The sequence below is a fragment of the Ascaphus truei genome, chromosome 2 (assembly GCF_040206685.1).
Source record: "Ascaphus truei isolate aAscTru1 chromosome 2, aAscTru1.hap1, whole genome shotgun sequence".
Classification (NCBI taxonomy): Eukaryota; Metazoa; Chordata; class Amphibia; order Anura; family Ascaphidae; genus Ascaphus; species Ascaphus truei.
Window position 1 is genome coordinate 100,974,400 of NC_134484.1, and position 60,948 is coordinate 101,035,347.

Here is a 60,948-nt window from a genome sequence, read left to right on the forward strand (position 1 = left end):
TTCAGGCGAGAATATGAACTTACATAATAATAATAATAATAATAATAATAATAATAACATCCCTGTTTTGTGAAATAAATAAATGTGTTTTGTTTTATCACCATAGTACATCAGGCTTTATATTCACATACAATGGTCAAATTAGTAATACTAATAGCAGCAAGAGTGCATCAATAATATTAAGAATAATACACTGATTACTGATATCAATAATATTAAGAATAATAAACAGATTGTTCTTATAAACTACATTATTATGTTTACTGCTAAAGATAATAACAACAACAACAGAATACCCTATTTCACAGCATTATTTTGTATTAATATTATCATAATCGTCATGAATGCTATTACTAATTATAGGTTTATTATTAACAAATGAATGAAACATACAAGCACTGGCAAGCAATCCCCCTGTTAAGAAGCTGCTTCTCTGTGTCCCGTCCTGGTCCCATTCCTTTCCTGCATTGTGATTGCAGTACATGTAAGACAATAGGATTACCTCTAAAGAGGCATCACTTACTGCTGCACCCCCATTACAAGAACTGCTTGGGTAATTCGGTGTTTAAATGCTGCATTGACATGCGATGTAAAGAAGCTGGCAATGTTTCATATAGAATGTATTATTTTTCCATAAAAAATATCTTCTCTTCATTTACATTTGGCAGCAGGTCCTGAAACAGTCTAACATTGAAAGAATAATAATAATAACAAATGGGGGGGGGGGGGGTGAAATAAACATGAAAAGTACATCATTTGTGTCATTCAGAACCATAATGTATACGGTGTGTGTTTTAATTTATTTTTTTTAAATAATAATGCCACCCTAGGGGATTTTAACCTCTCCACTAAGAGATCATTTATTTCTTTATTTATAAAATATGTTACCAGTAAAAACACATTGAAAGTTGCTTTCCCTTTCCAAATATGTCCGGGGGCTGATATGGTATCAGATTGTGAATAAACAGACGAATAATATATTTATATTTAATGACACATTTTCGAAATTAGTTGTTATAAAATGTGCATTTCCATGATTGTAGACACATCATTAGAATGCCTAATTTGCTAACACATTATAAGAATTATGGGGCGAGTGCAGAGAACATGACATGAAAATAATAGGAGAAAGTGAAAAATAACATGGATATTGAAAGTTGGGATGAGAATTATATTCGTTTTGACTTTTTATTTTATTGCATGTAAAATAGGTCTGATATTTTCTGTGTTTAATTCTAAATAAAGAGGCAACTTTTATTAAACTGAAAGCAAAAATACGTTTAGGGGTATTTTTTATTTTATTTTTGCTACAAAAGGAAATCTGGCAAAATCACTTGCTCAGAAAATAGTTTAACCTGTGAGCCCATGGTTTAAATTACTAGCCTGCAGCTGTACACTGTTACCCAACCCCAATAAAAACAATATTTAAAAAGCGTAATAGAATCTATTACTGCAGCAGTATAATAATTCCTTTCATTTGTTTTTTGTTTTTTTATTTGAAAACTAAAAAAAAAAGAAACATTAACCAATTCGTTGCCAAAGGAGCCAGCAACTCACCTGTGAGTTAAGGGGTTAACTGTTCTCTGGCCGAGAATGCAATGTAGCAGGGAAGAGGTTAACATGACTCCTTTGCGGTTCTCTGAGTTATTTCCTGACATTGGGTTGGGGATTTGAGACATTCACTGAATGCTTAGGACAGCAGTTAATACCATTATGCACAGCAGTTTTACTACCGATTCACACAATACCTTTACTCGTGATATTAAGGGATTAGTCTCCGAGCAGCAAAACGGGGGAAAGTCAGAGCAAAAAGAGCCACACGAAATCTCATCACTTTCAATGGGATTCCTTTTAGTTCTAGATTGTAAGCTCCTTGGGGCAGGGACCTCTTTCCCATTGTCTGTTTGTCTTAACATATACTGTATGTACTCTTTTATCACACAGTACAATGCTATTGTCCTCCCTCTCACATTGTACTGTGCTGTGGAATATGTTGGCACCATACAAATAAAAGATAATACAGACAGTCCTCGGTTGAATCCGTTCTGGAAGCAGCGTTGGATAGTGACACCGTTGTAAAGTGAGTCCCATGTTAATCAGTGGCGGTGAGCGTTGGATAACGCATTCAGGTGTCAAAAAACGGCCCTTAGGGTTGCATTGTAAAACGTTGGATATGCCATTCGTTGTAAACGTTGGATAGCGAGGACTTCCTGTACAAATAATTTGATAGAACAACTCTATCATATACAGTAGATAGATGATTTTATATATATATATATATATATATATATATATATATATATATATATATAAAAAAAAATGTGGCGCCAAAAAGAATACTCTATTGCTATGTATATTAATAAACTGTAGTGCTAATATCTTATATACGAAAAGTGTGTAAGATTCCTAAATGTGTTAAAAATCAAGATGAACATATGTGATAAAACTATTATATACTAAGCATAATAAACAAATATACTTAAAACAACACCATGGAATATTACATTAATGTGGGTAGAAAATAAAAATAAAAAGTGTGGAAAAAGTGCTAAAAAAAGTTGAAAAATGAAAAAATGAAAATTAAGTGTAAAGTTATAATATAAAATCCAACCAGTCCTTTAATAATCAGTCCATAATAGGAGGTATAGGATGTGTGCAAAGGGATCTTCTGCTGCTCTCACATGGGATAAACCACCTCCACGGATATCTACAAACAGAAAAAGAGAGAGAGCGCACGCCCCATAGCATAACACTGTGTGGTTTATTATAAAATTAGGGAAGGGATGGAGGGGGGGGGCGGGGGGGGGAATCGCACTCACAAGATAAAAAGTTTTAAAATGCAGTTTGTGAATTATATCACCACCATCCGGTACTGCTGGGCGAAATCACTTCCCGATAGCTGGTCCAGATCACCGCCAACTGGATAGCGAGGACTTCCTGTACAAATAATTTGATAGAACAACTCTATCATATACAGTAGATAGATGATTTTATATATATATATATATATATATATGTATATATATATATATATATATATATAAAAAATATATATATATATATATATAATCATCATCTACAGCCCTTTTTGACCCGCAAGCCTCTCTCCGCATTGCTCCAACACATTTCCTAATTGTATTCTTACTTTTGGTCATCTTGGGCTCTATACAGTATGTAACCCTTTGGAATCCAGTTGAGTACCATCCCTGTGCAATAATGTTTATTTCTTCTTGCAATAAATATATGCATAGGTAATAGGAGCAGGGATACATTTTGTAAGGTAAAGCCATTTATCTGAGCTGATCTATGGGGAACCCCCAGATCCCATTCTCTAAAATAAATGGGGGGGGGGGGGGGAAGATGGCGGGGGGTGGGGGGGGAGATAAACAGCAGTGGATTGCTGCTACAATGAATACTGTGGCTTTGTTCCTGAACGAGGGTTATGCAGCAAAATCTCATATTTTACTTGGACAGAAACATAAGATCAGTATATTAGACCAAACATTAATTTTGCTTTAAAGTAGAACATTTTCTGGGTTTTTTCCCAGCGCTAGATAAAATTCAGCACCTTTCAAATGAATGGGACTAAAATCTTCTCCAGTGTGATGAAGATTGCTTCCCAACATATTAAAGCAGCTGTGCAAGCTGCCATTTTTTTCCAATTTTATTTTTCCCCTTTAATATGTGCATCAATACAATCCACACAATAAGTAATTAGCTAAGTTGCCGATCGATCCGATCTCCTGTGATCGATCGGCAAAGATGGCTGTCACTGCAGCAGACGAAGACCAAAGATGCAAAGTTCTGTGGGGAAGATCATGTGACCAGGCAGTCACTAGATACAATTGCTGCACCGCTAGAGAGAGGGCAGGGCTCAAAAAGGCCTGTGTCAGAGCCTGTTTCAGAAGAGGAAGGGGGTGTGACTTTGTAAATGGTTGCTAAAAAAACAAAAAATGCTTGTTATATTATAATAATACATTAAAATGTCATTCAGAGTTGTTGTTTTTTTAATGCTACAGTTATTTTCTCATCTGATTTATTTTAAAAAAAATCATGTAGGATATTGCTTGGTCTTCAGCTTTAAATAGGGGACATTATGTAAATTATTTATTAATGTGGCCTTATTGTAAAAAACAGCATGCGATTTATCAATGAATAATCCCTCTGCTATCTTTTATTTACTTGCACCAATTTATCCTATGTCCTGTTACATGCAAAGATTACAGCTACCTCTTGCCCAGTATGGGACGTGTTGATTATACTATTGGACGGAGATGGAAGGAGCACTTACGCAGTGTGATATTCTGCCACTGGTACTGACTGGGGCACGGAAAGGTCCGAGGTTAAGGACCGAAACTTCGACCACTTTTCTTATAACACCTGTCTCACAAGAACATGAGAGTGCTTTCCCCCTTCATTCTAGATCAGTGTTTTTAAACCAGGGTTCCTGAGACCCCTTGGGTTCCCCCAGCATCCCTAAAGTGTTTTGACAAAGTGCCCGTCGGCACGAAACGCGTCAGAGCGTCCTCCTCGAGGTACTTGCGGCGGCGTTCTATGGATTGCAGATTCCAATAAACATGATTTTAAGTGACCCAGTGGCATTAGTCTCTCCTTGGCACTTCAGTGTATGCAGTGCACGGCCATCTCCTCCCTGGCGGAAGAAACTCTACTTTTCCCTAAAGGGTTCCCTGCAATTTGCAGGTAATTTGAATATGGTACCAAATACAGAAGAATTTACAATGCATTTGATCTCAGATGCGCTATTAGAGAGGATTCGAGTTTGCTTTCAATGCATCTGATCTCAGACGCGCCATTAGAGGGGGTTGGGTTTCCTTACAATGCATCTGATCTCAGACGCGCCATTAGAAGGGGTTGCGGTTCCTTACAATGCATCTGATCTCAGACACGCCATTAGAGGGGATTGGGGTTCCTTACAATGCATCTGATCTCAGACGCGCTATTAGAGAGGGTTGGGGTTCCTTACAATGCATCTGATCTCAGACACGCCATTAGAAGGGGTTGCGGTTCCTTACAATGCATCTGATCTCAGACGCACTATTAGAGAGGGTTGGAGTTCCTCACAATGCATCTGATCTCAGACGCGCTATTAGAGAGGGTTGGGGTTCTGCAGAATTTAACAATATAATTATAGTGTTCCTTAACCAAAAAAAGATTGAAAACCACTCATAGATTATATACCACTGGTACATTGTGCTTTACAAACAATTAGCCCCATTTCAAACTATTAATACAGTATGACTTCAGCTTCTTGTCCCGTTTGTGTCAGAAAATAAATAGACCTAGTGTGTCAGTCCCACGTGAGTAAATGTTATACAAGCAGTTTGCATATTGAGACAGAAGGGGCTGTCAGCAGCAGAGAGAGGGAGTGGGAGAGAGTGACAGGTTATACGAGGCCAGGATAATCTGAACAAAGGCACTGCCCTCATTTCCCCTCCCATAGGGAGCTCTGTATTATCCTATGTAAGGGGCCAACGAATGAATCTGAATCTAACAGGACATACTGTATGGAGATACGCCAGCTGAACGTCCCGTCTCTGCCGCTGCCCCTCTTCAGTTCTTAAAATAGTTGATGCAATCTAATACTGCACTAGTTAAAAAGGACGCCGTATTTTGCTCTTTCATCAACGTCTGGATACCGTGTTAGGAATGAAAGCAGCAGTGTGCGCTGATCACCACATTTGCTGTCAGATGTGTCTTTTTGCCCTTTCGAACACTGTTTTTATTAATCAAATCTGACGCTTCGTTCAGGAGATATAGGCATTTGAAATATGAAGTGTCCGGGAGGTTGAAATGAAGCCTGTGGCAGTGTAAATCGCACAAGTCAGCCATGGAGAAAATCAGATTTTTTTCCACACTAAAAAAAACTTTTCTTTTTTCTTTTAAAGAGCAGGACATGCTCAGGGGACACGATACTAACATTGTATGAATTAAACACATATAGGTTTCTGGGGAGGCGGGTTGCTGAGACGTTCACCTTGCTTTTGCTACCTGCTTCTGCCTTAGGCCTGGGTCCCGCTGCATCCGGCGGCGTGCGCGTCACTCACCAGACTGGAGTTCCTCCCGAGCTAGCCCCAGTCCCTCCATGCTGCAAGGCTCGCTGTGCACTGTGACGCGGCAGCCGGCAGGGGATACACGAGGATCGTGATCCCAAGCGGCGACGCGTCACGTGGTCTCGCAGTGAGCCAATGAGGAGGGGAGCTGTCTGGAGCTGGAGGGAAGTCTGTGCGTCTCTGCAGCTGTGAAGCCGTGAAGCGCCCCCCTCCTCTCTTGTGCCCGTTTCGCAGGCTGACCCTGCTCAGGGAGGGCGGCGGGTTACATTGGAAATTCTTTTCATAGAAACATAGAATTTGGCGGCAGATCAGAACCATTTGGCCCACCTAGTATACCCACTTTCTTATGTTGGATAGCCTTAGGCTGCGTCCATGGTCAGCGCTTAGGCGCTGACCAATGCTGAGGCGCACTGACGCTTCTCAGTGAGCCCCTGCAGCCGCAATGAGAGCGGCTTTAGCAGGGGCTCGCGCACGCTTCCGCTAGCGTGCGGAAGCGTGTGTCTTATTAAATTTTTAGATTTGGCGCTCACGGGAGCGCAGGGCCGGTCACGTGAGCGGTTCGCCCAATGAGGGCGAACCAGCTCCGTGACGTCCCAGGCCCCCTCCCCCCGACATGCCCCCGGACGGCGCACGGACCAAGGCCAGGGAAAGCACCCGCTTTCCCTCAGCCTCCGCGCGCCTCCGCACGGCTGAAGTCCTATGGACGCAGCCTTATGCATATCTCCAGCATGTTTACATCCCCTTACTGCATTAGCCCCTACTACCTCTGCTGGGAGGCGGTTCCATGAATCCACCACCCTTTCTGTGAAGAAGTACTTCCTCACATTTCCCCTTTGCCTGCCACCCTCCAATCTCAGCTGAAGATAACGAAGATCCAACGCAAAACAGATTTGCTAAACAGAAAATGTATTGTGCCACACAACGTTTCGACCGGTAGGTCTTTCTCCAGTGACAGGCATGAGAAAGACCTAACGGTCGAAACGTTGTGTGGCACGATACATTTTCTGTTTAGCAAATCCATTCTGCGTTGGATCTTCGTTATCTTCAGGTCAGATCAGGATCACCAGGACAGGAACCCCTTGAACCAGCAGCACCGGTAATATTGAATGCATTGTTTTGTTTGTGGTGTGCAGTATACAAATTCCTTTAGGGCTGGACCCCGCTGGCTATGGCAGCGCCCGCTGTGGCGGACGCTGCAGGGACGAGAGCCCTCCCCTCAATGGCGCCGGGCCCGCTGCGAGGGGGGGCTGCAGCGCTGTGGCGCGAGTTGCTCCTGCTCTCAATAGAATTGAGAGCAGGACTCGCTACGGAGCGCCAAGCCACACCCCCCGGCGGTTCAACCAATGAGGGCGAACCTGCTGGGTGATGTCATGGCCGCGCCCCCGTCACTCCCTCGCCACGCCCCCCTCCCCCGTTCTTTTGGTCTGCAGCTCCCTGCAGACCGGGGAATCGGCTGCACGCATCACCACTCTAATTCCAGCACTTCTCTTTCCCTGAAACATGCCCCCCCTGGGGCTTGCTGAAACCTTTTATATATTTAAAAGTTGATATCACACGTTTGCAATGATACATCTGGTGCATAGTTTTGCAGCGAGGAGACTGATAAATAGACTTAGATTGTAAACTCTTTCGGGCAGTGTCTGCCTTTGCACTTATCCCCATTGTCTGTCATTTACTGACCTTGTATGGCAATTTTGGAAGGCGCTGCGTACACTGTTGGCGCTGTATAAATAAAATGATACTTGCATATTGGACCCCTGCAGCTCTTGGTATTAACAGACTTGAAGGGTCATTTATACAAATAAAAAAACGCAGCAAATTTAAGAAGCGCTAAAAAATTCCCAAGAAAACCAATGGAATTTTTTTTTTTTTTTTTTTTTTTAAATATGAGGCATTATTTTGTCATATAATTTGGTAGCCGGGAGACTTGGCGGCCTTCCTGTGCTGAGACTTGGACAGACAACGGGAGGAATAGAGGACTTATGGTCACCATTATTATAATGGAATGTATCACATGCTGTGTAGTTGTCACGTCCTGCCTTTTCTGGGCCAGATCGTAGTTACTGTGAACACCCCCTCAGCTAAAGGATCTGCACTATAATTCGGATTAACACGACGTCTGCCGCTGGTGCAAATAAACCACTTGTAAAGGAAATGTGCCAACGGACACTTCTCTTTGCCTTAATGTATAGAACCCCAGGTATAGTGTGTCAGGTGTGCCCGAAATAACTCCCAAATGTGGATCTCCTCCGTCGAGAGCTAACGCCACTTCTCCTGGGTGCTTTGCAAGAGATGGAAAGACAGCCTAGCAGCAAGACGTTAACCCTTCTACTTCCAGGCCGGAGTGCAAAGTTCAGACACAACTTTGGTCAGGGAGAGAGCGGATGCTGATGTGAACCTCTTCACTGCGAGAGGCCCCACCGCTGCACAGTGTGTTGCGTCTGGGGCAGAAAGTTAGAAGCTACGATGGCTTCCGTCACCTTGGAGGATATTTTTTGTTGAGGAATAAACAAGACAAATGGACGCCTACAGAATATGATAATCTGATTATAACGTGTGAACCATTTTAAAACAACCCTGAATGACATGTAATGTATTATAATATAACAAGCATTTTTTGTTTCTATAGCAACCATTTACAAAGTCACATCCCCTTCCTCTTCTGGCACACCCCTTTTTGAGCCCTGCCCTCTCTCTAGCAGTGCAGCAATTGTATCTAGTGACTGCCTGGTACATGATCTTTCCCACATAACTTTGCATCTTTGGTCCTCTTCTGCTGCACTGACAGCTATTTAGTGAACCCCTGAGCCAAATCTTCGCCAATCGATCACAGGAGGACGGATCAATCAGCAACTTAGTTAATTACTTATCATTGTGTGGATTGTATTGATGCACATATTAAAGGGGGGGGGGGAACAACAAAAAAACGGCAGCTTGGACTGGTGCTTTAACGTTGCACTGACAGTGTACACAGCGCTGTACATAGAACTTTTCAGGCACACAGAGTCCCTGCCCTGCAGAGCGTACAATCTAATGTTGTTGCCTGAGGCACTTCGAGATAAAGTGATTTGCACAAGGAGCTGACACTGGGCTCACCCACTTCAAAGGCTGAGCTAATCCTTAAGTCCTATAGACCGGTTTAATGTGAAATGATTTTACAATGAACCTTTTACTTGAATAAAAATGCCGTTTGCTTTACTGGTAATAATGAGCTTTGTTTGATCATCACTGGGTAGTACAGTAATATTTGCAAATGTTTGTGCTTCTGTAACATGCCTTATAAATTGATGCTTTCATTGTCCAAACCCCTGTTATATGGCAGCAATTAATTGGCTCCAGCTTCTTGTTCATGAAGAGTGCACACTATCGTTAAGTATAATTCATGTATCATATTAAAGAGCCAATTGCCACTGATTTATAATAATCACTGTTTATTTGGCTATATATTTGGGGAAACTTGTCAAATTCTCCCATAAAACACCAATATATATATATATATAGTGATGGAATATACAATGATCTTGCTTTCAATAGGAGTTTTTTGTTGTTTAGGCTGCGCTTATAGTGCCGGCGACGCGACGGTCAGGCTGCGCTTATAGTGCCGGCGACGGTCAGGCTGCGCTTATAGTGCCGGCGACACGACGGGACGGTCAGGCTGCGCTTATAGTGCCGGCGACGCGACGGTCAGGCTGCGCTTATAGTGCCGGCGACGCGACGGTCAGGCTGCGCTTATAGTGCCGGCGACGCGACGGTCAGGCTGCGCTTATAGTGCCGGCGACGCGACGGTCAGGCTGCGCTTATAGTGCCGGCGACGCGACGGTCAGGCTGCGCTTATAGTGCCGGCGACGCGACGGTCAGGCTGCGCTTATAGTGCCGGCGACGCGACGGTCAGGCTGCGCTTATAGTGCCGGCGACGCGACGGTCAGGCTGCGGTTGCTGGAAAAATCAAATTGAGATGACTTCCAGCGATCGCGACCAAGCCGTTGTGCTGTCGCATTGCGCTTACTATAAGCGCACGCGACGGCGGCAATGCATTTGTTTTGCCGTGACGTTGCGTCGCTGTTGCCATCGCCGGCACTATAAGCGCAGCCTTAGCTTCCTGCGGGGCAACAGAAATATAATATGAGTATCTCACATCGTTTTAGACATATGTCTTTTTTTTCAACCTCATCTGTTGTCTGACCATATGATGTTGTTTCTTGGATTAAGCTGCTGCCGTTTTACCCCCACTAATATTGAGAGATTTGCAGATGACAGCCTTTGAGAAATGACAGCCTTTATGTTTGTAATTAAACCATGAGACATAAAGAATTGGAAGTAAAAATGGTTTTGTATGAGTTGGAATACTTTGGACAAGCGATCATTATTCAGTGCAGTAAAAGCTGCAATACTACAGTTCCCCTTCCTTTTTAAATATATAAAGCATGTGACAATTTATCATCCTACATTCTTACCTAAACTTGCAATTGTTTAGGGCTCCTTTTATGAATCTCTAAAAACCCTGATTGTGTGCCTAACCTAATGGCTGCCTTTCTGTTTCAAGCGATCCTTCAGTCAGTGTAATTCAGCAGCTATAATGTATCCTGATATTTCTAAGAAAACATTATCTATTGTTACAGTTTGCAGCTCAAACTGCTGGGAAAATTTGCAACAAATTATCCCAAACAGGAAAGTGTTACAAAGATTTGCACTGCTTGTAAAGTGGGCTACAACCTGCTATAAAAAGTCAAGGATGATTTAAAACTCATTAAAAAATAGCATTAAGAGTGGGAATTAAAAAACAGTCTATTATCTAATACTACAGAACTGATTTATTAAAAAATAAAAAATAAATAAGATTTCACACGATTTGCTTCTATAAAATGTTTCAGTGCTGGAAGGCCTTGAAATGTTAAGCTGATGGGAGTGAGGATGTTATTTTGGTTTTAGATCTAAAGTCACCTGTACAATTATTAGGGACCATTTTACACATGAAACCCTAACAATCCCCATTCACACAACTACCAGAACCAGAACCTTCATGCTGGGCTGCTACATAATTTGGGTAAATATTCCAAAGTGCCCTAATAATAACAATAATAATAATAATTAAAAAAACGTTTTATTGAAGTCCATTGGGATCCCTATCCTGATATTCAATCAAGGTCACTGTCTTTAGACAACAACTCTCTCCACTTAGTGACACTAACAATTGACAGGTCCTCGCTGGGCCAGCACCTCCTGTTTTTTTGAAGAGCCAAAGGTGACTTATAATGATCACACATGCGCACCAAGTACTTCAGGTCAATTACTCCCATTTGGTCTCTGGATGGGGCGGGGAGAGAGGACGGAGCAGCAGTAAGTTTCAGATCTGTCCCAAAAACGACCACCTCCCCTTTCTCATGGGCTCTTGGTGTAGATGAGAGTTGAGCTGGCAGACTCGCCGATCAATACTCTTCTGCGCCCACCTCCTGCATCTACTGATAAGAAGACACCTTACGGATAACCAGATACTGCTTCATGATTAAATCAAAGCCACAAAGAAAGCAGAGGGATTCTGCCGGATCAGAAACCTGACATCTGCTTGGATCAGGATCATTTTTCAGTCTGGAGAAAAGATTCACCCTTCCCAAGCCAAACCCCTGCACCTAATCCCTACCTGTCTGGTGTCAGCTCTCCTGGGTTCATCTTGATTCAGGTATCAAATCACTTCTCATATCTAATAGTTATACAATACATATCAAATATAGTAACACCTGTATTTTCCATTTTGTTTGATCGCCCATCTCATTGTATATTGACATACACTTTCCATCGCTCGGGTATTACTTGACACCTTTTTTTATGTGGATTATAATAAGGTGTCATTTTCCTATAACATATGCCATTTATAATCAGTACAGGTATAAAGGATATTTGCACATCAGACTGACAGGGTTTGACACCCTGCGTTTACCCACAGTTTGATTATTTGTGTTTCTTTCCAGCTTTTGATGCAGAAGATTTTAGGATAAACAATACAAATGAATCAGGGGCAGGGGAAACACAAATGAGAAAAGGGAAAGGGTATTTTTTTTCGGGGGGAAACAGTAGATATATTTCCTTAATTTATTAAATACTTTTTAATTCGCTTCCACATCACCACAAACATCTTGTTTAGCTGTCCAGGGAAATGTAATTATTACTGCATGACATCTGATGAAATTCGTTCATTTTTTTTTATAATTTTGTGTTTGGAAATGGAAATCCGATGAGAAAAAAAAACTCCAATTTACAAAAATACGGTCAACCTGCAAATGCAGAAGTCATTGCAAATAAACTCTCATGTGAACTCCTGAAGTTTACACGCGGAGTGGAGACACAATTACAATCAAGTCGGATAAGAGAAAATACGAAACCTAGTTGTAGATCTCCAGATACAAACTTTATATCATTGGACTATTTTTATTTTCTTATTTTGTAATATCTCATCGTTTTCAGAAAACGATCAACCGAAATTGCATTAGTACATAATATTTTAAAACGGTATTTTATTATTAAAAAAATAATAATACTTTTCTTCCCTCTGCTTTTCGATATGTATACTTGTTAATTATCATGTATGTTTTAGTATTATTTATATCTATGCAGTTGTTGGTTATGCTGCTGCCTTATACAAAGTTGTATATAGTATTCTCCAAAATCTTTAGTAACAATTTGAACCAGAAAAATAAGGTAATGCTTTAGTTCAGCACAGTTTAAATGTCAAATATTGCATTGTCTGAAATGTTTTGTAATATTACTGAGATATTGTGAAATATAAATACACATCACAGTATTTATGAATATGAGGTCAATAGAAACGAATTAGAAAAAATATATCTCTGGTTCAAATAAGTTAAAGATTTAATCACTGCAAATGCTAATTATATAAACACTAAACTTTTGTGAAATAATTCAAATAAATCAAACATATGCATGATATGCCCATATAATTTAAAATGATATACCATATAATAAATAACACTACTAACACTGATCTATGTGCAAAAGTTTATACAGATGTGTAGAATAAGGATTATGTATATTTGGGAGTATTGTGTGCCATCCTTAAAGTGTATTTTTGACATTTATAGGAGAAACATGGTTTACAGTTTTGTTTTAGGAGGAAAACAAGGTGATCAACATTAATCTTTTTTGAGATTTCTGATTTCTAAAAAATGTAAATAACCACCTATTTAATGTAAACGTGTTAGGAAACATTAGCATGAAAGGCACATGTTCATAACTCTATGAAAAGATCATCTAAGAAATTAATGAAACAAAAAGATCTGTTTTTGTTGTTGTTGTGAGAGCAGCATTTCATTTAAATAAAAGTAAATATAATTTGCTTTAGAATCTGACCTCATAGTGAATGTTCCACACGGACATGATGTAACTGTATTTGTAACCATGTATTATTTGTCTTAACTCTGTGCTCAGGACATACTTGAAAACGAGAGGGTAACTCTCAATGTATTACTTCCTGGTAAAATATTTTATAAATAAATAAATAAATAATTGTAATTAGAAATATGAATTGTATATTCTGTAGCTGTATTGTTGCTTAACAATACACCAAGTGCATGTCCTCCCAAGATATTAAGTAACTGCACAAAAGTTGCATTTTGTAATTGTAATTATAATACTACCAATGTTAACAATGATTACAATAATAATAAGATAAACCGGAAGTCTACTAATCCTTAATGCAGCGGTTTTCAAACTTTTTTTGGTTAAGGACCACTATAATTATATTGTGAAATTCTGCAGATCCCCAACACTCTCTAATAGTGCGTCTGCGATCAGATGCATTGTAAGGAACCCCAACCCTCTCTAATAGTGCGTCTGCGATCAGATTCATTGTAAGGAACCCCAACCATCTCTAATGGCGCGTCTGAGACAAATGTTTTGTAAATTCTTCTGTATTTGGTACCATTGTCAAATGACCTGAAAATTCCAGTGAATCTAGAGGAATGCCCGCGGAACACAGGGATCCTTGTAACACCAGTTGAAATACACTACTTTAATGAACCAATGTAAATACCCCAGTATGGTATTATTGTACACATATGGAATAAATGTAGTAAGGTGCACCAGTATACAGAAGGTGTTTTGGTTTTTGGTTTAATTTTGGTTCTAAAGACATTGGTGTTTTGGTTTTGGGTTTGTTATGAAATCTGGAAAAAATTAAAATAAACAAGAATTTCGAAATGTAGTGAACAGTTTTCTACAAACTTGATCACAAGTTTTTCATTTGCAAACCCAAATGTTTACCCAATTTAGAAAGGAAAAAAAAAATAATTTGAAGACGAGACTCTTGTGTTTTCGCCCTTATTTCTCTCGGATTTAAAAGTTTGTTTTGAATTTCATCTCAAACCTCAGAATTCACTTCAAATCCATGTTTGGCTTTTGAGCCTGCGAATGCGCCCATCCTTACCCTGTAACTGCGTTATACAAGTGCAATACTGGGCAGCAATAATCACGCAGTGTTAATGCAATAGTCTGTAGCAGCGCTGTCAGATACGTTCACCACTTGCCACATGTGGCGAAAGGCGGTACTGGCAGTGCAACTGTCCGGCGGCTGTGGGGCGCTCGGCTGGTCGGCGGCTGCGGGGCGCTCGGCTGGTCGGCGGCTGCGGGGCGCTCGGCTGGTCGGCGGCTGCGGGGCGCTCGGCTGGTCGGCGGCTGCGGGGCGCTCGGCTGGTCGGCGGCTGCGGGGCGCTGGGCTGGTCGGCGGCTGCGGGGCGCTCGGCTGGTTGGCGGCTGCGGGGCGCTCGGCTGGTCGGCGGCTGCGGGGCGCTGGGCTGGTCGGCGGCTGCGGGGCGCTGGGCTGGTCGGCGGCTGCGGGGCGCCGGGCTGGTCGGCGGCTGCGGGGCGCCGGGCTGGTCGGCGGCTGCGGGGCGCTCGGCTGGTCGGCGGCTGCGGGGCGCTGGGCTGCTCGGCGGCTGCGGGGCGCTCGGCTGGTCGGCGGCTGCGGGGCGCTCGGCTGGTCGGCGGCTGCGGGGCGCCCGGCTGGTCGGCGGCTGCGGGGCGCCTGGCTGGTCGGCGGCTGTGGGGCGCTTGGCTGGTCGGCGGCTGCGGGGCGCCTGGCTGGCTGGCGGCTGCGGGGCGCTCGGCTGGTCGGCGGCTGCGGGGCGCTCGGCTGGTCGGCGGCTGCGGGGCGCTCGGCTGGTCGGCGGCTGCGGGGCGCCTGGCTGGCTGGCGGCTGCGGGGCGCTGGGCTGGTCGGCGGCTGCGGGGCGCTCGGCTGGTCGGCGGCTGCGGGGCGCTCGGCTGGTCGGCGGCTGCGGGGCGCTCGGCTGGTCGGCGGCTGCGGGGCGCTGGGCTGGTCGGCGGCTGCGGGGCGCTGGGCTGGTCGGCGGCTGCGGGGCGCTCGGCTGGTCGGCGGCTGCGGGGCGCTCGGCTGGTCGGCGGCTGCGGGGCGCTCGGCTGGTCGGCGGCTGCGGGGCGCTCGGCTGGTCGGCGGCTGCGGGGCGCTCGGCTGGTCGGCGGCTGCGGGGCGCTCGGCTGGTCGGCGGCTGCGGGGCGCCCGGCTGGTCGGCGGCTGCGGGGCGCTCGGCTGGTCGGCGGCTGCGGGGCGCTCGGCTGGTCGGCGGCTGCGGGGCGCCTGGCTGGTCGGCGGCTGTGGGGCGCTTGGCTGGTCGGCGGCTGCGGGGCGCCTGGCTGGCTGGCGGCTGCGGGGCGCTCGGCTGGTCGGCGGCTGCGGGGCGCTCGGCTGGTCGGCGGCTGCGGGGCGCTCGGCTGGTCGGCGGCTGCGGGGCGCTCGGCTGGTCGGCAGCTGCGGGGCGCTGGGCTGGTCGGCGGCTGCGGGGCGCTGGGCTGGTCGGCGGCTGCGGGGCGCTCGGCTGGTCGGCGGCTGCGGGGCGCTCGGCTGGTCGGCGGCTGCGGGGCGCTCGGCTGGTCGGCGGCTGCGGGGCGCTCGGCTGGTCGGCGGCTGCGGGGCGCCTGGCTGGCTGGCGGCTGCGGGGCGCTCGGCTGGTCGGCGGCTGCGGGGCGCTCGGCTGGTCGGCGGCTGCGGGGCGCTCGGCTGGTCGGCGGCTGCGGGGCGCTCGGCTGGTGCCTTCATTTACAGCAACACCCCTGCGCGTCAGAAGTTGGTCTCGCTTCTGTGATCGCCATGTGGCACCGGAGTCTTCCCCCCAGGTAAAGTGTAGGGGGTTATTATGTGTACGTTATTATGTTTTTTGGGTTGTGGGGGATTTATTTGTATTTGAGGTGTGGGGGGTATGTTTTTTGGGTTGTGGGGGGTATGCGTTTTTGGGGTGTGGGGTGGTTTATTTGTATTTGAGGTATGGGGGTATGTGTTTTTTTCTTTTCTTAATGTGTATTTGGCGTGTGGGGGGTTATTATGTGTATTTGGCGTGTGTGGGGTTATTATGTGTATTTGGCGTGTGGGGGTTTATTATGTGTATTGGGGATGAGGGTTATGTGTATTGGGGTTGGGGAGCTCAGTGTGTGTATTGGGGGAAGAGGAGAGAGGAGGAGGGAGAGGGGGTGAGTGAGAGAGGGGGGGTGGTCTCGCAAGGCAAACAGGGGGAGGGGGCGAGTGGAAACTGTAGTTCTGGGCCTTGGGAAAGCCTGGCCCTGGCACAGGTGCAACGTGGCGGGCGTCACAACTCATGAGCACGACGCTATTGTGACTGATACAAATATGTGGCGAATATAGAAAGACGACAACCACAAGTGTGGCGAGCTTTGAATTCCTCTTGGACACCGCTGGTGTATCGAGTATGACATGATAGGAAATCCAGCTTCTGGTGTGTCCAAAGAAGATTTACATTTAAATATACATCATAATATTTTGAGTACATTTATAAGTATTTATTGTGACGGTATGTTTTTTCTACCCTTCTATTGTCTGACATTCATGCCAAGTACCAAACTAATACATTAGCCGTTCCACTAGTGGCTGCAGGGAGATTGGCACATTATGGGGGCTATGTACTAAGGCAATTTTGAAGCAGACAACGGTGTGTTTCGATGCATTGCACCAGTTTGAGTAGCCGTGTTCAATGTAAGAAACAGTTTCTTGCACATGGTGCAGACTGTTAGAAAGTTAATGCCACACTTGGGGGTAGATAATTTTTTAAGGTTACGCTATCTCATTTTAACGTATTCCGTCACGCATATCCCCAAAGCTGCTTCGCTGTTTAGCCATTTTCCTTAAAAAATATACATTTTAATGAACTAAACGACGTAGCAGCTTCGGGGATAATGCAAGATACTTAGCACCTGCTGAAAGCTGCCCTTACCCCCTAAAGCAGGGAGCATTGTGTTATTTCTTGGAATAGCCTAAAAGCAATGTAATAATAAATAGCGTTATTTCAGTATAGTGCAGTACATAGGAATTACAGACACAGTTTCTGCCCAGATGGTCTTACAATCCACGATTTTGGTGCCTGAGGCACAGGGAGATAGAGAGAAAGTGACTTTTCCAAAGTTACAGGGAGCTGACACAGGGAATTGATTCAAATTGAGAGTAATCGTTTAGTCAGTGTCCTTACTCATTGAGCCACCCCTTCTCTCTGTGTTAAGTGTAAAACTTAACTCAACATCATAAACTATATTATGTTTTTTAGTTATTAAAGTGCTATGCTTGTGTGAATTAGTATGGCATATGCTGTAATAATTACTGTATAAAGTATAGGGGTACCATTATCTGTATACATACCTGAACAATATAAATTAATATTTAATTTTTCTTAATGTACAATTATAATTGAAGTAGGTCCTTTCTTTTTTTTTTTTTTAATTGTACATTAATAGAAACGAAATATTAATTTATCTTGTTGAGGTATGTATGGATATACATTATTTTTACCCCCATGTTTATTCAGTCAAGTGAAAATTTTAATGTGTAAAAATGATAAATGTCTCAATATTATTAGAAGATTCGCATTATTAACTTTTGGTAACATGAAAATATCTGTTAGTAGCACTGCCTTAATAATGTACCTTTTAATAACGCACCTTAAAGTTTGCCGAATGCGCATGTGCAGTGTAGTGGAAAACGCAGGTCCCTGTTCATTTATGTAACTGTACTTGTAAAAATGTATTATTTGTTTTACTCTGTGCCCAGGACATATTTGAAAACGAGAGGTAACTCTCAATGTATTACTTCCTGGTAAAATATTTTATACATAAATAAATAAACGTAACAATGCTGATTTTGCTAACGGACTTTATTTATGCATATGATTAGCATTGAGGATGCTCGTTAAATGGAGGAAAAATAATGTCCGTTACCTAATTAGGTAAGGTAACGTTATTTTCGCACTTTTGAGGATCTGCCCCTTAGATTGTAAACTCTTCGGGGGAGGGATTCCTGTTCTAATGTTACTGTTATGTCTGAAGCGCTTACTCCCATTATGTTATAATATTATGCCCCGTGTATTACTGCTGTGAAGTGCTATGTGCATGGATGGCGCTAAATAATAACGATATAGATACATACATGGGAGATGTTTTGACAGTCACAGACAGAAGGAAGACAACGTTGGTCACAGAGGTGCAGAACTTCCCACATCTCATTAGAAGCTTTGCGTCACATAACTCATCCTTTGCGTAGTCCCAAATCACAAGCTGAGAAGCTGTGTTACCATTAGCTGCTAGAGAGCACAATTGCTAATATCACAAGTGCCTGATTTGTACCCTGGCAACCTTTTGGGGTAATTCTGGGACAGTTGTCTAAACATTTTTTTTTGAAGTGAAACTTCTTTGCTCGCACCTACCTAAATTCTCATAGGACTAAAACTCCTTCATGGAGACGAAAATGCGCCACAATCGGGCTGGGGCACACTCGCTCGCACGCCCCCCCCCCCTTTGCTGGCTCAAAATTCACACAGCACTCAAAGTCGTTCATGCAAATGAAAATGCGGTCAGGCAAGCAAACAGTATTTTTATAAGCAAACATGCCACAGTACCAGTACTTTTATAAGCAAACCTGCCACAGTACCAGTACTTTTATAAGCAAACCAGCCACAGTACCAGTATTTTTATAAGCAAACCTGCCACAGTGCCAGTATTTTTATAAGCAAACCTGCCACAGTGCCAGTACTTTTATAAGCAAACCTGCCACAGTACCAGTACTTTTATAAGCAAACCTGCCACAGTACCAGTACTTTTATAAGCAAACCTGCCACAGTGCCAGTATTTTTATAAGCAAACCTGCCACAGTAAATTATACTCTCAAAAGTCTTTCAATCAATCAAAAACATCAAAATACAATTTCAGTGACAAAACACAAAGAAGTTTCGCTTAGAACACACGTGCTCGGCTCACAACCAGGCTTTTTCAATTAATTAAAATGGGCACATCTAACCTTTTTGCACTGAAAATTACATAGACAGCAAATGGGATACCTTTTTTATTTATAATTACAATTGATATTTTACATATATTTTAATGTAATGTCATTTTAAAATATATTTTGTGGCAGATGAAGTGACCAAAATAATGTTTTCTTTTCGATTTATTTTGTGATGGAGAGAGGTATGTGTGAGCTAAGCAGAGAGTATTGAAAGCCTTATTTAATAAAACAATAAATATATATATATATATTTTTATTGGAGATTATACAATCTTATACATAAAATACATTTCCTTCATGCATAATACAGCAGGTTTCTTAGTAAGGTATTTCCTTTTGTTCCATGCAATGTACATTTTCCGAATTTCCCTTTTATTTTTTATATAATAACACTTTAACTTTTAATTCAACTTATAAACACTTTAACTGTATCATGTCAACCAATTATCTCACTTTAACTTCTTCCCTCCTGATAATACACCCTGGTCTGTACTTCATCTGTTTTGGACTTCTGCCGGTCTAACTCAAATATACTGTAGCGCTGTTTCGCCCACCCTATGGGAGATGTGGTGGCTACTGAGTGTGCAAGTGGTGCTTTTCCCTGCGGCTTACAGGAGGCCTGAACCTCCGCTGCTGGGAGCCGGGCATGTACCTGATCCGTCCGGTGACAGCGCCTCCACCTGTGAGGGATCCTGACAGCGCCGGATAACCCCTTCACAGGACCCAACACAATAAGTACACACAGCGTGTATAATAACAAGTTTACTGACATGCAATTGGTAACACTATAATACATATAACTCAGGCCTCGCACGGCCTTACGCACACACTGTATCCCACTGTCCAACCAGCTAGTCTGCACGCCGGTGGAGTGTCCCCCAACATACTGAGGTGCCCTGGGCACCTAACCAACCTGGTGTCCACAGTAGCCAACCCACCCTGAAGTGTGTGATAGTGCTGCCCACAGTGTGTACAGTATAGTTGGTGCACTTGCTGGACTACCTGCCCAGGTGGTCCAGCACCCAGGTACTGCTGAACGGTAACAGGGATCCGCTGATCCAGCTACGGTGTCCGCCTCTACGTTGGATGGACTCCCGCTGAAGTGTCCCACCATGAAGAGAGTCTCTATACTTGTTGGTGGTCTGGTCCCAGACCACAGGCCGCAGATACTGCATGGTGTCCTGTTGCTGTGCCCTGACACTGCATACACTACAGGGCAATGTCTCTATCCAGAGGGTCTGTCCCTGTAGCAACCACAATCTAAGTGGGAGTCGGGGCCTAGCTGGGGCCTGTATGGGGTCTCTGGCCTTGTGCAGGGACCACTGACACCCTGCACACACATACACTCTCACCTCTCTGTGTCCCAGCTCCAACTGACGCACAAAGCTGAGCGCGCCAAATGTATCTATCATGTTGCAGGGAATCCTCGCAGCCCTTAAATGGAGGAAAAATAATGTCCGTTACCTAATTAGGTAAGGTAACGTTATTTTCGCACTTTTGAGGATCTGCCCCTTAGATTGTAAGCTCTTCGGGGGAGGGATTCCTGTTCTAATGTTACTGTTATGGCTGTTGCGTGCCATGTGGTTACTGGCTGTTGCGTGCCATGTGGTATTGCAGCCCCACTGGCTACTGGGGGTTGTAGTTCCCCTGCAGGAAATGTATCTAATGGCCGCCGCTACTACCGGCACCTCTTTTCGCATGCGCAGATCTCTATCGCGCATGCGCGCGCATACCCAAAATGGGGGACAGCTGTTAGTCTCTGAGGTGCAGGGAGGATGTGCTGGGTGACCGGGTCGCCGGGAGGTTTGCAGCGCACCCGATCGCAGGGGGCCACCGTGTTGATGTGGTCGCGCATGTGCAGAAGAACTCGCGCATGCGCATAGTGTATTCCGAGTTGCGGCGACCATCTTGCCCCACATCGCGCATGCGCAGGAGGCATACAAGTGGCGGCCATTACACCCAAGGTCTGCAGGGGGAACTACAAGACCCAGAAGTCTCAGGAGTGGCCAACCACATGCACAGCTAGTGCCAATAGGGCAGCCGGATTCCCCTGCTCAGACAGAGATACATTTGGCACGCTGAGGAGACCACGCCAGTTGGAAGAGGGACCTCAGAGGAGCAGGTAGTGTCCAGGGCGCAGTGCCTCCCTGGACTAGGCCAGATCTTCCCCCTTAGGCCCCGACTCAATGTAGCTTGTGGTTGCTGCAGGGAAGTCCACCATTAGATAGGGACGCCTCCCCATTTATTGTATAGTGTCAGGGACACAGTAAAGACGCCACGTGGTGATCACGGCCTGTGGTTTGAGACCAGACCATCTCTGTGGTAACAGACACTTTAGGGTGAATTCCGGTGTGGATATCACCAAACGCCAAGGCGGATGCCATCGCGGACTACGTCGCTGGATCAGCAGATCCCTGTTGTCAAGTTGGCCGCACCGAGTACTGGAATACTCTGCAGGTATCCAACTAAATAATAAAAAATGCACAAATGCGCACCAGGGATTAGTGGAAGGTAATTTATTAAAAATACACACAAACTCTGAGGGGATCCAACCCCACCTCAGAACAGCTGTGCAGCTGGACGGCTAAGTACTACCCAGGAGAACACCTGATGGTGACTAAACCCTAAGCTGCACAGTATACAAATACAGTAAAATTTATATAAAAACACATGAAAGAAAAAAACAAACATGAAAACAACCTATCAACAGATTTGTATAGAAACCGCCATAAGGTTGGGCACTGGCAAGGGGAAACGGACACTCACACTGAGACAGTCAGCAGACTCGCGGTGGCTGCACAGGATCCGGATCTCGTACGAAACGCGTAGAGGTCACGACAGGTCATCCTGCGCGTGTATGCTGGTAAGCTGAGACGGAGCCTGCAGGAGACAGCAGCGGTTTTTTCCATCTCCGCGGTGCTGAGATCCGGATCCTGTGCAGCCACCGCGAGTCTGCTGACTGTCTCAGTGTGAGTGTCCGTTTCCCCTTGCCAGTGCCCAACCCTATGGCAGTTTCTATACAAATCTGTTGATAGGTTGTTTTCATGTTTGTTTTTCTCTTTCATGTTTTTTATATAAATTTTACTGTATTTGTATACTGTGCAGCTTAGGGTTTAGTCACCATCAGGTGTTCTCCTGGGTAGTACTTAGCCGTCCAGCTGCACAGCTGTTCTGAGGTGGGGTTGGATCCCCTCAGAGTTTGTGTGTATTTTTAATAAATTACCTTCCACTAATCCCTGGTGCGCATTTGTGCATTTTTTATTATCTTGTATTTCAGGGTGCCCTCCCCCCTTTTTAAGGGGGGTTCACCTAGATTTGAGAGTTTCTGGGGAGACGCTTTATGTACATGCTGCAAAGGGATCATCCACACCATCATACAGCACGAGCGCTGAATATCCTGTTTTTTCTACCTTCAAGGTATCCAACTAAATTCACCAACACCTCACGGGTTAGCGCTAACTACTACACTTCTGGGTGGGCCCTGATATTGGGGGAAATAGACATCAGGGTATTGGTGCCAAGCACCCTCTGTACTTTGGGGACACTCATTGGTGGTACTGGGTTGGGCCTATCATACTGTGTGGTACAGGGTACCTCTATACTGTGTTCAGTAAAGGTTGTTGTTATATACCTGCCTGTGTGTATTCTTGTTATTGTTCCTGTAAGGGGCATATCCCAACACGTTGAGATCCTTTGCAGGTGGAGGCGCTGCACCGAGACAAACCCGATATCACACCAGGCTCCCAGTATTAGAGGCTCAGGCCTCCTGGTTGCCATACAGGTAATAGCAGTACTGGTAGTTCCGTCCCAGGTACGGGGGAACAGGGGCTACATAAAGGTGGGACAAAATAACCCTACATTACTTTCCTTAATCCACAGTTTGGGGGAGGTGTTTAGTGGGAGGTATAAAAAGCTACTTCAAGTGTTACCAGTAAGGTCCTGCGTCCTGTGTGCAGACATAGCTGTGGGACTCGGCTCAGCTGATTATACCAAACTGCCTGTCATTGCAGATTTATTTATTTCTGTACATTTTGTTTTTGGAGAAGAAAATAAATCTTCTTTATTGCTCTCGCACAATTCTTAGGCCAAATATAAAAGGTACCACCTAATACTGAAGTTTTTTTGGGGGGTGGGCAGGTTGCCCTTATCCAACTGGAGTAACACTGTGTGATGGTGAGAGGGTAACTAGGCTCACTAATAAAGGTTAAGCCCACTTGGTTGCCCCTGAGCTGTGTTTGGGGGTCCTAGAGTGTCAGCTCTTGGACCTGCCTGTTGTACATGTACTGCTATGCAATGTATGTAAAATGTACAAGGATAAGGGGGCAGAGGGCAAGGTATCCCCAGAACAGTACAGGGGTCCCTAGTCTCAGGGGGATACCCAGTTCATGACCAGATAACCCTGGCCCTGGTGTAGGGGGTTCAGGGGGGTACTCCAGTCAGGTATAAGACTGTGAAGCTTATATTAAAAATAAAAAGTCTACGTTTGCAGAGAGTAAGGGATATGGTTAGTGGGGATAAAACAGGCCAGGTTTTCACTCTATCCCTCACACCAATAGACTTAGGACATTTTAATAAGAAAATGTATAGATATTATTAAACTGATAGGTTTAAAATGTAGTAGGCTTGTACATTGTAACAACCTTAACTGGGTCCTTTTACTACCAGGGGGTGGTGCCACTAAGTCTGCCCCTAGGTCCGTAGATCAAAGTAACACGTGTGGCCAGGAGTGTGAGCAGCCATCTGTGCAGGATGGCTGAGTTAAGTGCCAAGTCCTGGGATGATTACAGGCCATCCTGGCAAGTGGTCACCTCCCTAGACTGAGAGGCACCTGACCTCTCATGACAAGTAGGCAAGATGGTGATTTTCGAGCATGCTCCTTTGCCATACTGAAGCTCAGGTGCCAGGTGTCGCATGACTAGCAAACATGTGAATGGCTAGCAGTAAAGTTCCCACGCTTGTGGGTTGGCAGTAATGCTGTGGGACTGACTTTGCAAATGTTGTAAAAAAAAGTTGGTAGCCAGCCCAGGAAAGAGATCCCAAGATAGATCCAAGTTGGGACTCCAAACCCAAAGGAGCCTTGCGGAGCTAGCAAGGAAACGGCTGCAGAGCCGAATATTTTCTAAGTCCTACTTTCAGCACCATTTCCAATGGACTTGTTAAAGACTTTATTTCGGTCAAGGAAGTTTAGTTTTTGAGCCCAAAACCCCAGTAGGTGTGTTTTCTCCTGTATTATTGTTATTCACTGTGTATGTCTGTTTCCAAGAAATAAATTCAATTTATTTTATATTTTGATTTTGCGCAATGATATGATCCCAGGATAAAGGTGTAAGTAACTGGTCTCCCGTGACACACTGCTACCTCAATAAAAATGTTTTAGTGTTATTGACACTGATTTTAATTTCCTATAGACATTTCCCTCTATTTGACGCCCTTCTAATCCTGATCACATGCCTTGGTAGATCATCTAACTGTTCTCAATTTTATAAAACATTGTAAACCCCCTTTGGGATTACCATGGGTTTGAGGGGTTAACTGTGTTGGTCCACACAGAGTAACACCCTTTTTCCATTACATGGTGCTGGGGTGACTCAGCCTAAAATTGTTTTATTGCAGGGGACAGTGCCCTGGTTAGGTAGCATCCTACAGAGATGCCTCCTTTCACCATTGGGGGTTCATGGAGAAGCAGACTATGCCCAGATGGGACTCAACAGGCCATAGTCCCGATGCATAGAGGGTCCATAGTTGGCTTCACTCCAAGCTTCCACAGTGCCCAGGGGAATCACCCTTATCCCCGGCAGAGGGGGATTAGCACCAGGCCCATTTGGAATTGAGTTCTACTGGACACCCCGAAGTGAATCAAGAGTCAGTACCTTTCTAGCGGGCTGAGATAGGGGCAGCTAGGGAAGTAGGGTCAGACAGCACCAGGAAGAATACAGTCGTGTATATGCATATCAAATAAAGCTGTTGTTGAATGAATAAAATTCTTGGCGACCATCATTGCTGTATCATCACCAAGCTGTACGAATCCAGCACCCTGATAAAGTAACCAAATTGGAGATAGCCAGATTACAACAGTCATGTAAAAATAAACTGTAGACCTCATCTCTCCGTAATGTCGTCTTGACATTTATTAATTGAGTTAATTTCAGAAAGTCTTCTAGCTGTAAAACTGGAACAAAACCAGTGCGACAAAGTGCACCAGATTTATTAAAGGAAAAGGCCCATAGATAGAGACCCTGCCCTGTAGAACCAGAGCAATAGGGACACAGCCAGGACGCGGCTGCATCCTGGATCAGGGTGATCTGGGACCAGATGAACCATCTGTGCTACATAAGAAACAAGGATTGGGATGATCGATATCAGCGCTGCTCCGGTAGATGACAGACTCACCAGGTAAGGTAAAAACAATTTATTAAAACTACATAAAACGGATACTAAAGAACATAACAAAAAGGCCTCCTCCCACGCATTTCGGGCGAGTTCGCCCTTTCTCAAGGAGAAACGCGTGGGAGGAGGCCTTTTTGTTATGTTCTTTAGTATCCGTTTTATGTAGTTTTAATAAATTGTTTTTACCTTACCTGGTGAGTCTGTCATCTACCGGAGCAGCGCTGATATCTATCATCCCAATCCTTGTTTGCATTCTGATCGCGGTCGCGCAGGAAGCGTGTCATTCACCTCTTCAAGGGAACACATGGCCGGGAGAAGCAGAGGGGACGGACCATTGTGAGCTGCGTGAGCTTTATCCATGGGCTGCTGCATCTGCGTCCGCTGGCCCCACATGGGAAGCGGGTCTGCAAGCGGCTCTTACCCCGCATCTCCAGAAGGCTACTTTCCTGCTCCACACATCTCCTTATTCAAGCTGAACAGCCGTGGGGGATATCCTAGAGTGGAGAGACGGTCTCCTTGGACATATTCATCTGTGCTACATAGACTATTTATTAAAGGTGGTACCATCAACGAGGGACCCACCCACTGTAGAGGCGGAGGCGTCGTGGTTCATCAATGGATCCGTGGATACCATCTGCATCATCTGCACGCCTGGGTGTGGACACACCCGGCAGGTACCTCATCTCACCAAGTGCACCAACCATACTAGTGGGGCATCGCTGTCACACACACATGGGATGGTGAGTGACTCTGTAGACACCAGGGTGTTGTGTGCTCAGAGGTACCCTAGTACTTGGGAAAGTACACCCAGTGAGGGTGAGGACACAGTGCAGGGGAGCACGGTGAAGGGGTACGGCCCTGCAAGGCTTGTATGTTTTGGAGTGTTAGTATTATTAGTCTGTGCAGTAAAACTGTTATACCTATACAAGTGTTTTTTTATTGCATGGGGTTCCTGTAACGGGGTAATTCAACACAATAGAATCCTGTACAGGTGGAGACGCTACCGATCACCAACTCAGGTACACCCCAGGTTCCCAGCAGTGAAGGCACAGGTTTCCTGTGAGCCACAGGTATCGCACCACACACACCGTAGCCCCATATCTCTCAGGGGGTGGGGGAAAGTGCGCTACACACATACATACATACATACATACATACATACATACTAAGAGAAGATTCAGAAGAGATTGATAGACACGTGGAGATGCAGATTTTGGTAAATCTCATTGTGTTATGAGCTGTACTTTACTCCTTCTAAACTCATCCTCTGTGGTCTCCCACTTGTCACCACGTGACTCACTGTTGCAAAATATATTAAAAAGTACAGTACCTTGATATTTCAGTGCTAAGAAACACTGAGAGAAAATGTAATTCTTTAATATAGGCCAACGTGGCCACGCTTCATCAGTGTAACGCTCGTGCTGCCCACAAACCAGACAAGACCCCAGTACTGAGGTAGGAAGGGAGTACACCCCACACCCACAGCAGCGGAGGCGTGCCTTAAGGGTGGTTTGTAACGTTGCCGGGTCTGGGCTGGAGATAGAGGGTTAGTCGGTATACTTGCCGGGTCCTGGATTGGAGAATGTAGAATTGTGGAAGTCCGTAAGCCGAGGTCCGGGATTAGAGAGAGCTGCGTAGTCGGTTTCCGTGGAGCCAAGTTCAGGGGTTAGAGAGGTACACGTAGTCGAGGGTATGCCGAGGTCGAGATCCAGAGAGGGTTCACAAACAGGCCGGGTCGGTAACCAAGTGATAACTGCAAGACAAACGAGAGAGCAAAGCACTAGGCTACGAGAGGTTATGCTGAGCACTGACTGAGTGCAGGAACAGGATATATAAAGGAACAGGAAACCAATAGCAGTGGGGGCGGAGTGGAGGCTCGTCCCCAGCGGAGACTGGGATAGGTTCACATGAGACAAGGGGCAATTAATGCTTGACACGCAGCTGGGGATCGTTGTGCAACGTCCCGCGTGAGCGCCGCGTGCTAGGGAGGCACGACGCGTCAGAGGAGGCAGAGTCAAGCTCGGTGGCAGCAGCAGAAGAGGAGCGGGTACACGCGCGCTCTGTAACTGGAGCGGGGTGCGCGCACGGGCAGAGAGGAGAGAGGAGGCAGCGGCAGCTGCGGTACTTTCGGGAGGTAAGGAGGGAACACGCCGCAAGGGACGTGTTCCCCGATTCCTTACAATCAGGGACTTTACAGTATTGTTTTAAAACTCGACAGCAAAAGTGGTGGAAACAAAGATTTGCTTTCAGTGTAAATGGGTTGTGATCCCATTTAATGGACTAATATGTTGTATTCATATAGGAGAGACCAGGAGAGACCAGTGAGGTTCACAAATCCCTGTACATTTTCATTTATGAAAAACTTGAGTATATATAAATGTATGATCTATTAAAAGGTATCACAAGTTGCAACTAATCCACACTTTTCCAAGACAAATATGACTAATCACAATGTTTTCCACAGGAAATATTTGCTTGGATAAGTCTTTTGCTGTTTTTGGATAAGTCTTTTGCTGTTTTCTACAGCAGTGGAATTTAAGGTGCATAAGCATCATAAACTCCATTATTCCTTATATCAGTTGATTCAGTATTTAAATGTGGACTTATTATTTCACATTTTTGTTGACCTGATATTTCTTTCATGTAGATCCTTGAACCCTTTACCTGAACCATGTTGTGACAGCAGCTTCTGATTGGCCTTTGTGTGTCTGTATCTTGCAGTGACTGGTGTGGATATGGTGGAGAAGGTACAGCGTCCACTGGGGTCCAGTCTGGTGCATGGCAGGGAGGAGGCTCCTGGTGGATCTGAGCGGGACTCACATCTCACCCTAGGACAAGGGAAGGATGAGGGTGGAATAGCCGATGGAAGTCTTGGGAGCAACATGGGAGGTCGCCCAGCTGCTGCAAACGCTGCCCGGGAGAGGAACAGAGTGCAGACCTTGCGCCATGCGTTCCTGGAGCTGCAGAGGACCCTGCCTTCTGTGCCCCCAGACACCAAACTCTCCAAGCTGGATGTGCTTATCTTGGCCACAACCTACATTGCCCACCTTACCCGAAGCCTGCAGGAGGAAGATGAGGGCAGCTCCAGCCACCATCCCACCTCACGTAGCAACACCAGCAACCATAGCCCAGAACTACTGGGGACCCTGCACAATGGTGATGGATACCTGCACCCTGTTAAGGTATGGAAATCGTCTACTAGATTGGCCAAGGGAGGTCATGTAAAAAAATCCTCCTGCTTAGGGTACAAACGGTACAAGGTTTGAAGGTCATGTGAAAATCATTGCACTGTCACATGGCTAAATGTGAGGAAGTACTTGTATTCATGGACAAGCCGTCTAACAGAGGTAGTGGGGGCTAATACAGTAAGATTCAAACATGCTTGGGATGGATATAAAAGAATATCATAAATACAAAAGATAGCCAAGGATTAAATCGGGTCAGTTTTAGAGTACATAGGAAAAAGGGAGGCTAGATGGGTCAAGAAGTTCCTATCTACCATCCAATTCTATGTTTCTATACCAAATAAAAATATAACCTGTCAGCATGTTCCCATGTCTCAGACAGGTCTGCAACCAGGGGCGTAGCTGTAGCCCGGGCAAAGCCAGAGGGACCACACTTTAGGGGGACCCACTCTCCCCCCCCTTCTGTAGAAACAGGCAGGGGGAGATGGCATGCGGCGGTGGGCCCCCGGCGTTACAGAGGCAGAGCAGGACAGCAGGGGAGGAGCGTGACCCAGCAGTCTGACCCGAAGGTCTTTCTTACTTCCGTTGTCTGCTGGTAGAGCGCGCTCCTCACCTCGTGCCGTCCTGCTCTGCCTCTGTAACAAGTGCTTATTCTTCTACCAGCTTATCCTTTAACGCCAGGGGCCCGCCGCCACATACCATCTCCCCCCGCCTGTCTCCATTACCACAGGTAGGCACGGAGGAGGAGGGGGGAGATCTGATGAGGGGGAGAGCAGCGGATGATGATGAGGGGGAGAGCAGCGGATGATGATGATGAGGGGGAGAGCAGCGGATGATGATGATGATGATGGGGAGAGCAGCGGGTGATGATGATGATGATGATGATGATGATGATGATGATGATGATGATGATGATGATGATGATGCATGGGAGAGCAGATGATAATGATGATGATGGGGAGAGCAGATGATGATGATGGGGAGAGCAGATGATGATGATGATGAGGGGGAGAGCAGATGATGATGAGGGGGAGAGCAGATGATGATGATGATGATGAGGGGGAGAGCAGATGATGATGATGATGAGGGGAAGAGCTGATGATGATGATGATGAGAGCAGATGATGATGACGGGGAGAGCAGATGATGATGACGGGGAGAGCAGATGATGATGATTATGACGGGGAGAGCAGATGGTGATGATGATGATGATGGGGAGAGCAGCGGATGATGATGATGATGATGCGGGGGAGAGCAGATGATGATGATGATGATGGGGAGAGCAGATGATGATGATGATGATGATGAGGGGGAGAGCAGATGATAATGAGGGGGAGAGCAGATGATGATGATGATGAGTAGGAGAGCAGATGATGATGATGATGATGAGGGGAAGAGCTGATGATGATGATTATGAGGGGGAGAGCAGATGGTGATGATGATGATGAGGGGGAGAGCAGATGATGATGATGGGGAGAGATGATGATGAGGGGGAGAGCACATGATGATGATGATGATGACGATGAGGGGGAGAGCACATGATGATGATGATGATGATGATGAGGGGGAGAGCAGATGATGATGATGATGATGAGGGGGAGAGCAGATGATGATGAGGGGGAGAGCAGATGATAATGATGATGATAAGGGGGAGAGCTGCTGCTGCTGCTGATGGGGAGATTTGATGATGATGATGATGCTGATGACGATGAGGGGGAGAGCAGATGATGATGATGATGATTATGAGGGGGCGATCAGATGATGATGCCGATGATGATGAGGGGGAGAGCAGATGATGATGAAGATGATGATGGGCAGGGGAGAGCTGCTGCTGCTGCTGCTGATGATGATGATGATGATGATGATGATGATGATGATGATGAGGGGCAGATCTAATGAAGATGATCTGCTGCTGCTGCTGATGATGATGAGGGGGAGAGCAGATGATGATGATTATGTGGGGAGAGCAGATGATGATGATGGAGAGAGCAGATGATGATGCTGATGAGGGGGAGAGCAGATGATGATGATGATGATGAGGGGGAGAGCAGATGATGACGATGATGATGAGGAGAGCAGATGATGAAGATGATGATGATGATGAGAAGGAGAGCAGATGATGATGAAGATGATGAAGATGATGATGATGAGGAGGAGGAGGAGAGGAGCAGATGATGATGATGATGATGATGATGATGATGATGATGATGATGATGATGATGATGATGATGATGATGATGGGGAGAGCAGATGATGATGATGATGATGATGGGGAGAGCAGATGATGATAATGATGGGGAGAGCAGATGATGATGATGATGAGGGGGAGAGCAGATGATGATGAGGGGGAGAACAGATGATGATGATGATGATGAGGGGGAGAGCAGATGATGATGATGATTATGAGGGGGAGAGCAGATGATGATGATGATGATGATGATGATGAGGGGAAGAGCTGATGATGATGATGATGATGAGAGCAGATGATGATGACGGGGAGAGCAGATGATGATGATGATGAGGGGGAGAGCAGATGATGATGATGATTATGAGGGGGAGATCAGATGATGATGCCGATGATGATGAGGGGGAGAGCAGATGATGATGAAGATGATGATGGGGAGGGGAGAGCTGCTGCTGCTGCTGCTGATGCTGCTGCTGATGATGATGATGATGAGGGGCAGATCTAATGAAGATGATCTGTTGCTGCTGCTGCTGCTGCTGCTGATGATGATGATGAGGGGGGGAGCTGCTGATGATGAGGGGGAGAACTGCTGATGATGATGGAGAGAGCTGCTGCTGATGATGATGGGGAGAGCAGATGATGATGATGATGATGAGGGGATGAGCAGATGATGATGATGATGAGTGGGAGAGCAGATGATGATGAGGAGGAGGAGAGCAGATGATGATGATGATGATGATGGGGAGAGTAGATGATGATGATGGGGAGAGTAGATGATGATGAGGGGGAGAATAAATGATGATGACGATGATGAGGGGGAGAGTAGATGATGATGTAGATGACGATGATGAGGGGGAGAGTAGATGATGATGTAGATGACGATGATGAGGGGGAAAGTAGATGATGATGATGATGATGATGATGATGATGATGATGAGGGGGAGAGTAGATGATGATGATGATGATGATGATGATGATGATGATGATGAGGGGGAGAGATGATGATGATGATGATGATGATGATGATGATGATGATGATGATGATGATGATGATGATGATGATGATGATGATGATGATGATGATGATGATGATGATGAGGGGGAGAATAGATGATGATGATGATGATGAGGGGGAGAGTAGATGATGATGATGATGATGAGGGGGAGAGTAGATGATGATGATGATGATGAGGGGGAGAGTACATGATGATGATGATGATGAGGGGGAGAGTACATGATGATGATGATGGGGAGAGTAGGTGATGGTGATGGTGTTGGTGATGATGAGGGGGAGAGCAGATGATGATGAGGGGGAGAGCAGATGATGATGATGATGATTATGATGAGGGGGAGAGCAGATGATGATGATGATGATTATGATGAGGGGGAGAGCAGTTGATGATGATGATGATTATGATGAGGGGGAGAGCAGATGATGATGATGATGATGATGATGATGATGATGATGATGATGATGATGATGATGATGATGATGATGATGATGATGATGATGATGGGGAGAGCAGATGATGATGATGATGGGGAGAGCAGATGATGATGATGATGATGATTATGAGGGGGAGAGCAGATGATGATGATGATTATGAGGGGGAGAGCAGATGATGATGATGATTATGAGGGGGAGAGCAGATGATGATGATGATGATGAGGGGAAGAGCTGATGATGATGATGATGATGAGTTCAGATGATGATGACGGGGAGAGCAGATGATGATGATGATGATGATGATGATGATGATGATGATGGCGAGAGCAGATGATGATGATTATGGGGAGAGCAGATGATGATGATGGGGAGAGCAGATGATGATGATGATGATGATGAGGGGGAGAGCAGATGATGATGATGATGATGATGATGATGATGATGATGATGATGATGATGATGATGATGATGATGATGATGATGATGATGGAGAGAGATGATGATGAGGGGGAGAGCAGATGATGATGATGATGATGATGATGATGATGATGATGATGATGAGGGGGAGAGCAAATTATGATGATGATGATGAGGGGGAGAGCAGATGATGATGATGATGATGAGGGGAGAGCAGATGATGATGATGATGATGAGGGGGAGTGCAAATGATGATGATGATGATGATGATGATGAGGGGGAGAGCAGATGATGATGATGATGATGATGATGATGATGATGATGATGATGATGATGATGATGATGATGATGATGATGGGGAGAGATGATGATGTGGGGGAGAGCAGATGATGATGATGATGAGGGGAAGAGCAGATGATGATGATGATGATGAGGGGGAGAGCAAATGATGATGATGATGATGATGAGGGGGAGAGCAGATGATGATGATGATGATGATGATGATGATGAGGGGGAGAGCTGCTGCTGCTTATGATGGGGAGATTTGATGATGATGATGATGCTGCTGCTGATGATGATGAGGGGGAGATCTGATGAGGGGCAGATCTAATGAAGATGATCTGCTGCTGCTGCTGCTGATGATGATGATGATGATGAGGGGGAGAGCAGATGATGATGATTATGTGGGGGAGAGCAGATGATGATGATGGAGAGAGCAGATGATGACGATGATGAGGAGAGCAGATGATGATGATGAAGATGATGATGATGAGGAGGAGAAGAGCAGATGATGATGATGATGGGGAGAGCAGATGATGATGATGATGGGGAGAGCAGATGATGATGATGATGATGATGATGATGATGATGGGGAGAGCAGATGATGATGATGATGATGATGGGGAGAGCAGATGATGATGATGATGATGATGATGATGATGATGATGATGATGATGATGATGATGATGATGATGATGGGGAGAGCAGATGATGATGATGATGATGATGGGGAGAGCAGATGATGATGATGATGGGTGAGCAGATGATGATGATGATGATGGGGAGAGCAGATGATGATGATGATGATGGGGAGAGCAGAAGATGATGATGATGATGATGATGATGCAGATGATGATGAGGGGGAGAGCAGATGATGATGAAGATGATGATGGGGAGGGGAGAGCTGCTGCTGCTGCTGCTGCTGATAATGCTGATGATGATGAGGGGCAGATCTAATGAAGATGATGTGCTGCTGCTGCTGCTGCTGCTGCTGCTGCTGCTGCTGCTGCTGATGATGATGATGATGATGATGATGGGGAGAGCTGCTTATGGTGAGGGGGAGAGCTGCTGCTGCTGCTGATGATGATGGGGAGGGCAGATGATGATGATGATGATGATGATGATTATGAGGGGGTGAGCAGATGATGATGATAATGAGGAGGAGGGGATGAGCAGATGATGATAATGATGCGGGGGAGAGATGATGATGATGAGTGGGAGAGCAGATGATGATGATGAGGAGGAGGAGGAGGCGAGCAGATGATGATGATGATGGGGAGAGTAGATGATGATGATGGGGAGAGTAGATGATGATGATGAGGGGGAGAGTAGATGATGATGATGATGATGAGGGGGAGAGTAGATGATGAGGGGGAGAGTAGATGAGGATGAGGAGGATGATGAGGGGGATAGTAGATGATGATGATGATGATGATGAGGGGGAGAGTAGATGATGATGATGATGATGGGGAGAGTAGATGATGATGATGATGAGGGGGAGAGCAGATGAGGATGATGATGGGGAGAGCAGATGATGATGAGGATGATGATGAGGATGATGATGGGGAGAGCAGATGATGATGAGGGGGAGAGCAGATGATGTTGATGATGAAGAGGGGGATAGCAGATGATGTTGATGTTGATGATGATGATGGGGAGAGCTGATGATGATGAGGAGGATGAGGGGGAGAGCAGATGATGAAGATGGGGAGAGATGATGATGATGATGATGATGATGATGATGATGATGATGATGATGATGATGATGATGATGATGATGATGATGATGATGATGCAGATGATGAGGAAGATGAGGGGGAGAGCAGATGATGATGATGATGAGGATGGGGAGAGCTGCTGATGATGATGATGATGATGATGAGGATGATGATGAGGATGAGGATGGGGAGAGGTGATGATGATGATGAGGGGGAGAGCTAATGATGATGATGATGATGATGAGGGGGAGAGGTGATGAGGGGGAGAGCTGATGATGATGATGAGTGGGGGAGCTGATGATGGTAAGTGGGAGATCTGATGAGGGGCAGATCTAATGATGATGATGATGATGATGATGATGAGGGGGTGTGCTGATGATGATGATGAGGGGAGAGAGCTGCTGCTGATGATGATGAGGGGATAGTTGATGATGTGGAGAGATCTGATAATGAGGGGGAGAGTAGATGATGATGATGATGAGGAGAGTAGATGATGATGATGAGGGAGGGGAAGAGCAGATGCAGATGATGATGATGATGAGGATGATGATGGGGAGACCAGATGATGATGATCAGGATGAGGGGGAGAGCAGATGATGTTCATGATGATGAGGGGGAGAGCAGATGATGTTGATGTTGATGATGATGATGGGGAGAGCTGATGATGTTGATGTTGATGATGATGGGGAGAGCTGATGATGATGGGGAGAGATGATGATGATGATGATGATGATGATGATGATGATGATGATGATGATGATGATGATGATGATGATGATGATGATGATGATGATGATGATGATGATGATGATGATGATGATGATGATGGGGAGAGCTGATGATGATGAGGAGGAGGATGAGAGGGAGAGCAGATGATGATGATGATGATGGGGAGAGCTGATGATAATGATGAGGAGGATGAGGGGGAGAGCAGATGATGATGATGATGATGATGAGGATGGGGAGAGCAGATGATGAGGAGGAGGAGGAGAGCAGATGATGATGATGATGGGCAGAGTAGATGATGATGGGGAGAGTAGATGATGATGATGAGGGGGAGAGTAGATGATGATGATGATGATGGGGAGAGTAGATGATGATGTAGATGATGAGGAGGAGGAGGAGAGTAGATGATGATGATGATGATGAGGGGGAGAGTAGATGATGATGATGATGATGATGATGATGATGATGAGGGGGAGAGTACATGATGATGATGAGGGGGAGAGTAGCTGATGATGAGGGGGAGAGTAGATAATGATGATGATGAGGGGGAGAGTAGATGATGATGATGATGAGGGGGAGAGTAGATGATGATGATGAGGGGGAGAGTAGATGATGATGATGATGAGGGGGAGAGTAGATGATGATGATGATGATGATGGGGAGAGTAGATGATGATGATAAGGGGGAGAGTAGATGATGATGATGATGATGATGATGATGATGAGGGGGAGAGCAGATGATGATGATGATGATGGGGAGAGCAGATGATGATAATGATGATGAGGATGATGATGGGGAGAGCAGATGATGATGATGATGATGATGATGATGAGGATGAGGGGGAGAGCAGATGGTGTTGATGAGGGGGAGAGCAGATGATGTTGATGATGATGATGATGGGGAGAGCTGATGATGATGATGATGAGGAGGTTGAGGGGGAGAGCAGATGATGATGATGATGATGATGATGATGATGATGATGATGATGATGATGATGATGATGATGATGATGATGGGGAGAGATGACGATGATGATGAGGGGAGAGCAGATGATGATGATGAGGAGGAGGATGAGGGGGAGAGCAGATGATGATGATGAGGATGGGGAGAGCTGATGATGATGACGATGATGATGACGATGATGAAGATGGGGGGAGCTGATGATGATGGTGTTGATGAGGGGGAGAGCTGATGATGATTATGATGAGGGGGAGAGATGATGATGATGAGGGGGAGAGCTGATGATGAGGGGAAGAGCTGATGATGATGATGATGAGGGGGAGAGCTGATGATGGTAAGTGGGAGATCTGATGAGGGGCAGATCTAATGAAGATGATATGATGATGTTGATGATGATGGGGAAGAGCTGATGATTATGATGGGGGAAGAGCTGATGATTATGATGATGAGGGGGATAGTTGATGATGTGGAGAGATCTGATGATGAGGGGGAGAGATGATGATGATGAGGGGGAGAGTAGATGATGATGATGATGAGGGGGAGAGTAGATGATAATGATGATGATGAGGGGGAGAGTAGATGATGATGATGATGATGATGATGATGGGGAGAGTAGATGATGATGATGATGATGATGATGATGATGATGATGATGATGATGATGATGATGATGATGATGATGATGATGATGATGATGATGATGATGATGATGATGATGGGGAGAGTAGATGATGATGATGAGGGGGAGAGTAGATGATGATGATGATGATGATGAGGGGGAGAGTAGATGATGATGTAGATGATGAGGAGGAGGAGAGTAGATGATGATGATGATGATGAGGGGGAGAGTAGATGATGATGATGATGATGATGATGATGATGATGATGATGAGGGGGAGAGTAAATGATGATGATGATGATGATGATGATGAGGGGGAGAGTAGATGATGATGATGATGATGATGATGATGATGATGATGATGATGATGATGATGGGGAGAGTACATTATGATGATGAGGGGGAGAGTAGATGATGATGAGGGGGAGAGTAGATGATGATGATGATGAGGGGGAGAGTAGATGATGATGATGATGAGGGGGAGAGTAGATGATGATGATGATGAGGGGGAGAGTAGATGATGATGATGAGGGGGAGAGTAGATGATGATGATGATGGGGAGAGTAGATGATGATGATGAGGGGGAGAGTAGATGATGATGATGATGATGATGATGAGGGGGAGAGCAGATGATGATGATGATGGGGAGAGCAGATGATGATAATGATGATGAGGATGATGATGCGGAGAGCAGATGATGATGATGATGATGATGATGATGATGATGATGAGGATGAGGGGGAGAGCAGATGGTGTTGATGAGGGGGAGAGCAGATGATGTTGATGATGATGATGATGATGATGGGGAGAGCTGATGATGATGATGAGGAGGAGGTTGAGGGGGAGAGCAGATGATGATGATGATGATGATGATGATGATGATGATGATGATGATGGGGAGAGATGATGATGATGATGATGATGATGATGATGATGATGATGATGATGATGATGATGATGATGATGATGATGATGATGATGATGACGATGATGGGGAGAGATGACGATGATGATGAGGGGAGAGCAGATGATGATGAGGAGGAGGAGGATGAGGGGGAGAGCAGATGATGATGATGAGGATGGGGAGAGCTGACGATGATGACGATCATGATGACGATGATGATGATGAAGATGGGGGGAGCTGATGATGATGGTGTTGATGAGGGGGAGAGCTGATGATGATTATGATGAGGGGGAGAGATGATGATGATGAGGGGGAGAGCTGATGATGAGGGGAAGAGCTGATGATGATGATGATGATGAGGGGGAGAGCTGATGATGGTAAGTGGGAGATCTGATGAGGGGCAGATCTAATGAAGATGATATGATGATGTTGATGATGATGGGGGAAGAGCTGATGATTATGATGGTTAAGAGCTGATGATTATGATGGTGAGGGGGATAGTTGATGATGTGGAGAGATCTGATGATGAGGGGGAGAGATGATGATGATGAGGGGGAGAGTAGATGATGATGATGATGAGGGGAGAGTAGATGATAATGATGATGATGATGAGGGGGAGAGATGATGATGATGATGATGATGATGATGATGATGATGATGATGATGATGATGATGATGATGATGATGATGATGATGATGATGATGATGATGATGATGATGATGAGGGGGAGAGTAGATGATGATGATGATGATGATGAGGGGGAGAGCAGTTGATGATGATGATGGGGAGAGCAGATGATGATGGGGATGAGGGGGAGAGCAGATGATGTTGATGTTGATGATGATGATGATGGGGAGAGCTGATGATGTTGATGTTGATGATTATGATGGGGAGAGCTGATGATGATGATGATTAGGAGGAGGATGAGGGGGAGAGCAGATGATGATGATGATGATGATGATGATGATGATGATGATGATGATGATGATGGGAGAACAGATGATGATGATGAGGGGAGAGCAGATGATGATGATGAGGAGGAGGAGGATGAGGGGGGGAGCAGATGATGATGATGATGAGGGCGAGAGATGATGATGATGATGATGATGATGATGATGATGATGATGATGATGATGATGATGATGAGGGGGAGAGATGATGATGATGAGGGGGAGAGATGATGATGGTGATGAGGGGGAGAGCTGATGATGGTAAGTGGGAGATCTGATGAGGGGCAGATCTAATGAAGATGATATGATGATGATAATGATGATGAGGGGGAGAGCTGATGATGATGATGAGGGGGAGAGTAGATGGTGATGATGATGATGAGGGGGAGAGTAGATGGTGATGATGATGATTAGGGGGAGAGTAGATGATAATGATGATGATGATGAGTGGGAGAGTAGATGATAATGATGATGATGATGAGGGGGAGAGTAGATGATAATGATGATGATGATGATGAGGGGGAGAGTAGATGATGATCATGATGATGATGAGGGGGGAGTAGATGATGATGATGATGATGATGATGATGATGATGATGATGATGATGATGATGATGATGATGATGATGATGGGGAGAGCAGATGATGATGGGGATGAGGGGGAGAGCAGATGATGTTGATGTTGATGATGATGATGGGGGGTGCTGATGATGTTGATGATTATGATGGGGAGAGCTGATGATGATGATGATTAGGAGGAGGATGAGAGGGAGAGCAGATGATGATGATGATGATGATGGGAGAGCAGATGATGATGAGGAGGAGGAGGATGAGGGGGGAGCAGATGATGATGATGATGAGGGGGAGAGTTGATGATGATGAGGGGGAGAGATGATGATGATGATGAGGGGGAGAGATGATGATGATGAGGGGGAGAGATGATGATGATGAGGGGGAGAGATGATGATGATGGGGAGAGATGATGATGATGATGGTGATGATGAGGGGGAGAGCTGATGATGGTAAGTGGGAGATCTGATGAGGGGTAGATCTAATGAAGATGATGATGATGATGATGATGATGATGATGATGATGATGATGATGATGATGATGATGATGATGATGATGATGATGATGATGATGATGATGATGATGATGATGATGATGATGGGGAGAGCAGATGATGATGGGGATGAGGGGGAGAGCAGATGATGTTGATGTTGATGATGATGATGGGGGGAGCTGATGATGTTGATAATTATGATGGGGAGAGCTGATGATGATGATGATTAGGAGGAGGATGAGAGGGAGAACAGATGATGATGATGATGATGATGATGATGGGAGAGCAGATGATGATGATGAGGAGGAGGAGGAGGAGGGGGGAGCAGATGATGATGATGATGATGAGGGGGAGAGATGATGATGATGAGGGGGAGAGATGATGATGATGGGGAGAGATGATGATGATGATGATGATGAGGGGGAGAGATGATGATGATGAGGGGGAGAGATGATGATGATGGTGATGATGAGGGGGAGAGCTGATGATGGTAAGTGGGAGATCTGATGAGGGGTAGATCTAATGAAGATGATATGATGATGATAATGATGATGAGGGGGAGAGCTGATGATGATGATGAGGGGGAAAGATGATGATGATGATGAGGGGAGAGAGCTGCTGATGATGATGATGGGGGAATAGCTGATGATTATGATGATGAGGGGGATAGTTGATGATGTGGAGAGATCTGATGATGAGGGGGAGAGATGATGATGATGATGATGATGATGATGATGATGATGATGATGATGATGATGATGATGATGATGATGATGATGATGATGATGATGATGATGATGATGATGGGGAGATCTGAGGACGAGGGGCAGATCTGATGATGATGTGGAGAGATATGATGATGAGAAGGGGGGATATGAGGAGGAGGGGAGAGATGATGATGGGTGGGAGAACTGATGATGAGGAGAAGGGGAGTGATGTTGATGAGGATGAGGAGAGATGATGATGAGGATGGGGAGAGCTGATGATGATGGGGAGAGCTGATGATGATGATGGGGAGATCTTATGATGATGAGAGGCAGATCTAATGATGATCTGCTGATGTGGAGAGATCTGCTGCTGCTGCTGCTGCTGCTGCTGCTGCTGCTGCTGCTGCTGATGATGATGATGATGATGGGGGGGATAGTTGATGATGTGGGGAGATCTGATAATGATGATGTGGAGGAGGGGGAGAGCTGATGATGATGGGAGGGAGATCAGATGTTGATGAGGATGCGGATGCTGATGATGATGAGGGGCAGAACTGCTGCAGCTGATGATGATGATGGGGATAGTTGATGTGGAGAAATCTGATGATGATGTGGAGAGCTGAGGAGGAAGGGGGGAGATTATGAGGGGGAGAGATGATGAGAAGGAGGGGGAGAGATGATGATGGTGATGATGATGATGAGGGGGAGAGGTGATGGTGATGAGGAGGCGGAGAAGGGATGGTGAGAGAGAGGATCAGGGAGAGAATGGGGAGGGAGAAAACATTGCAGTCAGTATTAATATTAATGGAGCCCTGAATTATTATTTTTTTGCCCGGGGACCTGCGCATGTCTAGCTATGCCACTGTCTGCAACCCTGTCTTTCCCCATTATCACTTAGCATGCAGCGCTTTCACTGCAGCCAGCGATTCTGGGTAATGATATGCAAGTGAGCACTGACAGTGTCACCTTTTACATCTTGTAAATGTTAACATGGAGCCCTATAAACTTATGCCCGCCGCATTACACGGCTTTTCAGAACAGCCCTGGATTAAAGAAGTGCATAACCAGTAAACCTACTCGCAGCTGTATGTTTCTATAAAAGCACAGTGATCAAAGTGTGATGGCACATGGGGATGTGGAGTAACACCACTTTTTACAAACCCAGAGTACCAAAAAAAAAAAAAGGAAGACAAAGGTTTATTCTAGGGATACTCTCCCTCTTTTCTGTTTCTATAGCGTAAATGTTGTATGTCTTTTTTTAAATCTTCCCTTTCTCAATCCATTTTCATTCATTTTCTAAAATCAAGTACAGTACCCCTACAAGATTGCACTTTGCAGCCAAAATCTGCTTGTTGCTGTACCCTTAAATAACCTCCTCTGTTTGGTTATTGTTAGAACATTTTAGGTTCTCAGTTTGGCTGAGATATCAGTCCTGCTAGTATTCTGATTTCATGCAAACGCCTTCCATCATTGAACCTTAGTAGTTATAAAAAGATATCAATACTAGATAGAATGGAAGGAACACTGGACACGCTATTTTCTAATATATTTATATAAAAAGGCATGCATGTATTCATACATGTGTAACCCATCTACCCCCCCCCCCTGGTCGCAGATCGGACCCCTAGGGTGTACTGAGGGCTGGCTACATGTCTGTGGGTGGTGCATACCTGCTGGTAACAGGAGGGCCTGAGTCTCCCGTGGTGGTATGGGGGACAACAGGGACAGGCTTCTGGGGTACATGCCTTTATCTTCTAGTGGTGCAGCGCCTCCATCTCTGTCAAGCCCTATCAGGGTAGGGTGAAATCCTTCCAGAGAAACCCCTCCAAGGGGTGAGAGATTTCAGTCTCAGTCTTTTGGGTAAAAGTAATAGCACAGTCTTTTATTGTACAGCAGCACACAGCAGATCATGTACAATGGTCTCTTCCTCCTCCTCCTCCTTCTCCTCCAGACTGTACACCTTCAGGATGGGCTGTCTGGGGCTCGCACTGCTCCCTGCCTCCACCCCAAGGTACAGACACTCAGGATGGGGCTAGCTCTTCCCTCACCCCCTAGGCAGGGTGAGGGGCACTGGTCCACCAAAGTTATATCAACTCTACTCAGTCTGGCCTGAGCTTCTCCTCCAAATGTAATACATCACTCCACTCTCAACATAGGACTCTGCTCTTCGCACTAAATTGGCTGTGCACTGCCCTTTATGACTTTGGCAGGCCCCTCCCCTATGTCTCTTGCCTTAGACACAGAGTCAGGGTGCTTACCTCCACCAATCAGGGCAGGGCTTGAAGCGGGGGAAACTCATGATAACTACTGGCAGCCTGCCCTTAGCAGGACGTACACCAGTAGGAGGAAAGACATATAGCCCTATTTCTTACCAGGGCTACACATGGAATGGTGCATATTTCATACGTGTGTGTGTGTGTATTGTGTATTGTGTATTGTGGGGAGGAGGGTAGTGTGTGTGTGTGTGTGTGTGGATGGGGATATTGCTTGTGTGTGTCACAACACCCTGTGTGTTGCATGAGTGCATTGTGGTGTGGGGGGTATTGTCAGGGTGGGGGGCAGGCGGAGACAACCAGGACTGGTGGTTATGTGGGGCCCAGCTGATCAGCCTGCGCTTCAAGTTGGGCCCGACCTCGGGCCAGGCCCAGCTGCCGACCCTCTTGCGGCTGGGCCCCTGGCTCTCTCTCAGCTGCAGGCCTCTTCCTCACTCTGTCCCACCCTAGTTTCCAACGCCTCTCTAATGTCAGCACGCCGGAAGTAAGCTTGACCCAGCTTCCGTCGCGTTGGAAACTCGGCGTGCGACAGAGTGAGGAAGAGGCCTGCAGCTGAAGGAGAGCAGGGGCCAGGCCGCAAGAGAACCGGCAGCTGGGCCTGGCCAGAGGTTGGGCCCAACTTGCAGCGCCGGCCGGCCGGGCCCCCCACAGACACCAGGTAAGCCTGTTTTTTTATATATGTATTGGGGGAGGGGGGGTATATATTTTTTCTTTTTATATGTATTGGGGGGGGTATATATTTTTTCTTTTTATATGTATTGGGGGGATGTATTTTTTATATGTATTGGGGGGTGAGGATGTTTTTTATATGTATTGGGGGAGGGGGGGTATTTTTTAATATGTATTGGGGTGGGGTATTTTTTAATATGTATTGGAGGGGGATTTTTAAATATGTTTTGAGGGTGGGTGTATTTTTTATATGTATTGGGGGGGTTATTTTATTTATTTTTGTAACTTAATTTTTTATTAATCGTTTTACAGGGTATGGGGGGGGTGGATACAAAAAAAAAGAGGGGGTGTTAGGGGAGAGGGGTGTGGGTGTATTTTTATATGTATTGGGGGGGCGGGTGTGTATTTTTATATGTATTGTGGAGTGGATGTATTTTTTATATGTATGGGGGGGTATTTTTTATATGTATTGGGGGTGTATTTTTAATATGTATTGGGGGGTGGGGTGTGTATTTTTAATATGTGGTGGGGTGTATTTTGTATATGTATTGGGGTGGAGATGTATATTTTTAATATGGATTGGGGGTGCGGGGTGTATTTTTATTATGTATTGGGGTGTGGGGGGTGGGTGTATTTTTATTATGTATTGCGGGGTGGGGGTTATATATATTAAGGGGGTTGGTTTTTTTGGTATGCTTATTGTGGGGGGGGATTGAGTGAGCGTGGGGTAATTGACGGAAGGTGGGGGCAAGTGAGAGGAGAGAGGGGGTGAGGAAGGGATTGAGTGAGGAAAAGAGGGAGTAAGAGTGAGACGCAGGGGAGAGAAATACATACGAGGTGAGAGGGGGTGAGTGAGGAAGAGGGAGTGAGACGGAGAGATAAATACAAGGGAAGAGGGTGGGAAATAGAGGGGGCTCGTGAGGTGTGAAATGGGTTGGGGGGGAGAGAATACAGCCAAGGGGGAAGGGGGTCAGATGTAACTCTAGTCCTAGGCTCTTGAATTAACAGACACTCATCACCAAAGGTGATTGGATAAAGATTGTGCAAACCATTTAAAACATCTGTTTGCCAAGGAAATGTCTATACAGCAAGTCCCCGCTTCTCGGCGCCCCGCTTTTCGGTGATCCGCTGATACGGCGGCACCGAGAAGGGGGCCGCCATCTCTGCTCAGAGGTCGCGCATGCGCAGAACAGGCTGTGCCACCGGCGTGCATGTGCAGATCGTAGCTTGCGCGCACAGAACGTAGGTCGCACGCGCACAAGGGGGAAATTGCTGGGTTTCGCATGCGCATAGCTGAAAATCGCCCGTTCCACTTGCCAGCGATTTTCACTATACGGCGGGCCCTTAGAACGGAACCCGCCGTATGCCCGGGGCCCTGCTGTATATATATATATGTATATATAACAGTGTTCGACAAACCTATACATTTGCACGCCCCGGGCGAGTGGATTTAACATCGTGGCGAGCTCCTATTGGCCCAAGCAGCACACGTGTGGTACTAGGTGGCGAGTAGATTTTTTTGTTCGGCGAGTAGATTTTTTGGTGATTTGTCGACCACTGTGTGTATATATATATATAAGAGGGAAAGAGTTTTTTGAATGTTAATAATTTATGTTTAATTATACACTGTCAGAGAAGAGATTAGAGGAGAAACCCCTTATTTGACCAAAGTGAATTAATGCGTTCTTCTCAAGGAAGTCTTCTTTCTACCCCCTTTGTATCTAAAGCCCTCTGCCGCCTTAAACCTTTTTCACTGACTGCCCCACACCTCTGGAATGCCCTTCCCCTCAGTACCCGACTAGCACCCTCTCTATCCACCTTTAAGACCCACCTTAAGACACACTTGCTTAAAGAAGCATATGAATAGCACTGTGGATAATCCTGAACACATGATACATAAAGCGTGGCTCCCTGCAGACGCACTTACCAGAACTCCCTCCTACTGTCTCCGTATGTTCTCCCTACCTACCAATTAGACTGTAAGCTCCTCTGGGCAGGGACTCCTCTTCCTTAATGTCTAAAGCACTTATTCCAATGTCCTGTTATTTATATTATCTATTAATTATTTGATCACCACATGTATTACTACTGTGAAGCGCTATGTACATTAATGGCGCTATATAAATAAAGACATACAATACAATACAATGCCAGAGTGTGCTAACCACAGTGATACGTATTAAATGAAGATTATGTGTTTGATATCTTTAAAAATTAAATAAACATACATTTTTTTAATGTGTTTAACAGGACAGTCCTAGGACAAAGCTAAACCAAGGACAGTGGAATGTTAAACAGTTCAAATGTAGCTGATTAACACCTTAAATAAATACATACAAGTGCAAGTATTTGTAGATGAACATAAATAGCAGGTATACTGTACCTGAATTCAGCAGGGAAAATGAAACATATTCATGCATATAAGGAAAGGTGGACCAAACGACAAAACGTGTTAAGGATACTCCTAACAATTCTATCCGTATTTAATAATAGTATACAATCAAGAACAATCTATAATCAATGTAATAGAAATCACAAACCAGTGAAATATGAATATAAATATATGCATGTATATATTTAAATAAACTCTAAAAGTGAATTATAGAGATAATGAATGATAAAAATAACCCCACATTTGTGAATGTCAAAAATAAAATCATGATCAATAATAAAGAATTTATATATGGGTGCTCTAAATGAATAAATATAGAATACAGCTCAAAAACCCTAAGAAGAACCATTCCAGCTGTTCTTCCAAATTCACAAATAGCTACAAAGAAGAGAAGCAAATTCCAAGGCCAAAAACAAGGAAAAAAGACACAGAATATGGTGTAATACGTTCTCAAAGACAATATAGTGGAAGGGCAAATGAAATTAAATATATATATATATATTCTCATTTCCCCGATATAAAATAGACATATCACAACTGTGGCATTATCATCTTCCCGAAATAAAGTCCCTGTATCTTGTACTCAAACCCCATATATATGTGTTAGAGCAGAGATATGTAGATATATAGGGGCCTATTCTTTATGCCTCAATAACCCACTTATGGAGGCCTTTTCAGCCAAAATGCCTACTGCTATTCTGTAAGCCTCAATAAGTGGGCGATAAAGGCACGAATCACCAATTTTTTCAGCCGTCAAAAAAAAATCACCGGGTGAGCCGCGATAAGCCACTTATCGGCAGGGTCTGAAACTCGTGCAATTCTAGTAATCTCGATTAGCTTATCGAGGCTAATAGCGGCTCTAGAATTACGAGTTTCTCCCAAAATCTTCACACCAGGAAAAGTTGGTGTGAGGCTGATGAGAGGCGGCGAGACAGGACTTAGAAAAAAATGCATTTTTCCTGCATCAGATTCATGCTGGGAGTCTCCGGAGCTGATACCCATTAATATTAGCACCGGAGGCCCCCGGCATGAATCCCATGCAATAAAAATGCATTTACAGGCAACTTCATTACCTTAGCGCCCCCCCCCCAAACACATACAGTACAGTTATGGGTAAAATGACTATTATCCAGATATGGATAATAGAGCATTTGCCCATTATAAAATCAAACATTAGCCAGCCAGCATTAATAACGTAACTACATCATTCAACTTAACCCTGCCATCATGAAGGGTTTCCTCGTCAGCATACTGCAAATCCATGTCCTCCGATGTCAGCAAGAATACAAGAAAAAATACAATCTAATGGCCCCTAACCCCTTAATCACCTTAGCGGTTAATAACCGCTATAGTAATTAAGGTGTTAACCCCCGTCCCCTGCTACCCACCCGGGAGGCAAAACCACCCTCTACCCATTGATTGGCACAGTGTTATATCATACCCATATAATATGGACATGATAAGCCACTATAGCACTCAATGGTCAACCTAATAAAAATCATTATGGCCAAAAATACACAATAACAAATACAAAAGCACCTAAAAATCCCAACAATAAAAGAATTAAAAAGCCTAATAGTAAACATGAATAATATTTATCTATAGCCAAAACAGCAAAATAATAAAAATTGTTATTTCAAAACGTAAGAAATAAATTATTAAATTAAATAAACACCTATCAAATTAATTAAATAAATAAAACCCCTAGCCAACAAATCAATTAATTAAAACCACTAGCCAACAAAACAAATAATTAACTTAAAATGCCAACCAATCCTAAAATGTACTAAAAACAAGCCATCCAAATTCAAAACAATTGAGTCCAACCAATAAACAGAAATCGAAAAAATAACAATCAATAGAAAACAAGCATTTGCCAAAAAATGCATTGGCGGTCACTGTATTTATCTGTACCCTAAAGGGGCACATGAGAGTTGTGCGCTGTTTGTTCTTTTTTCTTCATTAGTTCTATTGGATATTGAGCCATCTGAAGCGACACAGCAGCAGAGTCTCTATTATATGTTATTGAGGTTTTTCATTTTCATTGTTTCAGAATATTCATTGTCACTATTGAGTATTCACTTTAAGATCACATGGTATAATATTTAACCTAAGTGTGGCACTATTATATTGTATTTGGTTCAGACCGCTATTGTAGTGAAGGGGTTAACTCCGCCTGCAACCTTCCAGCCAGGCCTAACCACCCACCCTGGGACTACTACCCCCTTCATCCACCCCCCCTGCCCAAAGAGACAGGCTATTGAGGTTTAACCCCTTAATTGCCTTAGTGGCTAGCTAAGAAAGATTGTGGTGGTAGGGGACTCCATTATTAGGAAGATAGATAGGGCAATCTGTTGCCAGGACCGCATGAACCGAACAGTTTGTTGTCTCCCGGGTGCTCGGGTTCGGCACATTGCGAATCGGGTAGACAGATTGTTGGGGGGGGGGGAGGGGCTGGGATTGACCCGGCGGTCTTGGTACACGTTGGCACCAATGACAAAGTTAGAGAAAGATGGAGGGTCCTAAAAAATGATTACAGGGATCTAGGCCAAAAGCTTAAAGCAAGGACCTCTAAGGCCTCGGACATAGTGCACTGAGCGTCGCTGAGCAGTGCTCTCGCTTGCTGACGCTCGCGCTACCAGGAGCTTTTTGCTGTCCTGACAGAGGAGACAGCAAGCGCGCTTGGGAGGCGGGTAGCACTGTGTGTGTGTGTGTGACTTGGTAGCTGTCAGTGTGTGTGTGTGTGTCACTTTGAAGTGTTCTGTGTGTTTGTGTGTCACTGGGGAACGTGTGTGTGTGTGTGTGTGTGTGTGTGTGTGTGTGTGTGTGTGTGTGTATTATATAATATTTAAAAAAAAAAAAAAAGACATGTGTTGAGAATAAATTATTTATTAACATTGTGCAACTTTGATAAATATATTCAAGCACGCACGCAAACACACACATACACATACACACACATACGCACACACATTATATATATATATATATATATGCACACACACACACACACACACACACGCACACAAATACACATATATACACACACACACACACAATGCACACACACATGCACATACACAGATGCACACACATTATATATACACACACATTATATATACATATATACACACACACACAAATACACATTATATATACACACACATATACACACACATGCACACACATGCATACACACACACACACACACACACACAATGCACACACACATGCACACATACATACACACACACACAGATGCACACACATGCACACACACACACACATGCATACGCATGCATACACATACACACACAATGCAAACACACACACACATATGCACACACAGACACACACACATGCACACATACATGCATACACATACACACACACATGCATACATGCACACACACACATGCACACATACACACATGCATACACACACACACACACACACGCACATGCATACACACACACGCACATGCATACACACACACACAGATGCACACACATGCACACACACATGCACACATACACACACACATGCATACATGCATACACACAGACACACACACACATGCATACACATACACACACAGATGCACACACACATGCACACATACATACACACACACACACACACACACACACACACACACACACACACACACACACACACTGCAAACACACACACACACACATATGCACACACAGACACACACACATGCACACACACACATGCACACACATGCATACACATACACACACACACAATGCAAACACACATACACACGCACACACAGACACACACACAACACACACAGGAGACAGGGACCGGAGCAGAAGGGGGGCAGGGACCGGAGCAGAAGGGTGGCAGGGACCGGAGCAGAAGGAGGGCAGGGACCGGAGCAGAAGGGAAACAGCGATCGGGGCAGGAGGGGGGCAGGGACTGGAGCAGAAGGGAGACTGCGATCGGGGCAGGAGGGGGGCAGGGACCGGAGCAGAAGGGAGACAGCGATCGGGGCATCACCCTCTCCCCTCCTACACACACAACACACACAACACACACAACACACACAACACACACAACACACACACAACACAATGCCTTCTGTCTTCTGTCTGGTAATGGCGGCTCTGCAGGGAACCGGCTGAAGCCCCATTGGATGGGAGCGGTCACATGACCGCTCCTCCGCTTCCCCGAGCACCAAATATATCAGTTTGGCGCTCGGGGAAGAGTTTCTCCTGCTCAGCGCGCATCAGCGCGCATCAGCAGGGAGAAACTATAGCCGCGCTGATAACAGATGCAGGGGCGTTCTGCATCTGTTCAGCGCGGCTCAGCACGCCTCAGCACGCCTGAGTGCTCTATGGCCCGGGCATAAGGTAGTATTTTCTGAAATACTACCAGTGCCATGCGCTACCGCAGGGAGACAGTCAGAGATCAGGCAGGTTAATGCATGGTTAAGAAAGTGGTGCAGGAAGGAGGGGTTTGGGTTTTTAGAGCACTGGGACTCCTTTTCTGAGAGGTGCCATCTACATTCTAGGGACGGATTGCACCTCAATGAAGAGGGATCTTCTGTGCTAGGGGGAAGAATGCTAAAAAGGTTGGAGGAGATTTTAAACTAGGATGGAGGGGGTGGGGAATGAAACAGATAATGAACTAAATGGAATAGATGAGGATACAAGGTGGTATGGAGGTAGAATGGGGGCAAGTGCAAGTTTGACAAGCAGTGAGACACCCATAATAAATACAGATAATACTAGAAAACTTCTAAAGACTAAACAAAGTGGGCGCAGAAAGGAAGGAGCAGATAAGATAATAGTACAGGCTAAAAAAAACTGAAATGTATGCTTGCTAATGCAAGAAGCCTGACAGATAAAATGGGGGAGCTTGAATTAATAGCTGCAAGGGAGCAGTATGATATCATAGGCATTACTGAAACATGGTGGGATGAAACTCATGACTGGACAGTTCATTTAGAGGGTTATTCTCTTTTTCGGAAGGATCGAACAAATAGAAGGGGAGGTGGAGTATGTTTATATGTTAAACCGGATCTAAAACCTATTATAAGGAATGATGTCTATGAAGGGAATGATGAAAATGTAGAGACTTTGTGGATAGAAATTAGCAGAGGAAGTAAAAGTATAAAGAAAATGTTTGTGGGAATATGCTATAAACCACCAAATATCTGTGAGATTGAGGAAGCTAAAATACTTTTGCAAATGGAGAAGGCATCAAAACTGGGTCATGTTTGCATAATGGGGGATTTTAATTATCCAGACATAGACTGGGGCAATGAGATTAGCGTTACAACAAAAGGGAACAGGTTTTGGGGGTGCTTAAAGACAATTATATGACCCAAATTATTGAGGAACCAACCAGGAGAGGGGCAGTTCTGGATTTGGTCAAACAATGTAGAAGTAATAACAAATATTCAAGTCCTGGAACATTTGGGTAACAGTGATCATAACATGGTCTCATTTGAAATAAATTATCAAAAAAACAGATTACTTGGGTTCAACAAAGACCTTCAACTTTGGAAAGGCAGATTTGAATAAACTGAGGTCTAATCTAGTAGTAATACAATGGGATGATGTTTTTGCAGGGAAAAATGTAGAAGATAAATGGGCAGTCTTTAAAACATTGTTAGAAAAGCACACTTATCAGTGTATACCCTTGGGTAATAAGTATAAAAGAAATAAGTCAAAACCAATGTGGCTAAATAAACAGGTAGGAGAGGAAATGGACAAGAAGAGGAAGGCGTTTAGATTCTTTAAGTCAGAAGGGACGGAGACATTGTATCAGAATTATAAGGAATGTAACAAAAATTGCAAAAGGGCAATCAAATTAGCAAAAATGGATAATGAAAAAAGGATTGCAATAGAAAGTAAGGTCAACCCTAAAAAATTGTTTAAGTAACTTGATAAGAAAAAAATGAGAAAAGAAAATATAGGACCATTTCAGTGTGAGATGGGTAGGCAGATTATTGGACATAAGGAAAAAGCTGAGGTATTAAACAAATTCTTTGCCTCTGTGTTTACCAGGGAAGAATCAAGTTCAATAGTAGTGCCGCAGGAGGAAGACACAAACTCCATATCAATGAACAATTGGTTAACTGAGGAAGAAGTTCATAAGCAACTTGAAAAAATTAAAGTAAATAAGGCACCTGGCCCCGATGGCATACATCCAAGAGTTCTCAAGGAGTTAAGCTCAGTAATAGCAAAACCATTATATTTAATATTCAAGGACTCTATTTCCACAGGCTCAGTACCACAAGATTGGCGTAAAGCAGATGTGGTGCCTATATTTAAAAAGGGAGCTAGATCACAACCGGGAAATTACAGACCTGTAAGCCTGACTTCAATAGTAGGGAAACTACTTGAAGGTTTAATACAGGATAATATTCAGGAATACCTAATGGAAAACAAAATTATTAGTAATAGTCAGCATGTATTTATGAAGGATAGATCTTGCCAAACTAACCGTATTTGTTTCTTTGAGGAGGTAAGTAGGAATTTAGACCAGGGTAATGCAGTTGATGTGGTCTACTTAGATTTTGCAAAGGCTTTTGATACGGTTTCACACAAGAGGTTGTTGTACAAAATAAAGAAAGTTGGACTCAGTAATAATATATGCACCTGGATTGAAAACTGGTTAAAGGACAGACAACAGAGGGTTGTCATAAATTAAACTTTTTCAGGTTGGGCTAAAGTCATGAGTGGAGTACCTCAGGGATCGGTACTGGGACCCCTGCTTTTTAACTTGTTTATTAATGACCTTGAGGTTGGGATTGAGAGCAAAGTCTCCATCTTTACTAATGATACTAAATTGTGTAAGGTAATAGAATCAGAGCAGGATGTAATTTCTCTTCAGAAGGACTTGGAGAGACTGGAAACGTGGGCAGGTAAATGGCAGATGAGGTTTAATACAGATAAATGTAAGGTTATGCATTTGGGATGTAAGACTAAAAAAGCGACTTACAAATTAAATGGAGATATATTGGGGAATCCTTGATGGAGAAGGATTTAGGAGTGCTTGTAGACAGCAGGCTTAGCAATAGTGCTCAATGTCATGCAGTAGCTGCAAAGGCAAACAAGATCTTATCTTGCATCAAACGGGCAATGGATGGAAGGGAAGTAAACATAATTATGCCCCTTTACAAAGCATTAGTAAGACCACACCTTGAATATGGAGTAAAATTTTGGGCGCCAATACTAAGAAAAGACATTATGGAACTAGAGAGAGTGCAGAGAAGAGCCACCAAATTAATAAAGGGGATGGACATTCTAACTTATGAGGAGAGGCTAGCTAAATTAGATTTATTTACATTAGAAAAGAGGCGTCTAAGAGGGGATATGATAAATATATACAAATATATTCAGGGACAATAAAAGGAGCTTTCAAAAGAACTATTCATCCCACGGGCAGTACAAAGGACTCGGGGCCATCCCTTAAGGTTGGAGGAAAGGAAATTTCACCAGCAACAAAGGAAAGGGTTCTTTACAGTAAGGGCAGTTAAAATGTGTAATTCATTACCCATGGAGACTGTGATGACAGATACAATAGATTTGTTCAAAAAAAGGTTGGACATCTTTTTAGTTGGGAAAGGTATACAGGGATATACCAAATAAGTATACATGGGAAGGATGTTGATCCAGGGATTAATCCGATTGCCAATTCTTGGAGTCAGGAAGGAATTAATTTTTCCCCTTAATGGGGTTTTTTGTTTGCCTTCCTCTGGATCAATAAGTATAGTTATAGGATAAAGTATCTGTTGTCTAAATTTAGCATAGGTTGAACTTGATGGACGGAAGTCTTTTTTCAACCTCATCTACTATGTAACTATGTAACTATAGCTATTTTAAGCATTGATTTGTGGTCCGGGGACCCCGTCTTCCCGAGATGCAGGCCCCGTTATGTCGGTATATGCCGGGGTGCCGGTATCCCCATGCATTTTATTCCCACGGTCACGTGACGCGATACATTTAAATGCATAGGAGATACCAGCACCCCATAACAGGGCCTGTATCTCGGGAAGCAGGGGGTCCTGAAATAAACGCGGTTCTGCTCCACAGACCCCCTGCTCATCTACACTATTATTAAAATTTATATTAAAATATTTCGATCGCTGGCGAGATATGCAGCTGAAAGAAATCGCCAGGTAAGCCCATTTGAGGCAGGCGATCATCACATCGCCGGCTACTCGCCCATTTTGGGAATTTTGCTATCACAGGTAATCAAGGTTTTCTGGATTCCGTGATAGCAACGCTCACAAAACAGGCGGCGGAAACGGGCCTGTGATTTTTAAAAATTTTTTTATGAAGGCTTATTGAATAGGCCCCATAGATTTTATCAAGGATTATTTCCTATAATTCATTCATTTCCATTCTGTTTTCAATGTGTTTAACTTACTACAATAATCCTACCCTCAAAGCAGATAGAAAGAGAGGTACAAAAATAGTGTAACTACAGTAACTAATCAAAACACTTAATCTGCAGAAATATTATTAGTGGTGATTAGATGAACGGATGACAATAGTCTAAATCTTATTCTTATTTTTTTTTATCCCTTAGTATTTGCAAAGTGAAGGGGGGGACAGGGACAAAATCACTATAATTGGGAAGAGAGAGTACTCCGTGTACCGCGGCAGCACACAGAGAAACGCTCTCTTTTCCTGGTGCCCCTAAGGAGATATCACTACGCATTTCACGTCCTAGAGATGCTTCTTAAAGGGTGTGGTAGTCATGGCAATCACCACCACACATAGTTACCCATTTATTAATCCAAATGGAGCTAATGTGTTTTGAAATTTGCCTATGTGGCGAAATTAGCCAATGTATATTTGAATTTCCCATCATCACTGGATAGCTATCATTGTACAGGAGGTGGCAAATATAATCTGAAAATACAGACTGATTTTGTTTTATTTACTTTGTTTTTATATGAATGCATATTAATGTATCTTAGTTGTTAGGCAGGCTAATTAATATGTACATTACAAGATATCACTCTGTAAGGGCAGAGAGGACATATTTTATTTAAGTTGTAGATGGGTACGTATATTTAAAAACCATAATGTTTGACTTCAACAATTAGGAGAGAAAGACATCGTTATCACTTTATCCTCAAGGATGCTGAAGAGTAACTTGTCCCCTTAAAGGATTAGGGGAGTAGTTTTTTATTTATTCATTGAAGGAGGAGAAGACAAATCCTTTATTCAGTCCAAGGGGATTAAGTGTATATAATGTTGAAATCCATTTCTTGAGGATTTCTCTCTCCCAATCCCCTTTGCTGATGCTGGGTGGAACATGGGCAATTCATATAACTTTACGGACATTTCAGTCACCTTGATGTAGCTCAGCATATGCCAGTACTTTTGTAATATAACTCTCACACAAGACCATTCATTATTGTAAGTATCGGTGGATCTGGTTGTTCGGTGGTGGTCTTACCCCCAGATGAAGTTGTCATGGGGTACATTTTGCTAGTGTATAGACTTCTTCTATTACTTTATAACTGCAGCCCCTTTGTTGGAATCTCTCATGATACTGTATGAGCCTGTTTTTCATATTCCTGTGTAGTCGAACAATTTCTCCGGATTCGCAAAAACTGGCCAATCAGGATCCCCTTAATTAGCAATTGAGAATAATGTCTGTTGGCTCTTAGTAAGCTATTCCTAGCGGTTTCCTTCCTATAAATAGTGGTTTGTAATTTTCCATCAGTTTGTCGTTGAAATTATGGATCCAAGAAGTTCAGAGTATTTGTATTGATCTCTAATGTCAATCTTAGATTTAAAGGGTTGTTATTAAGCTTGGAGATAAACTCTTGGAGTAATACATATCCATTGTTTACCATGTGATAACAGCTAGCACAGTTTAGTATTGTAAGGCTACGGCCCCAGTGGTCACAGCTGCACGCACGCAGGAGGGTCTGGCAGCGCGTGAACCCATTTCAACCACGACCTGTGCTCTGCGGTTGTGCTTGCGGTGAAGAGCAGGAGATCCGACGGGGGGGGGGGAGGAGGGCAGGCATGGTGGGGGCACGTCCATGATGTCACGTGGCTGGTTCGCCCTCATTGGCTGAACTGCCGCCGTGACGTGGCCAATGCTTGGCCGCCGTGCCAAAAGACAAAAATCTTGTCTTTCGGCCAAGGCAGTCGCACATCGCGCATCGTGCCTTGTGCGTGCGCACACACACGCCGACTGGGGCCTGCCCCATAGAGGGCTATGCCTGCATATCATCTGCATAGAGATGATACCTACGGTAAGGCCAAAAGAGTTGATGAGGTCACCAAGTTATAGTGTGTAGAGAAAAAAGTAGAGATCCCAGAACAGAGCCCTGAGGTTTCAACAACAGACAGATCAAAAGAAGACGAAGACACGTTAGTGTCAAGGATTGGACTTCGGCTAAAGTGGATCCCAGTGGCAGGAACAGCAGGGAGCGTGGTAGGGGTCAGCAGAGGTCAGAGGCAGGCGGCAGATAGCGTAGTCATGTAACAAGCAGAGGTCGGCAACGAGGAGACTGGAACAGGATGATAGCAATAGCTAGCACAGCAGTAAACACAGGAACCTAGCAAGGGCTGAGGAACCAGTATAAACAGGCAAGGGAGGAACAGGATTGGAGGTTTATATAGAAAGGCTGAGAGGTAGAGCACTGGTGCAGAGGTGTCAGGTTTCAGGGTCTGGAATGTTCCTTAGTTTAGCAGCAGCAATCCCGGTGGACAAGTATAAACACTGCAGGTTAGAACAAGACATTGAGAGAGCGGCAGCAATCCCGGTGGCCAAGCATGGGTACCGCAGGCTAGAATATGACAGCAACAGAGACAGAGAATGTGCGATGGGAGAGGTATTATGAGAATCAGAATAGAGCTTTGTTGTGGATACCAAGAGAGTTTAGAATATGATGGGGGACAGAGTGATCGTCAGCATCAAAAGCAGCAGAGAGATTAAGTAGGATTAGTAGGGAAAATGACTTTGGGATTTTGTTTCATGTAGATCATTGGCTACTTTAGTGAGCACAGTCTCTGTTGAGTGAGCTGCACAACAGCCAGATTGTAAAGGATCCAGGAGGGCATGGGAATTAAGAATGTTGATTTTACAGGAAAACACGAGATGTTCTAGCAATTTGGAGGCAAAAAGGCAGAAGAGATACAGGGCCGTAGTTAGTAAGGCATGTAGGATCTAGGTTGTTCTTAAGAAAAGGTGTGACCACTGCATGCTTAATGGATCAGGGAAAAGTGCCAGAGGATAGGGAGTAAATTAATATTTGGGTTAGATTTGCGACAGATAGGAGCAAGAGTTCTGAGGTGTGAGGGAATGGGATCAAGAGGGCATGTGATAGAGGGAGAAGAGAAAATCAGTGTAGAAACTTACAACTCTAACAGGAAAAAGAGCCAAGAGTGGAAGGAGGTGGTTTAGGTAGAAGCAGGTAGAAGCAGAGAGAAGTGGAAAGGGACATAAGGAATCTAATTGTAGATTCCATCCACCTTGCTTTTAAAGTAATTGGCAAAGGCTTGAGGAGAAGTGAAGGAAGAATGAGAAGTGGGAGGATTTCAGAGGAGGGAGTCCAATATAGAGACAATAGGGCATGGATTGGATTTGTGAGTATTGATGAATGAGTAAAAGTAGTGTTTTTTGGCCTTAGAGAGAGCAGAATTAAAACAAGGGAGGAGAAGTTTATAGTGCAGAAAAACAGTATGTGTGAGATTTCCTCCATAGGCATTCAGAGGAGCAAGTGCGAAGGAAGAGTGTTTGTGAATTTAGCAAACGCCATGGGTTAGAGCAGGGGTGCGCAAACTTGGGGGTGATATTTTCTGGGGTGGGGGAGGGTGCGGTGCTTACAGTGGCCCCGAGCTCTTCCCCAAAGCATTTAAATTAAATGCCGGGGGAGCGCGCTCAAGGCCTCTGTAACTCACTCACCTTGTCTCCAACGACAATGCGGCATCAAGTGACGCTGCGGGGTCACATGATGTTGCGTTGCCATGGCGCAATGCGACATCACATGGCGTCTTGACATCAGAAAACTCCGGAGAAGAGGTAAGGGGGGGGGAGGCGCGTGAGCAGGGGGGAAGAGCAGGCAGGGGGGCGCAGACCAAAAGTTTGCGGATCCCTGTGTTAGAGGGATGGGTGTGCCGGAGCCTAGAAGATTAAGGGATCAAGGGAGGAGAGGAAAGGATAGAGTTGTACCAGTTGACAAGATTGTTTGTTTTAGAGGAAGGAGAGAGAGAGGAGAGGTAAGAGTTTAGGGTAGATGCCATCGCAGAGTGGTCAATGGAGCGAAGGTCTCGAGAAGAGCGAGTAGGACTGGTAGCAGGGGGTGAGGGGAATGTGGCGGTGAATGATAGGAGGTGATGGTCAGAGAGCGGAATGGGGGAGATAGAGAAATAAAAAAGGGAACCATTTTTAGTTATGACTAGGTCTAATTTGGGACCATCCTTGTGGGTGCTGGAATGGGTCCATTGTTGGAGGACAAAAGGAGGAGGTTAAGAGAGAAGGCGAGATGCCCAGGAAACTGAGGGATCATCAATATGACAGTTGAAATCTCCCAGTAAAAGGACAGGAGAGTCAGAGGAGAGAAAGTAGGAAAGCCAGGATTCAAAATCTGAGAGAAAAGTGAAGATAGAGGCTGAAGAGGGAAGTAGTCAGTAGATGACTGCAGAGAGAGATGGTAGAAAAGTGCCCCATTTTTGACCATGGTGTTTACCTATACAACTATTATTATTATTATATTTTTTCTTGCAACATTTTCTGCAGTGCAGTACAGGTGCATAATGCAGTCCGTTGAACGCATTATTCGGCACCGGACACGCTTTTTCGACGGTCACCGCCGCCGATTAACATGGGACCTGCAATCCGACAGTCCGTTAACCGGCAGCGGTTAGTGGGATGCATTCCGTCGGAAAAGCGAAGACCGCCTATACTATTATGATCTGTAAAACATTACCATGCAAGCAGCACTAACACAGCAATGTCGTTCCCTTTTGTCGTTTAGAAATGGCCTATGCGATCCAGACTTTACATTGGAGCCACGGGGCAGTTTCTGCACCACCCAGCGTCAGCAGAGAACAAGGAACCGTAAGAAAACGTCCCACAATCAGCGTGCTAGATCCACTCCAGGAGCAGCCTTGGCTCTTCACTCTCCCTATACTATATAAAACTCCACATAGTGTAGGGCATGGGAGAAATGCACATCCTGGAAAAGCTTGTGTTTGGTTCCTGAAGCATGGACATTTTTTACAGCATGTGCCCACAAGCATTTCTGTTTACACCCTATCACAACTCCAATAGCCGAGCTGGTGTCACGGCCCTTTAGTGGGAAGCATTGCAATTTGATAAAAGATAGGATATTAAATAAGCGAGGACCTATGTAGCATTAACACACTGTCCTACTCACTTAACCCCTCTCCTGCCTGTGAGCCCTGCCATTCATAACAAGGCAAATTGCAAATCCCTCTGCCTGCGAGTGTGGTTAAAGGAATAATGCAAGTAAGTTGCCCTTTGATCGAATAGGAGGTAGGTGACACTGACACCTATTGACTTGGAGATACGGCCAACCAGTGACCCATAATATTATCTCAAGGATGATTGAGAAGGGTAATGAGAAGGGGAGACACAATGGAGTAAGCAGTGTGGCTATACACAGTGCACACGGAAAGGTGGAGGCGGTACAATCACAACAAGACTAAGCACCACAACATTGTATTAATTCATCTCATTAACTGACATTTAAGTCCCTGCTGCTTCTCCTCAGTGCTTAAGTAACAAATGATAGAAAAGTTGTACATATACCTATGTGAAAGGTCCTGTGCACGTCTCTATTTGTCACTGCTACCCTGGTGTATGTAATTCAACGTGTCGATTATTTATCTGATGGAAAGATACAAAATTGTCATTATACAAAGCTCCCGTGGCCCACCTCTGCGGCCCATTTTATACCTGCCCTGAAGCCTGAGACTTCGTTCCTGGCTTTTGCCTATATTTGGAATAATCTTGTCTCTATTTAATTTCCTTTACTGTGTTAGTTTCCACTACATCTGTTGGGAGGTTTACAATCCGGTCTAAAAGGTTTTCACGCAGCAGCTAAGCCCTACAGAACCAAAACAATATCCTGTGCCTGTTTGCGCACCAAATGGGAGAAATTACTTAGACTAGTGTGTTATATTTGCAGCTGATGTTTAGTTAGAAGAGTTTACACCAAGCCAGGTTTGGCAGACAAACCATGTGAAAAAAACCCAGCTCATCTCATTATAATATGTGCATCTGACGGCCTAAAAATGGCACCCTCAAACACATACGTTGGGGAAAGAGGTGAGATCCGTGTTTAACCAAATCACTACCAGGCGGGTCTGGAATACAATTCCCCCCACTTTTTTTTTTTTTATATTTCTTAATCATTAGGATGTCTAATTAGATATTTATCATTTTGTCCCGCCTTACTGGTTTTTAAATTGTGTGTGTGTGACCTAAAACATTAGAGTAGACTCCTAATTGAAATGACCGCCATGCACCTGCAACTTTTTTTTGGCATGACTGAACCTCAGAGAGCTTTATCTGAGGAGCTCAGGATAAGACACACAACACGTTGCTAGCTGAAGACAGCAATAAATGGTGTACTTCCTGTTGAGGTGAAGGAAGTGACAAGATGGAGTAGAAGTTGCCACGTGAACACTTTAGTACACGGCCTGTT

The 60,948-nt window shown here is 44.7% G+C and overlaps 1 protein-coding gene across 1 annotated transcript; it reads left to right on the forward strand.

Annotated features, from left to right (window-relative positions):
* Positions 1–28,497: 28,497 nt before the first annotated feature.
* TCF24 (transcription factor 24) lies at positions 28,498–59,356 on the forward strand. Its single transcript, XM_075589029.1, has 2 exons — positions 28,498–28,948; positions 59,254–59,356. The coding sequence occupies exons 1-2, from the start codon at positions 28,502–28,504 to the stop codon at positions 59,338–59,340; spliced, it is 534 nt and encodes a 177-aa protein (XP_075445144.1). The 5' UTR covers positions 28,498–28,501; the 3' UTR covers positions 59,341–59,356.
* The last annotated feature ends 1,592 nt before the right edge of the window (positions 59,357–60,948 follow it).

Coding starts and splice junctions, on each gene's coding strand:
- TCF24 (XM_075589029.1), top strand. CDS start 28,502: ATGGTGGAGAAGGTACAGCGTCCACTGGGGTCCAGTCTGGTGCATGGC. Junction 28,949..59,253: donor GATACCTGCACCCTGTTAAG/GTATGGAAATCG, acceptor TTTGTCGTTTAG/AAATGGCCTATGCGATCCAG.